General features: G+C 43.8%; 2 protein-coding genes and 1 pseudogene across 3 annotated transcripts; all 3 read left to right on the top strand.

The window, feature by feature from the left end:
- Positions 1 to 25,784: 25,784 nt before the first annotated feature.
- On the top strand, positions 25,785 to 30,337 carry LOC115107926 (zinc finger protein 770-like). 2 transcript variants are annotated; one of them, XM_029631700.2, is made up of 2 exons: positions 25,785 to 25,860; positions 26,398 to 30,337. In XM_029631700.2, exon 2 carries the CDS (start codon positions 26,496 to 26,498, stop codon positions 29,778 to 29,780), a length of 3,285 nt encoding a protein of 1,094 aa, XP_029487560.2. In that variant the 5' UTR covers positions 25,785 to 25,860; positions 26,398 to 26,495; the 3' UTR covers positions 29,781 to 30,337. The 2 variants fall into 2 exon arrangements, with proteins under 2 accessions (XP_029487560.2, XP_029487559.2); XM_029631699.2 differs by having other exon boundaries at positions 25,795 to 25,924.
- A 23,038-nt stretch (positions 30,338 to 53,375) lies between these two features.
- Positions 53,376 to 55,776, top strand: LOC115107925 (actin, alpha cardiac muscle 1-like; annotated as a pseudogene).
- A 721-nt stretch (positions 55,777 to 56,497) lies between these two features.
- Positions 56,498 to 59,764, top strand: LOC115107333 (gap junction delta-2 protein-like). Its single transcript, XM_029630734.2, has 2 exons — positions 56,498 to 57,017; positions 57,468 to 59,764. The coding sequence occupies exons 1-2, from the start codon at positions 56,941 to 56,943 to the stop codon at positions 58,321 to 58,323; spliced, it is 933 nt and encodes a 310-aa protein (XP_029486594.1). The 5' UTR covers positions 56,498 to 56,940; the 3' UTR covers positions 58,324 to 59,764.
- The last annotated feature ends 12,325 nt before the right edge of the window (positions 59,765 to 72,089 follow it).

The raw sequence follows: 72,089 nt of genomic DNA, 5'->3' as shown, positions 1-72,089 counted from the left end.
ATTATTATTATTGATATGTTATTTAAGCCGCAGTTAATTGTTTGTTATTTTGATACTTATTATAGGCCTAATCAATGTTATGCCTTTTGAAATAGTTACCATTATTGACGTGTCCTGTTTTTAGCTCACACCAAATAGCAATTACACCTCTTATACCACCGTCCGTGAACATTTGACATAACTCATCAAAAGATACCATTGGATTTGTGAGATTCAATTTAAGCTTTCATTTAAGAGCTTTTCACCTGTTTAACATCACGCTTTTCCATCTTCTGCCTCTGTCAACTCAATACGAATATGACCAAATAGGCTATATATATATATTTCTATTTTTGCGACGCTAAATTTTCACGACTGTGAAGATTTTTTCCTCGCGAATTGTTCACAAATTAAATACAACTCGGGGAAATTGTTTTCTCGAAATAAAATAGATGCTAGAATCTGCATCGTGATTTGTGCACCGCATGGGTCGGTTATTGGAAATTATTTTCAAAAGTTAGTGTCAAACATCAAAACTGATGGCCTAGGCAAAATAACAACTTGTAAACCTAATTCTAACCTTATGGATAATATGTATTGTGTTTAATTGATACGCTGTGTCAATTAGCATCTTAAAGGCAAATTCATTCATTTATTTTGTTTGTTTCATTAGTCCATGGTTGATATGTGCCCAAACTGTTTGCATGCCAGCAAGGACGTTTTCAAGATATATACCTTTCAAAATACAGAAATACAGCTGCACGATGCATTTCAGACCAATGGCCTTAGTGGTTTAATCCATGATACTGAGATGTCTTTATTCCTTAGCCTATGTAATACGTAATTTGATAGCTGTAAATTAACTTGATATTGGTATAAGAAAAGTATACATTTGACAAGAAACGTTCAAGCATTTCTTCCGTTATCCTCATGTTATTTAAATTAAAATCAACGAAATCTGCTCCCGCAAACAAACAAAAGGTTTGGACGGTTGAATTTTCCAAGACACGAAGTATTTCAATTGGAGATAATTATTTCAAAGTCACAACATAAACACATTGAAATATAGTTTACACTGCATACAAGCTAAAAAATCATTGTGATAAATTAACTGCATAGGTCTGGATACCCATTTTATTTTCCAGATGTAGGCAACTTAACACACAAAAAAACAAAGAGCATACTGAAACGCATGCAGCCTTTTCCCGACTGTAGTTAAGACAAATGCGTTTTGAAGGCTGCCGGAAACAAGCGCCTATTCACATGAAATATGGGTCATCCCTCCCGCAGAAAGTAACATCACGTGGGAGAGAACTCTTATTTTCAGAACACTTCCATTCACTGGCGCGCGGAATACTCCCAACACTTCTGTTAAATTAAACGGAATCTGCGCCTCTACAACCGTAATAAGTGAGTAATGAATTCATTACAATAGTCCAGTTAACTTATTCCATATAGATAGGCCTACATGAACTAACACACGAGGAAGATGCATGGTTAGTCAGGAAAACAGTAACTCATAAAATGAAGGCGTGTTTCTCTATGCATGCACTTTATTTTCTCCAAGTTTGCATCAACAATGAACTTTGCAAACTGGGTGCATGCTCTGTTCAATTATGTTCTACCAAACCGTTGCAATGCAACACAACCAACTACACACTATAGCCATGATCTTATGGCCAGGTAAAGATATTAGGCAAGCCAGTCTGAATGTGCCCTCTGAAATTGCTCTAACTCTCCCTCCTTAAAACATTTATTCCATAACACCAAATGTCTTTTCTAATCTGAGGATCTCTCTTTCCCTTTATCACCCTTTTTGTCCAACACACACACACACACACACACACACACACACACTACTCCCCTCACCTCACCCCTCTCTCTCTCTCTTCAATTAAGGAATGGAGGGATCGTCAGAGGGTGATGCGGGTGGTTTTATTTCACCCTCTGGTCACAAAATCGCAGCCTACTCACCCAGCTCATCTTCTCAATCATGTCTTCATCCTGTCACGACAGCAAGCCAGGCACCCATGTCCCAGATACAGGCTGACATCGCCCAGAACAGGCTAGGGAGGTCTCCAGGCTCAGGCCCTATACCGGTAGTCATACAGCCTGGAAGATGCTCTGAGAATCTAGCCTCTGGTGGGAAATGTGGCTTTATCAACAGGGGGTCAACAAGTTAACTGCAGCCACATGTAGGGTATAGAAAGCAGTGCTTATAGGTTACGTTCGGGTTAGGGACTATATAAAAATAAAAATAAAACATGTTTTTGTGACCAAACAGTTGAAGGTTTTGTTTTGTTTTTAAGTTGGTAACACTGTCATCTACCCAGATTGTCACATATACTAAAAATAGGTATATTTGAATGGTAAGATATTTCAGTAGATGGCAGTATTAATTGATGATTTATTGATTGACGTGTTGATTTTGAACGGTAATGACAACATTCACCCCTACTAATCATTTCATTGACCACTGGGCTGCAGTAATGGGTCTCCTCTTAATACGAGCATAGAATTACTCCACACCCCCTTGATTTCATCCACCATCTGATCCCAGGTAAGCTCATCTGAGTAATATCTACAGACATGCCATGACAAAACCCCTGAAGCTGCCTTGTCAAACACAATCTCATATGTGTATATCTCCCCTCTCGGAATCGGCCAAAAAGTTTCTTTGAGACTCCCTGCAACATGGATATATGTTTAGGTTCAATTCTCTGTCTGGGAGCGATTGGTGTTTAAATGTGAGATTTTTGGGGGATAAGGAAAATCAGGTGGTGCAGCTTGGCGGCAGCAGTCCTCTCGTCAGTTTTATTTACAGCAAATGCATGCCAGAGATCAGGGGTCAAAGTTGAGAGAGGGGCCAGCAGGGCATAAATAGTGCCATTCGGATGGGACTCTTATAAGAGGGTGGATGGTGATGTTTGATGTGTCAGGTCTTCTAAACATCTCTTCGGTATCGACCTTGACATGCCTCATGGCACTAAGCAGAGAGACACTATTACGTCATTCTATATCAAATGGTGACCTCATGTCTTCAATGAAACGCCTTCCCTTCAGGAAGAAAGATTTGGACATTTTAACACTACTGTAGTCTTTCAACAGCCATTTTATTTGGGGTTAAGGCACACAAGAATTGACTGACTATTAATCGCCATGGTTACTTGAATATCATGTTTACATTTACATTTAAGTCATTTAGCAGACGCTCTTATCCAGAGCGACTTTAACTTTGCTATTCAGTATATGCTGTTTACTTTTCCATTGGATCCAGAAAAAGGACAACAGTGTTGCATACAGTAATATTGGTACATTATTAATGTAAAATATTCTGATGAGGACACATTGATTTACTACCTAATGACAGTATAATGTCTCTGGCATCATATGTGGTTATGTTTCTATGTAATTTATATGTCTCTTGACATCAGCGGGTTAAGCCAAGGCATCAGACACCCTTCCTCTCCATTTTAAGATTATATTAGAGAATTTCTCTCATCCTGTCCAGCCTCTCCCTCAAGCCCTGTCCTTCTGCGTCTGGGATCTCTGGACATGAGAGTTTTCACTCGGATTAGGGTGAGAGAGAGGAGAATTCAGACAGGCACGCTTGACTGTGAACTAGCAACACTGGATGCTGCTCTGAGAATCAAAGTGACAGATGTCGTCCCAGGTTATTCACCTGACAACTTTGTTTCCACTGTTGTCCAGTGTATGTGACATCCTCTCACACTACAGCTGCCACATCTGAGCCCGTCTTCATTCAGACACATTTACCACCTATTTTATTGTCCTCCGTGGCTCATGATGAGCCCGTAAAATGACAACACCTATCCATAAATGTTTACTATCATTTTCAGTCAGAAATGACTTCTGGTGTTCGCACATCATTCATTGCATGTTCATTGAGTCACAAGCTCATAAACATTTACATCTCTATTGTTAATAAAAGTAAATTCATACTCTGCACTTTATTAACTCATGTTTATCCTGAGTAGTAACAACACTTAAATCGTGTTAATGTAACAGAAAATACATCAAATAAAATACATTAGTAGTCTAATAACTGAGTCTCAAAAAGGTTGAAAATAGGTTTAAATGAGCAACCAACATGTAACCTAATTAATCGCACATGTGGAACAGTCTGAATAGGGAAAAGCATTGACAAATGAGATATTGTATGTCAGTGCAAATTAATGAGAAATTAAAGGTCAGAGGTCAGAACAGGACCTCAGAAAGCACACATGACTTTGATTAGCCGGCCCCTCTGTTTGGCTACAATTGTCACAAGCGGTCAAGTCATCAGGCAATCACTGAGAGGCAAAGAGCAATAGAAGTGAGATTTGTTTAGGCATATTGTCGAAGGCACGATGACGAAAAGACAAATGAATACTACAGGGAAGGACTGTTGTTTTAAAAAGCACATTTAGACATTCAGATGTTAGTTCACCATAGCTTTCTACTGACCTGTTCACATGAGTTGAAAATTATTTATTTCATTTATGTTCTAGCTATCATCTCCTTGCCGAACAAGTGTTACAAAAGTTGTGTCTGATCAGATGATAAAATACCGGACGATAAAATATCCAGATGTTCCCAGCACATGCGTTAGAAGTAGGGCTGTCAAAGTTAGCGTGTTAATAACGCGTTAACGCGACATGTTTATCGCCGTTCATTTTTTTGATATTGTTAATCGCGTCTCCATTTTGTCACCTTAATGTACCTTTTTAAGCGCACATGTTTCCCCGCAGAGTCTTTTAAGTGCAGAACACAACACGGAACACAGCTACAGTTAATGTTTACATCGCTGAAAAACCGTCATGAGGTTGCTATAACCTAGCCTAGTGCTCAGGTCGAGAGATAAAATTGGAGTAATCAAGGTGACAGACAGTGATAGATTCAATACCGCCTTGCACACTCTTGCTTGCATCTAGCTGATCTAGGGTGTAATCATTAGTCCAACAATTGCAAATGAGAGTTTCTATTGGACAAATTCAAGTATGTTTATCCCCATTTCGTCCTGTTTGCATTTAAGAAACGTATTTCAACAGAATCGGCAGAATTAATACACCCCTGATCACCGTAAACACAGTTCACTTTCATAGCAGCCACATACAAACAGCATGATTTGAGAGAGAGTAGTGAGTGTGAGCGCCAAGCAACTTCGCTGAGCTCATCTGGTTCTCCATTACGACAACAAAGTCTGGGTCGGGCCTGACGGATGGAGCGGGCAGACAGAGGTAAAGTGGGGCCTCTATGGGGGAACGGTCGGGGTTGAGAGAGAGGACAAGGCTCCAGAGGAGGACTGAGCCACAGTGTATTTATAAACAGGAACTTAATCCAAAGAGGAGTTCATCGCCACAGCCATTTCAGTCTGATATTGACATTAGGAATCTGTGTATATGTGTTGTAAATTATACAGTATTTTCTTCCATTTTGGCTCAAGCTCATGCTGGTGAGTGGGCTGTTTGAGCTCTACATTTAACGCTGTAAATTATTGCAAATTCTTCCATTTTCGATCAAGCTTGAATTACAGGTGTCCACAGTTTCTGTGCTGAGTAGTGCTGTGCAGCTGTTTGTTTGAGCTGACCCCTGGGTTAGTCACCTCCAAGACAGAGTCTCTCTGAGAGGAGTCAGGGGTGTGCGCCATGCTCAAAAAACATTAGGCCCTATCACGGTTCCCTCCTCTTTGGATAGGATAAAATCCTGTGGTGAGAATCTCTCACGGCCGTGTCCATGTGACAAATGCCTCTGCCCTCCGCCTGCGATGGGATCTGACAGGGTCATCCCAGAGAACAAACGTGCCCAGACCACTCACATCCCATAAATCTTTGCAGAAGCCGACAACACAGAAATGCAGAACGGTGGTTTTGGCGTTTTTACAGAGAGGACCCCATAACAAAACAGGCATTTGTTCCAAAGACATGTTTCTGAGTCGGTTTAGTTTAAACTTAATTCCCCAATGCTCTTTTCATGTCGATTGTTAATGTTAAAAACATTTGATGTAATTTAAAAGTCTTGACTTTTAAACTACTGAATATTCATTGTATTATCCAATTCCTTTTCAGATCATGGAAAGTCTACCTACCTGTTCTTGTTCTTCGTTTTTGTTCTTCTTTTTCTTATCTTGGATTTTCAGAGCCGTTCAACAAAGATTCTTTATGATCTAAAATAATAATACAATTTTCCTCATACAGGTAGGCTTGTGGAGTGAAATTATATCCAAGGACCAGAGTGAGAGTCCACAGCTGCTGAGTGAGAATTAAGCAATTTAAAAAAAAACTTATTTCACCTTTATTTAACCAGGTAGGCTAGTTGAGAACAAGTTCTCATTTGCAACTGCGACCTGGCCAAGATAAAGCAAAGCAGTGTGACACAAACAACAACACAGAGTTACACATGGAATAAACAAACATACGGTCAATAATACAGTAGAAAAAAATAAAAATCTATATACAGTGAGTGCAAATGAGGTAAGATAAAGGAGGTAAAGCAATAAATAGGCCATGGACAATGGAATGGCAGATGTGCAGAAGATGAATGTGCAAGTAGAGATACTGGGGTGCAAAGGAGCAAGATAAATAAATACAGAATGGGGATGAGGTAGTTGGATGGGCTGTTTACAGATGGGCTATGTACAGGTGCAGTGATCTGTGAGCTGCTCTGACAGCTGGTGCTTAAAGCTAGTGAGGGAGATATGGGTCTCCAGCTTCAGTGATTTTTGCAGTTCGTTCCAGTCATTGGCAGCAGAGAACTGGAAGGAAATGCGGCCAAAGGAGGAATTGGCTTTGGGGGTGACCAGTGAGATATACCTCCTGGAGTGCGTGCTACGGGTGGGTGCTGCTAAGGTGACCAGTGAGCTGAGATAAGGCAGGGCTTTACCTAGCAGTGACATGTAGATGACCTGGAGCCAGTGGGTTTGGCGACGAATATGAAGCGATGGCTAGCCAACGAGAGCGTACAGATCGCAGTGGTGGGTGATATATGGGGCTTTGGTGACAAAACGGATGACACTGTGATAGATTGCATCCAATTTATTGAGTAGAGTGTTGAAGGCTATTTTATAGATGGTCAGTTTTACGAGGGTATGTTTGGCAGCATGAGTGAAGGATGCCTTGTTGCGAAATAGGAAGCCGATTCTAGATTTAATTTTAGATTGGAGATGCTAAATGTGAGTCTGGAAGGAGAGTTTACAGTCTAGCCAGACACCTAGGTATTTGTAGTTGTCCACATATTCTAAGTCAGAACCATCCAGAGTAATGATGGGCAGTGATCGGTTGAGGAGCAAGCATTTAGTTTTACTTGCATTTAAGAGCAGTTGGAGGCCACGGAAGGAGAGTTGTATGGCATTGAAGCTCATCTGGAGGTTAGTTAGCACAGTGTCCAAAGAAGGGCCAGAAATATACAGAATGGTGTCACCTGCATAGAAGTGGATCAGAGAATCACCAGCAGCAAGAGTGACTTCATTGATGTATACAGAGAAGAAAGTCGGCCCGAGAATTGAACCCTGTGGCACCCCCATAGAGACTGCAAGAGGTCCGGACAACATGCCCTCACGTTTTGACACACTGAACTCTATCAGAGAAGTAGTTGGTGAACCAGGAGAGGCAATCATTTGAGAAACCAAGGCTGTTGAGTCTGCCAATAAGAATGTGGTGATTGACAGAGTCGAAAGCATTGGCCAGGTCGATGAATACGGCTGCACAGTAATGTCTCTTATCGATGGCGGTTAAGATATCGTTTAGGACCTTGAGCGTGGCTGAGGTGCACCCATGACCAGCTCTGAAACCAGATTGCATAGCTGAGAAGGTATGGTGGGATTTGAAATGGTCGGTAATCTGTTTGTTGACTTGGCTTTTTAGAGCAGTAAAAATACATGTTTTGTCATACCAATCAGCCAATCAGCATTCAGGGCTCGAACCACCCAATTTATAAAAGAAAATAAAACCATTGGAGTTAATCGGTGTGCTCCACAGTGCAGGAGCGGTTGATTTGCCCTTGTCAGGCGAGTCTGTTTCATTCTGATCACATCTATCACAGTGAGCCTGGTGCAATTACTCTCTAAAATAAACATGTCCGCCGATACACACGCAGTAACTGCTTGTCGGGAAGGCGAGGACACTTGATCCAAACCATTGATAACTTATCACACCTATGTCCTGTTGTTATATGATACTGTTTTACAAGTGAGGTAAGATGAAATGCAGGTGAAATACGCACACATATGCAAGCACATGTACATACGCACCAGTGGAGGCTGGTGGGAGGAGCTGTAGGAGGACGGGCTCATTGTAATGGCTGGAATGGAATAAATGGAACGGAGACAAACATGTGGTTTCCATATGTTTGATGTGTTTGATACCGTTCCATTAATTCCATTCCAGTCATTACAATGAGCCTGTCCTCCTATAGCTCCTCCCACCAGCCTCCACTGATCTGATATTTACGTACATATACACGCATACGCACACACCTGTACTCACAAACAAACACACAACCCTCCCAGTAAATTTGATAGTGGGTGGACACTTCTTAATTAAACATCATCTAAAAATCACAGCGTAACATAAAATCACCGAAACGGGATGAGCCCCAAAATCAACGTCAGACAGCAGGTGATGAATGGGAGGGGGCTCTGGTCCGGGTCATCCATCATCTGCCCTGGTTCGCCCAACAGCGCTGACGTGACAGGAACGGTCAAATAATGTTAAGCACACAGGACCCTGTGTTTGGGGGGAGATTATTACTGTCAGAGCTGTAATGGATTAGCTTGGTTGCTTGGTCCGGCGCAGGTTCCAACCAATCTGCTTGTTGGGATGGTTATTAGCATAACTATCAGAGGTCCAGCCAGGCTGCAGCAGGTTGGTGATTGACAGATGGAGGTGGCCGCCCCGGCAGACATCGAGCCAGGCTCGGGCCAAACAGCCAGTAGCCAATTATATGGGGAGAAACAGGGACATTCATCATTCAGTTAGACACCTGTCCAGACAGCACAAAAGAGGGAGAGAGAGAGAGAGAGAGAGAGAGGGGAACCACAGCCCGCTGCATCCAGGGACTGAGAGGATGCTCATTAGATTGGACTTTGGAGAATAAAGGAAGACCAGGGTTCACATTTAGAGCACGCTGCATTGAGACAAGATGGTGAAACCTGGAGAACTTCTCTCTCAAGGTGCAGAGAGAAGGGCATGGGGTTGTGGTGTTGGCAGTAGAGAGAGACCTTATACGTGTCTTGTGACTATACGTTCTCCTTGTATTATATACATTTATACTGTAATAACCTTTTCACACTGCTGAGCTGAGCTGAGCCGAGCTGTAATGCGCCGATCTGGTTATGCAACCACCGTAGTTGCTGGAACCATGCTGTAAAAGATCATGTGAAAATAAAATCCGAGCTACCACAGTTCAGGTTGACACAATTGGGTATATTCACACACCCAGTTTATTAGGTACACCACCCCATTCACAAAAAAAAAAACAGTTCACTCCTACAGACTGTGAGTCACATGGCCTTGGCTTGCTATATAAAGGTGGCAGACAGGCATTGAGGCATTCAGTTACTGTTCGCTTGAACGTTAGAATTGGCATAACGAGTGACCTAAGTGACTCTGAGCGTGGTATGATCATCGGTGCCAGGCACGCCAGATCCAGTATCTCAGAAATGTCCGTCCTCCTCAAATTTTTACCCACAATATTGTCTAGTTGGGCACTCGATCACCAACACTGGACAATTGAGGAGTGGAAAAACATTGCCTAGAACCTGAAAGAAAGTTCAGCTTACTTGAGTGGCCTGAGTGGTCTGGGGTTGAGGTCTGCGCAGGCCACTCAAGTAAGCTGAACTTGCTTTCAGGTTCTAGGCAATGTTTTTCCACTCCTCAATTGTCCAGTGTTCCCACTGGAGCCGCTTCTTCTTGTTTTTAGCTGATAAGAGTGGAACCCAGTGTGCTTGTCTGCTGCAATAGTCCATCCGTGACAAGGATCGACGAGTTCTGCATTCCGAGATGTTGTTCTGTACACCACTGTTGTAATGCGCCGTTATTTGCCTGTTTGTGGTCCGGCCCAACCCAATAGAGCATCTTTAGGATGAGATGGAACGGGCTGTTCGCAGCAAGAATGTACCGCCGTCCAATCTGCAGCAACTTCGTGATGCCGTCATGGACCAACATCCCTGTGGAAAGTTTCCGACACCTTGTACAATGATCCGAAGAATTCAGGCTGTTCTGTAGGCAAAGGGGGGGTCCAACCCAATACTAATAAACTGATTGGTGAGTTTATATCTGTAACTACTCCGCCAGACCCCTTGACTTGCTCTAAGATCTGGGGTGTGTCTGTATCTGCGTGGCGTGCAACAACTCCTCCTCAACACCATGCCGTGAGGTCACGCCTCATCAGCCCCTTAGCCCTCGCTCTCTCCACTCCCTGATCACAGCCCATAAACCCAGAGCTGCATAACGCCAAAATTAACAAACGCTTGACATTTGCTCCACGTCCAATTACTCAATATCCAAGGCTGAGCACATGTTTAATCAACATTCATATCCCCCAGGGATCCGGAGGCAGCTCTCTGCATCACCACCCCGGCCACATTAGGCCCCTTCCCCTGGGCCACTACCACCACGGCAGCTAGGCTCCACTGTTTACCCTCATCCAAACACACTGGAGACACTGTCATCTTGGAGACAGTCAGCCACAGCCAAATCAAATCTGGGGTTTGGTTTAGGGTTATTGATCTATCCACCTATTACAGTGGGGTCAAACATTCTATCCGAGCCCCCAAAGAGACCCCCATCCCCTGGCCAGCTTCCCCTGTCATGCTCCAGCAGGTCCTGGCCAGACCTACACCCCCCTAGGAGGGTCAAGAGCAGGCTGGACATGGCAGGGGAGTGACAGCAGTGCGGAGGTTGATTTCCCCTCACTGCAGGGAGGAACAGCATGGGGGCATGGGGAGGCATGGAGGACAGATGACTCCACAACATCTGGGATGTACTGGCTCAATGCATGAGAGACTTGCCAATATGCATAGATGGTAATGAGCTCTGTGCTCTGACACTAAACCAGTCAGTGTTGTTGTAACTTGGGATAATATGTGTCACTGGGATTTTCAGTGAGCTTCAAAAGTATTGGGACAGTGACACATATTTGTTGTTGTTTTGGCTCTGTACTCCACCACTTTGGATTTGAAATGATACAATGACTATGAGGTTAAAGTGTAAACTGTAAGTTTTAATTTGAGGGTATTTTCATTCATATCGGGTGAACTGTTTAGAAATCCCAGCAATTTTTGTAAATAGTCCCACCATTTTATGGGACCAAACGTATTGGGACACTTATTTGTGTATTAAAGTATTGTTTATCAACAGTTTAGTATTTGGTCCCGTATTCCTAGCACACAATCATTACATCAAGCTTGTGACTCACTTGTTGGATGCATTTGCTGTTTGTTTTGGTTGTGTTTCAGATTATTTTATGCCTAATAGAAATAAATGGTAAATAATGTATTGTGTCATTCTGGGGTCACTTTTATTGTAAATAAGAATAGATTACGCTACCATGACTACGCAAACCTTTTCTAACCTCCCCTTTTATTGTAATGGCGAGAGGTTGCATGCACACACACACACACACACACACACACAAATCAACACACATTGGAATGGGGACATTTTCAAACACATACTCCCTTCCACTGAGCGTGCATTGTATAACAATAGGGAGATCCATGATCAAACAGAGTATTACATCTGTATGTGTGTGCGGTGCAGATATAAGTGGATGTGTCAGCCGGATGATGGATGACTGGGGGAATGTGCTGCATCCCAGCAGCCTGATACAAGCAGCCCAATCCCCCCCCCCCCTCCACATCCATCTGAGCCCCAGCCACAGCCACCTCATCTGTCAGAGAGAAACCATTTTCTGTGCAGCAGTGCATAAAGCTTAAGGTTATTTCATTTCTTCATTGCAAACTGCTGGGATAGAAACAGGGTGATCCTAAAATTCTAAGCTTTCCACACAGAGAGAGAGAGAGAGAGAGAGAGAGAGAGAGAGAGAGAGAGAGAGAGAGAGAGAGACAGAGAGACAGAGAGACAGAGAGACAGAGAGACAGAGAGACAGAGAGACAGAGAGACAGAGAGACAGAGAGACAGAGAGACAGAGAGAGCGAGAGAGAGCGAGAGAGAGAGAGAGAGAAATGAACACAGCTTGGTATACAGATCACAGTTGGCCTTGGTGTAGTGAACGTGGTTTAATAAAGGTTTGTGCGGGGAAAAAATAATACACATGTTTTTAAAACATATTTTTTCATTTGCTTTACTCATTGCACACCTCACATAATCAATATAGGTAGCCTTTAGAGCAGCTATATAGCATCGCTTACACACCACTACATATTTATTTTTCTTCCATTAAATGTTATAGAATTATAGCCTACATTTTGTGTATTTTTATACCTCGGAATTGAACTAAACCACAATACAAGCCATGTGATGCCTCAGTGTCCAATATTTACTTGTCATTGTGCATATTGTGAACAGATTTGCGAGGGTTAATGTGAGACGGGTCATGTTTGGGGACTGTGTTTGGCGCAGGACAGCCACACAGAGAAACAAAGACGGGGCCACCGTCGTCATTAATCTTAGTCAGTGGCCACAACGCTGTCGCTGGCCCAATCTGCATAGCCAGGGAGGAGGCCAGTGACAAATGCCACTATTGGACTGGGGCGTCGCATCTCCCTAGCTTCGTCTCCCGTTAATGTCACATCCATCACGGGCCAAGCCGATGTCGGGAGAAATGAGACCGGTCGTGGATATGAATTCATTGGAGGGACAAGCACAAGTTGATATATCTAGGCTTGGAAGTGCCAAAAACAAGTGTCCCTACAGCCTGCATTGGCTTTTGTTCTTGTACAGAAGTTCTGAAGCTGTCTACAGTCTTGGTTGAATTGTAATTTTGATTCATTTTGAATCACGACCTTCGTGATTGTATTGTTAATTACAAAATTGTGCGATAAGTAAGAGTAATAGCATCTAAAGTGATGGTTACTTTTTTGTGCAAAATTGTATTGCCTCCCTCCTGTATACTGAATGAGGCCATACCTTTGTAATGTATCTGTGGACTGCCACTGCACTGTGACTTACTACTGCCACCTAGTGATGATAATGTGCCATTATCTATGAGTTAATTACCGGTCTGCGCTATCCTTGGGACGTCCTTACCCGAAACCCCATACCTTAACCCCTACCCTAACCCTAACCTGTACCATAACCCTTACCTAACCCTAACCTTAACCATTACCTTAACCATTTTAAAATTCGATGGGTATGGATGTCCCAAGGACCCCGGAGAGCACGGTCCGTTAATTAACCGGCAATAAACACCTAATATGTTCTACATCCCTGGTTATTCTTTTAGGCAAGAGGAACATCTAAAATGTGGGTTTTCTTCAATGAGCTCAAATGTGACATTAAATGTAGAGAACACTCACTCTCACATACACACCCCCCACACACACACACAATATAATAAGCTCACATCAGCAGGCCATGTCAATTAGCATCTACAACCAAGCACACATTGGTTATTATAAGTGGCCTCACTCCAAACTGAACTGTGTTCAAGTCACAGAAACATAAAGTGCACAATCCCTGACATGGCATAGACTGTCAGTCACAGACAAGAATGAAATATGAACGTAATCGACAGGCTTATTCTGTGACAAATGGGAATAATGTGTTTTCATCACACTGTACCAGAGGAGCGTAGGGTTTAGCATCAGAGTCAATCGAGCCCTGCTTGAGGAGATGGTTCAGCAGCCTGACAGCAGCATGATACGGGCACGTCCGAGGGAGCCACTCCTGAGTGATTCAATCAGGCAGCTTGCCCCTCAGCCAAGTGCCAAGATCTGTCCATCCCTGTGTGTTACGCCGATTAGCTGCACATGCATGACGAGGGATGAAAGAATTTGTCATCATTTGCATCATTCCACAGTGATGCTTAACGGGAAGAGCGATGGGTCCAGGGCTTGTCATGTCCCAGGGGCAGGCTGCAGAGGGAGTGGAACAGGGATATGAAAACATTTTTTACTGTGAAGAACAAAAATCTCACTTTGAATTTGTAGAAACATTTATCAGATTTATTAAGGGAAGTAGGCACTTGGCCTCACAATGTTGTTCATCATTGTGGCGATATATAAAAAAAAAAAAAAGGTTTAAGTTGGATAGGACTATTGTCAAATATCCTACTGTCTGAATATACTCAAGATACTGTATGTCAGGCTGAAAGCATCAGCGAAATGTAAAGCTATGTTGTAACATGATCCCTCATAAAAGGATAAGGTGACTTGATGTTTAAATGGCAATTCCTGCTAAATTAATTTCCCCAGAATGACAATTAGAGAGGTAATTGGATCCCTCATTAGCCATTGGGTTGAGGCTATTCCAAATACAGAATTGCACAAATACAATCTATTAAAACACACATTATCTCACCACCTCTCTACTGTTAAACGCCCTGAGGACTCTGAAGGGTTTTTGACTCCTCACACAATCTTCGCTTTCTCTTGTCTATGCAATAATTCTGACTGATTTGACTTCCAGCTCATTGCAAGTGTTCCACCATGATTTACAGTCCTTTTGACCTATTTAACTTGTGGGGATAAATGTTTTCTCAGAGGAACTGAGTGGTTAGACTTTATTGCTACTGTTTTGAATATCTATTGGGAAAATGGTAGCCTGGGTGGCAGTCTGTTTCTGCTCTCTTGACAAACATTTAGCTTGACACTGACAATGGAGTAGGCAAAAGCACAAACAGATCTTGGACCAGGCTAGGAAAATGGTGCATGCTTCACCCAAGAAACAGCTGCCAACTTTTGAAGAAAGCTTGGAGTGAGATTTGCTATGTGAATTCTATTGCCCCATGGCACAGTCCCTAGATGAGGGACAGGGGTTCCTCCCCCAGGAAGATTTTATAAGGGCACATGGCGAGACCCAGATGCAGACACAGAAGGCAGATGGTTAGGGTCCAATATGTTTATTAGCAATCCAAAAGGTGTAGGCAAGAGAATGGTCGTGGACAGGCAAAAGGTCAAAACCAGTTCAGAGTTCCAGAGGTACAGAATGGCAGGCAGGCTTGAGGTCTAGCCAGTCATGGTCAGGCAGATGAGAATGGAGTCCAGAAAAACAAGAAAAGGTCAAAACCAGGAGGACTAGTAAAAGAGAATAGAAAATCAGGAGCACGGAGAAAACACGCTGGTTGACAAACTGGCACAGAGAGACTGGCACAGAGAGACAGGACACACAGGGATAAATACACCAAGGAAAATAAGCGACACCTGGAGGGGGTGGAGACAATCACAAGGGCAGGTGAAACAGATCAGGGCGGGACAGTATCCCCCCCCCCCCCCCCCCTCTCTCTAGGGACGTACCTGGCTGACCAGGGTGTGGTCGGTGAAAATCGCAGATGAGGGCCGGGTCCAAGATTTCTTTAGTCAGAACCCAACATCTCTCCTCCGGGCCATAGCCCTCCCAGTCAACTTGCCCCTTGGTCGAAACCTCAGGAGGCGTCTCACCGTATACGCTAGCTGGCCAACGATGACACGGGGGGAGGGACGGCCCTAGAAGACAGAGGACAGTGAGAAAAGGGTTTTATACTGGAAACATGAAACGTAGGGTGAACACAGAGGGTACGGGGCAACAGCAGACGGACAGCAGTGGGACTAATGACTCTGAAAATGGGGAAAGGACCAATGAAACAGGGGGAAACTTTTCGGGATTCTACCCGGAGGGGTAGGTCCCGAGTAGACAGCCATAACCTCTGCCCGACGCGATAGCGAGGAGCCAGAGTCCGGTGGCGGTCCACTTGTCGACGATACCTGGAGGTGGTATTGAGAAGATCCGCCCTAGCTCTTATCCAGGTACACCGACAGCGGCGGACGAACATCTGGACTGAAGGTACGTTGACCTCAACTTCTTGCTCTGGGAAGAGCGGGGGCTGATATCCCATGGAGCATTCAACAGGGGATAGTCCAGTAGCCAAGCAAGGGAGAGTGTTCCTGGCCTATTCCACCCAGACCAGTTGCTGACTCCAGGTGATGGGGTTACTGGCAACCAGACACTAGAGTGCCGTCTCCATATCTTGATTGGCTCGCTTCGACTGGCCATTAGATTGGGGATGAAACCCAGAGGACAGGCTGGCTGACGACCCAATAAGAGTGCAGAACGCCTTCCAGAATTGGGACGAGAACTGAGGACCCCGGTCCGAGACAACGTCAACCGGGAGTCCATGGATACGGAAGACGTGCTGCACCATAAGCTGGGCCGTCTCCTTGGCTGAAGGTAACTTAGGAAGAGGGATGAAATGGGCGGCCTTGGAGAATCTGTCTACCACCGTCAGAATGATGGTGTTGCCATCTGACAGAGGAAGCCCAGTGACAAAATCTAGAGAAATATGGGACCTGGGGCGATGAGGGACAGGAAGTGGCTGTAGGAGGCCAGATGGAGCTTGCCGCGGAGTCTTGCTTTGCGCACATAGCATGCATGCGGCGACGAAGGCCGAGACATCAGGAAACATGGTAGCCCACCAGAAGTGTTGACGGAGGAAAGCCAGGGAACGAAGAGTACTAGGATGATAGGTAAGCCTGGAGGAGTGAGCCCATTCCAGGACCTTAGACTGGACCACATCAGGCACAGACGGTTAGTTGCCCCCCAGGGCATGACAATTTTACTGTTTGAAAGCTTATTTCCTGCAATTCTACATATTTTGACATGGCTTAGGCCTATGACCAGGGTGGACATGTAGATTTATTCAGGGTGCTTTGAACATTAAATGAAAACTCAAAATTCAACGTTTTTGTTACTTTGAGATTTTGGGGGATTTGACATTAAAAGTATGCTAATACTTTTTTACACATATTTTTTAGGTGGTTTGAAACTTCATTCAGACAGTAATGAAGTTAAATCGGGAGACAGGCCAATGACAGAAACAGTTGCAAGGTGGGAAGCAGGGATTTATCCCTGTTCTCATGCAGAAAGTTGTATGTTACACGTGTCGGAGACTGCTATCACTACACCAATCAGGTTTTAATATTAATGTTGTTTGATTTATTGCAGTATCCTTGTGCATAGACTGCTTTCGAGGTAACGGCACGAACATTTTGTAATTTGGGTGAATTATCTCTTTAAAATAGGGCTGGAAGAAAATCTTGTTTGCTCTCCAGGAGAGTTGGCCACCCCTGATCTATTTTCCCAGGTGCTGGGTGATTGAAAATGTTATTCTTATACAGTGGCTTGCAAAAGTATTCACCCCCGTTGGCAGTTTTCCGATTTTGTTGCCTAACAACCTGGATTTGGGGGGGGTTTATGTGACTAAATACTTATTTTCCACCATAATTTGCAAATAAATTCATTAAAAATCCTACAATGTGATTTTCTGGATTTTCTTTCTCATTTTGTCTGTCATAGTTGAAGTGTACCTATGATGAAAATTACAGGCCTCATCTTTTTAAGTGGGAGAACTTGCATAATTGGTGGCTGACTAAATACTTTTTTGCCCAACTGTATATACAGTATGTTGAAGAGGGTGGGGCTTAAGCTGCATCCCTGTCTCACCCCCGACACTGTGGAAAGAAATGTGTGTTTTTTGCCAATTTTAAACGCACACTTGTTGTTTGTGTACATAGAATTTATAATGTTGTATGTTTTTCCCCCAACACCACTTTCCAACTATTTGTATAGCAGACCCTCATGTCAAATTGAGTTCGAAAGCTTTTTTTAAATCAACATAGCATGAAAAGACTTTGCCTTTGTTTTGGTTTGTTTGTTTGTCAATTAGGGTATGCAGGGTGAATACATGGTCTGTTGTATGGTAATTAGGTAAAAAGTCAATTTGACATTTGCTCAGTACATTGTTTTTGCTGAGGAAATGTACAAGTCTACTGTTAATGATAATGCAGAAGGTTTTCCCAAGTTTGCTGGTGACACATATCCCCCGGGAGTTATTGGGGTCAAATTTGTCTCCACCTTTGTGAATTCAGGTGATCAGTCCTTGGTTCAGTGGGTTCTGGTTGTCTTTAATAGTTGATTGTTAGATTTGTATTTGATCATGTATATGTTTTTGCTGATTGTTCTTTGTGAGCCTAAACGATTGAAGAAGTGGTTTATCCATACATATCTGTTGTGAATAGATAACTCTTTGTGTTGTTGTTTGTTTAGAGTCCCAGAAGTGGTTAGATTCTATGGATTCTTCAAATACATTGAGCTGATTTCTGACGTGTTGTTCCTTCTTTTTCCGTAGTGTATTTCTGTATTGTTTTAGTTATTCACCACAGTGAAGCCGTAGGCTCAGGTTTTCTGGGTCTCTATGTTTTTGTTGTCTGCTTTAATTTATTATTTTTTTGATAGAGAAGTTGAGCGATCAAATATACTGTTTAGGTTTTCTAATGCAATGTTTACACCTTCACTATTACAGTGAAACATTTTGTCCAGGAAGTTGTCTAGAAGGGATTGAATTTGTTGTTGCCTAATTGTTTTTTGGTAGATATCCACATTACTCTCCTTCCATCTATAGTATTCCTTAATATTATTCAGCTCCTTTGGCTTCGATGCCTCATGATTGAGCAAAGTTCTTTTCAAGTAGAGTGTTATTTTGCTGTGATCATTTAGGGGTGTCAGTGGACTGACTGTGAACGCTCTATGAGACTCTGGGTTGAGGTCAGTGATAAAGTAGTCTACAGTACAGTCATGGCCAAAAGTTTTGAGAATAACACAAATATACATTTTGCTGCCTCAGTCTGCTGCCTCACTGTCTTTAGATATTTTTGTCAGATGTTACTATGGAAAACTGAAGTATAACTACAAGCCTTTCATAAGTGTAAAAGGCTTTTATTGACAATTACATGAAGTTGATGCAAAGAGTCAATATTTGCAGTGTTGACCCTTCTTTTTCAAGACCTCTGCAATACTCCCTGGCATGCTGTCAGGGCAACATCCTGACTGATGGCAGCCCAATCTTGCATAGTCAATGCTTGGAGTTTGTCAGAATTTGTGGGTTTTTGTTTGTCCACCCGCCTCTTGAGGATTGACCACAAGTTCTCAATGGGATTAAGGTCTGGGGAGTTTCCTGGCCATGGACCCAAAATATCGATGTTTTGTTCCCCAAGCCACTTAGTTATCACTTTTGCCTTATGGCAAGGTGCTCCATCATGCTGGAAAAGGCATTGTTCGTCACCAAACTCTTCCTGGATGGTTGGGAGAAGATGCTCTCTGAGAATGTGTTGGTACCATTCTTTATTCATGGCTGTGTTCTCAGGCAAAATTGTGAGCCCACTCCCTTGGCTGAGAAGCAACCCCACACATGAATGGTCTCGGGATGCTTTACTGTTGGCATGACACAGGACTGACAAGCTTTTTTCCGGATGCCCCAAACAATCGGGAAAGGAGATTCATCAGAGAAAATGACTTTACCCCAGTCCTCAGCAGTCCAATCCCTGTACCTTTTGCAGAATATCAGTCTGTCCCTGATGTTTTTCCTGGAGAGAAGTGGCTTCTTTGCTGCCCTTCTTGACACCAGGCCATCCTCCAAAAGTCTTCGCCTCACTGTGCGTGCAGATGCACTCACCTGCCTGCTGCCATTCCTGAGCTCTGTACTGGTGGTGCCCCGATCCCACAGCTGAATCAACTTTAGGAGACGGTCCTGGCGCTTGCTGGACTTTCTTGGGCGCCCTGAAGCCTTCTTCACAACAGTTGAACCGCTCTCCTTGAAGTTCTTGATGATCCGATAAATGGTTGATTTAGGTGCAATCTTACTGGCAGCATTATCCTTTCCTGTGAAGCACTTTTTGTGCAAAGCAATGATGACGGTACGTGTTTCCTTGCAGGTAACCATGCTTGACAGAGGAAGAACAATGATTCCAAGCACCACCCTCCTTTTGAAGCTTCCAGTCTGTTATTCAAACTCAATCAGCATGACAGAGTGATCTCCAGCCGTGTCCTCGTCAACACTCACACCTGTGTTAACGAGAGAATCCCTGACATGATGTCAGCTGGTCCTTTTGTGGCAGGGCTGAAATGCAGTGGAAATTTGTGGGGGGGGGGATTCAGTTTATTTGCATGGCAAAGAGGGACTTGCAATTATTTGCAATTCATCTGATCACTCTTCATAACATTCTGGAGTACATGCAAATTGCCATCATACAAACTGAGGCAACAGACTTTGGGAAAATTAATATTTGTGTCATTCTCAAATCCTTTGGCCACAACTGTACTACTGCCAAGAGATGAGCTATATGTGTACCTACCATAGGAGTCCCCTCGAAGCCTACCATTGACTATGTACATACCCAGCGTCCGACAGAGCTGCAGGAGTTGTGACCTGTAATTTGTTGGTTATGTTGTCGTAGTTGTGTTTAGGGGGCATATGGGGGAGGGAATGTTGTCGCCTCCAGATAGTTGTTTGTCCCCCTGTGTGCTGAGGGTGTCAGGTTATTGTCCAGTTATGGCATTTACTGTAGGTCGCCACTGTCTGCTCTATACCAAATTAGCATACCCCCCTGAGTCTCTTCCCTGGTTCACACCTGGTAGTTTGGTGGATGGGACTACCAGTTTTCTGTAACCTAGAGGGCAACCAGTGGGTCCGTCTCCTTTATACCATGTTTCTTGTAGGATGACAATGTCTGAATTTCCAATTTCTTTGATGAAGTCGGAGTTCCTGCTCTTTAGGCCAAAGGCAGATGACCTCAGACCTTGTATATTCCAGGATGAGATAGTTATAGATTCCACTTACTTTGGAATTGTAAACACATGTTTCCCATGACAATAAAGCCCCTCAAATTGAAATTGAATATAAGAGGTGAGAGCGTGAGAAGAGGGTAAAATGGTGTGTCTCACTGCCAATGTGTGAGAGTTGGCTGCTCTGTTTTATTGCAAACATTACACATAAAACTGCCTTCCCGTGCCGCTCTTTTTACAGTTTATAAATTAAGTTTAGATTGTTCTCTGTCCATTCAGCTCCACTCTTGAGGGGCGTTTCATTAAAACATGCATCCAATCCCCTTGATCCCGTTCATAATTAGACCAATTATATGCTTCAATGTGCCGTGGTTCACAGTGCTATGGCCAGGGTTGCCATGTCCGTATTTCACAAATATTTGGCTACTTTGAAAACGATATCGCAGGTGAAAATGTATTGGTTATGGGGTTTTGGGTTATTTCTAATTTGCACCGAGGCCACCATGGAATGTCTCTTAATTATATATATTTCACTGTAACGTGCTGTTGTCTGTAAGGCAGTGAGTTCGGCTATTACCTGAGTGACTGAGAGGTGGGGAGGGCAGGAGGGGTGTGTGTTGAAAAAGCACTACAGTTATTGGCTGAGTCAAGTGAGCAGAGGAGAGCGTGCAGCACACGCGTACGTCATGGCAACTTTGTTGCAGGCTATATAGATTGTTTTATGGAAACACCTATTTTCTACCATTTTTTTCATAAAACACACGCTACAACTGATGCACATCAAGAAAGAATGGAGACAAAGCACAAGAAAACGACTTTGGGCGCACAAATTCGTATTTACAATTACGGCCTGCCAAACACTAACCAGGACGACGCTGGGCCAATTGTACACCGCACTATGGGACTCCCAATCACAGCCGGTTAGGATACAGCCTGGAATCGAACCAGGATCTGTAGTGACACCTTTAGCATTGAGATGCAGTGCCTTAGACCGCTGCACCACTCGGGGGTGGGTTTAAACTACATTCTAATGTTGACTGCGTGGTCCTTTTTATGGGTAAACGCACTGAATAAATGTGAAGAATTATACAGTTGCCTCTGTTGGTCATCAAGTAGACTATTCATTTCTATGCCATTGTAGGCTACCATTTCATACAATAAATATGTTGAAATGACGGTATTACCGGAGTCATTGCAAATCAATGTGCCACTTGTGTAGGCTACCTGGAGCTTGCAAAGCAATTTAATAAATAGCCTAGTTTATTGTTGTTGTAGCCTTGTGTTATTATGTCATTATTAATGGAAATGTTTAGTTAGTTAAAGTGGAAGTTATCAAAGCTCTATCGTAATTGCAGATCAGTTATTAGAGCGCCATTAGATTGACGGTTAAAGTAGTCAGATTAGGCTTTATGTTTATATATCTTAGTGATAATGCCCGAGAAGCCGGTGTTTGGAGGATATATTGGCATGAGTGTTGTTATCCCCGAGACGAAGTCGTGTTTAAATTAACACGGGCTTTTGACAAGCATGTTCAGTTAATATGCATATGACTGATCTTTAATTCAGTGATTGAAATTATGACCCCATCCTTAGTTGCCTATTCCAGCAGGCTATTTGGAAACACAAGCACTTACCTCACAATCGCCTCGCTATTCATGTTGAATACATGTTTCTGTTAATTTCAACTAAGCAAGCTGCTAAATCGTTCAGTTTACATCTTGCCTACATCTTGTCTAGGCTACTGTAGACTATCTGAAATGAGATGTAGGCCTATCAGGGGCTATAAACTACCTGCCTTTATCTAAAAAAAAAACATGGCAAAATTGAATTACAATCATAAACCCAGTTTTTAGTCTGTACCTGTTGAAATGACAAGTCAATCACGCATATGGGCCATTTATAACGGGTTGTAGTCTTAACATATGACACAATTGCAAGAAAATAGCCTAACATTCTTTTTTTAAAGTTCGTCCATGTGTTTCTCGCTCAGAGATTTCGAGATCCTCTGTCCAACTTCATCACTCAAACTCTCTTGTCAGATTTATCTATTGTTATGCACATGCAAAAAATGGATTTATTTACTATTATAAACCTGGTTTAAACCCTGAATGCTGATTGGCTGAAAGCCTTGGTATATCAGACCATATACCATGAGTATAACAAAAAACATTTTTTTTTACTGTGGTAATTATACTGAACAAAAATATAAACACAACATGCAACAATTTCAACGATTTTACTGAGTTACAGTTCATATAAGGAAATCAGTCAATTTAAATTAATTCTTTAGGCCCTAATATATGGATTTCACATGACTTGGCAGGGGCACAGCCATATGTGGTTCTGGGAGGGCATAGGCCCACCCACTCGGGAGCCAGGCCCAACCAATCAGAATGAGTATTTCCCCACAAAAGGGCTTTACTACAAACAGAAATACTCCTCAATTTCATCAGCTGTCTGGTCTCAGACGATCCCGCAGGTGAAGAAGCCCAATCTGAAGTTCTTGGGCTGGTGTGGTTACACATGGTCTGCGGTGGTGAGGCCGGTTGGACGTACTGCCAAATTCTCTAAAATGACATTGGAGGCGGCTTAAGGTAGAGAAATTGCACGCTCCTTCAAAACTTGAGATATCTGTGGCATTGTGTTGTGTAACAAAACTGCACATTTTAGAGTGGCCTTTCATTGTCCTCCTGTGTAATGATCATACTGTTTAATCAGCTTCTTGATATGCCACACCTGTCAGGTGGATATGGATTGTAGGGATGTAAATACATTTGTACACAAAATTTGAGAGAAATAAGCTTTTTCTGCACATGGACAATTTCTGGGATCTTTCAGGGTATTTGAAGAGGTTGAAGCACTTCTGACACCATTTTATGATCCAAGTCTGATACTGTATGACAGTACTGCACAGCAGAGCACTAGCAAATGATTCAGCTACAACATTTTTGTGATCAATTTAGTGATACCCGAGCCCTGTCCATACACGGGACCAACACTTTACATGTTGCGTTCAGTATATGTTGGTAACCAGCTTATAATAGCAATAATAGCATAATAGCAATAATAGCACCCTGGAGTTTGTGGTATATGGCCAATATACCACTGCTAACGGCTATACCCAGGCACTCTGCATTACGTCAAGAATAAGAACAGTCCTTAGCTGTGGTATATTGGCCAATTACCATACACCCTTGTGCCTTATTGCTCAATCCTCGTAGTCAAACGAGTTGAATCAACATCCATTGATGGAAAATTACCTGGCGAGTGTAATAAGGGCAAATTGTCTTTGCTCTTGTGACATTTTGAAATTCCTTTATTTTGTCATGTCCTAGCTCACAGTAATTATTCATTTGAGGAAAACCAAGGCAGAGGGACTGTCTCGTTTTGTGTATCCCTCATTATCGTTATGTGTAAATCCAGCTACTTGTAAAAGAGATTAATAAGACCTTTGACTTCATCTGGAAAAAAATGGAAAAAAATCTGTCCTTTCTAACAAAAGAGCTGAAGGCGGCCTAGAAGTGTTAGATTTTGTTGACATAAATAACACTTTTAAGATAAACTGGTTGAAATAATATTTGATCAATATTGATTCAATATGGTATTTCATTCCAAATAATGTGTTTAGTAAATTGGGAGGTCTTCAATTTTTACTGAAATGTAATTATATTCCTGAAAGATTACCTGCTAAATTGGCTAGGTTTTACCAAGAAGCTTTAATGGCCTGGAAAATATGTTTCCTGCACAATTTTTCCTCACATAAAGCACTTTTGTGGAATAATTCAGACATAACTGTCAGGAATAAATCCTTGTTCTACCCCAGCTGGCATGAGAGGAATATTGACTTTGTTTTTGATATTTTCGACAACAAGGGTAATATTCTCACATATGAACAATTTATAACATTGAAAGAGTTTCCAATACCTTTCAGAGAGTTGATCAAAGCCGTACCCAGGGGTCTAACTACACTTATGAAAACTCATCTTAATTTTGGGAATGATCACAAAGTTTATCCAGAACTCAGATTGGAAGGTGTGGTCTTACTTGAGAAATCTTGTTGTAATAAAAATACAAGACAAATTCTTCATTCACAAAACCAACTTACACCGAGAGGAAAGTTTTTCTGGAACATGCTTATTCCTGACATTGTCTAGAAAAATGCATGGTTAAGGCCTTACAAATACTCTATACCAAACAAAGTTAAGGAAGTGCACTTCAAAATTTGACATAAGATATATCCATGTAATTCTATGATATCCAAATTTGTGGCTATTGATGATATCTGCGTTTTCTGTGAAAAAGAAGGTGAGAATCTGACTCACTTGTTCTTTGAATATAAATTTGAGTCAGAATTTTGCGAAAACCTTGCAAAATAATTATTTACCATTATGAACACTGCCTATGTTTTTGACATTGAAATATATAATATGTTAATATTGCAATGATAATAAGACCACTGAAATAATTTTTTATTTTTTTATTCTTGTTGCCAAATACTTTATACACAAACAAAAATTCCAAAATTCTTTACCAAAATTACGCATTCTTTTGATTGAATTTAACTATCTTATTAAAACATGAACCCTTGGTGAACAATAACAAGAATAACATTTTCCTAAATCATTACATTAAGATTTTTTCAGAATGATTACAATTACAGTAGATTTGTTTTTTTATTTTATTTATCTTTTTGTTTTTTGTTTTTCCAGTATTTTCTCATTAATACCTGCGTTCTGTTTTGTATGATGTAAGAATGTAAATGGTTGATCTGTATTCGATTTTTTTTTTTATACATAAAAAATAATAAAATAATAATAGTAACAGGAGTAAATCAGATTAGGCTACTGAATATTTTTATTGTGCTTCCTCAACAGAAAAAAAACTTGGGGACAGCCACTGTCTGTCTTTCTGAGTTAAAACTGTCCTTTATGAGCGATGTGGTCGAGAGTGTTTAAAGCCTTCCTGTTAGGTTGTTCTTCTTTTGCTTATATTGTATTATATGAAATAGTTTTTAATTTAATCGAATAAAACGACTGGGAACAAATAATGGCGAATACGTTTCCGCCCGTGCACTTATCATGGACGGTAGTTGAAAGCTTGTTTTGGGGAAGGTGGAAGTGTTAGCTCATATAGCAAGCTAATTCTTTGTTTATTAAAAATAATAACGGTATTTATTACTTAATTATTAGTTCGTTAGACGTGATTTAGCAATTTATAAAGGTTGCCATATGGTGAGTTGGCAGAAATGAGTCGAATCAATGAATTGTGTTTCATACATGTTTCAGTAGCTAGCTAAGTTAACGTTAGCTGTTTCAAAAGCAACCATGTTGGGATTCCCTAAGAGCAGGTTCCTACTAGAGGGAGTACAGCTACGACCGGAAATTACTTTTCCGTAGGTTCGTATAATTTACTCAGCAGGTTAGGATAATTAACGTGGCAGATTAGGAGACTTAGGTTAAGGTTAGGAAAAGGCTTGTGTTAGCTAAAATGTTCTCCTATCCTGCAACTAAAAGTCACTTCCGGTCGTACCTGTATCGAAGTGAAATGATTTTAGGGAATCTCGTCTCACATGGCTAGCGAATGTTTAAAATTGTTTTCTGTTCGATATAATTTATTGCATATAAAGGTAGCCCGTGTTGGCAATTTAGTTTACAAATACTATAATATTTTATTTGTAAATGACTAAATGATTTGTTCACTACAGATGTTGTCCTCCCATATTGGCAGCTGGGCTGTACAACAGAGGAACTAGAAGGATAACATCCTACGAGTGGAAATAATACTATATTGTTAGTGGACACAATGCTAGCCAGGCATCATGGAACACAGGAGGCCTTTGGCGTTATGGAGAAGACGCCACAAAGCAAGAATTATCAGTGTGTCACATGCTTGAAATGCTTTTCTGCTCCATCCAAACTACAGAGGCACATCCTTTCGCACACAGGACAAAGACCATTTGTGTGTCACCTCTGTGAAAAGGCATTTAGGCAACTAGCACACCTGAAACTCCATATTAACACACACCTTTATCCAAAACATATTGAACGGAAGAGCAATGTAAAGTCTAGCTTGCATCCAAGTGGATATGAAAATGACCCTCCTATAAAGATAGATAACTCAAATGCATGTTTGCAGACAGGCTCCTTGGACACATTTGGTGCAGAGGGCACATTGGAGGTGGGCATCAGTCCAACTGCACCTGTCGACAGAGTTGAGGAAAAATCTCTCTGTTCCTCTCGCTGCACCGCTGAACTCAATCCCCTACACTCTGCGGTCGAGAGGTTTGAGAAGCAGCACACAAAAGACGAGGCAATGAGGAACCACGATGACTGGAGTGAACCTGAGAAACAGACACTGCATGAGGATAGATCCTCCAGAGATGAAACAATGGCCAAACGTACAAAAATAATTGAGAATTCAAACTCTCATAAATGCCCTGAGTGCTTTAAGTGCTTCAGCGCCCCGTCCAAATTAAAGAGGCACTGCCTGATTCACACAGGCCAGAAACCATTTCAGTGCTACCTATGCCGGCGTGCTTTTAGGCAGCTGGCCCATCTAAAGGTACACTACAGCATTCACTCTGGGGTCGCCAAGTCGCGGAACTCTTCACTACCACGACAAAGTCTCAAATCTATTTCCCAACCCCAGCGGTCAAAAACCTGGCCAAGGAACTATCCATGTATCATGTGTGGAAGGAGATTTAAACAGAAGAGACATTTGATAGTCCACCAACAAACTCATAAAGTTTCAGAGACTGCTGTGCACCCTCGTAAGTTAAATAATACAAGTAAGGCCTACCTTCCCCCTCAAAATAATTGTGCTTCCAAAGTATATTTCCAAAACTCTAAAAGTTCTATAACGTACAACACAGAGCTGAATGGTAAGAGACAACTAGATGTAGTTGAAGGTTTATACAACTTGTCGGAAATATTGCATGATGGTGCAAAACATGCATCACAGGAGCACATTGACCTCACTCGCTCCTCAGACAACAGAAACAAGTCGCCTGTGTCTAATCGCACAGACCACACACATACAAGCACGCGTAAGGTAAGGGAAAATCAGTGCATGATATGCCTGAAGAAGTTTGACTATCCCTCCAAACTCTCCCGACATCTGTTGGTCCACATGGGCATTAAGCCTTTCGGATGCACCGTCTGTAGTAAGTCCTTCAGGCAGCTCTGCCATCTACAGACTCACATGAAGGCCCACCACATAAAAAGTGACAATTTTTCGAAAAGAGTAGAAGATACACCCGACCAACCAGGGGATATTATATTAAAGAACAAGCCTGTTTCTGCGGTGAAGAGAAATCAAAGTGAACATTTAGACCAAGTTTCTCAACCTCGGGAAGCCAGCAGAGGCCTCAATGAAGTTGATTGTTTCCTAAGCCAGTATGTTTTACCTGTCAGACCTACCTTCAATCATTGCTCCACTGACAGTCTCTCCAACTATGGTGCTCAACAACCTGCATGGAACCCCAGTGAGATGCTGCTACCTGGACTGGACACTGCCACAGACAGGAAGTCTTCAGCAGAGCCAGTATCTCTCAGACAAGGACATGAGACAGACTACAAGAAGACCAGTGATGTATTTGACAGCACACCGACACACCATTCACTAATAGGCCAATCTAAACAAAGGAATTGCATCTTACAAAAGAAACCCACAATCCATGGCAGAGGGCGCTATTGTTGCCCAGTTTGTTCAAAGCGCTTTGGCGCTCCATCCAAGCTACAGCGGCATTCCCTGGTTCACACAGGACAAAGGTCCTATCAGTGCCCCACTTGTCCCAAAACGTTTAGACAAAAAGCCCATCTGAAGGTGCACCAGTCTGTTCATGAACAAGGGAAAGAGGCTCAACCCTCTATTAGTCATAATGAAGACAGGCAGACCAAGTCTGTATCAAGACTGAAAAGGACCCCATGTTCAAATGGAAAGGACGTAGTCTTCCGTAATAGAAGTGAAAATACTTTATCGAGTGGCAGTGGTCTCTCTGCTGTCCCTCTAGCTCAATTCAACTGCCCCCCAACAAATGGCGTCGACAGCCAAACACTGCTTCCTGTTGCATCTAGGAAATCAGGGGTGTGCCAGTGCATGGCCTGTCTGAAGAAGTTTGACTATCCTTCTAAACTCTCCCGACATCTATTAGTCCACATGGGCATCAAGCCTTTCAGATGTACCGTCTGTAGTAAGTCCTTCAGACAACTCTGCCATCTACAGTCTCACACGAAGGTCCACTATAATAAGGCCACACTGCATGGGGATGAGCAACAGAGGAACATCAACTTGGCTCAACTGGACATTATTCCCCTAGAGGATGGGACTGTTTCGGAGGGACACATCTTTGCAGCAGGTCTTCATCAAGATGAACCAGGCCCAAGTCAAGGTTTTGGAAATTACAGACAAAATGGTCATGGTGGTGAATCATACAATCACTTCTGTTTAACAGAAAGTGCAAACCAATCAACAGAAATCCACAGAAAGCATGAACCAACCCCAACCCCTGAAAAGTCAGAAGACGTGAAAAGCATGAAGTCCGAGAATAACTGGAATATTGCTGAGGAGAAACATGTGGAAAAGTTTCCCTCGCATGAATATTATGGGCAGCAAAACCACCCCCAGCTTCCTAACTGGTTAAGCCCTTATCCATATCACCAAGAAACCACCAAAAACAAACAGGCATATCCTATTGCTAACCAACATGTTCCGTATCTGGAGGATAGACCTAATTCACAATACGGTGCTAAAGAGGAGGGCGGGTTAGAGGGTGGCCTTAGGTCAGAGTTGAATGTTCCATATAAGTCAGAACCTCCCAACGACCTTCACGTCTGTGCAGGCTGTAGTCAGTGTTTTACCACCAAGAGGAAACTGAATCACCACAGGTGTTCTCCGAGACATTTAGAGAAAGAGAGACAGGCGAGCTCGTATCAGTGCGCCATCTGTTTCAAAAGCTTCGAGGCTCCCTCGAAATTGAAAAGACACTATGTTATCCACACAGGCCAGAGGCCATTTCAGTGTACAGTGTGTGGGAAGTCTTTCACCCAGGCAGGTCATTTGAAGACACACCTGCAAATCCACAGGTAAAAGACTTGGGACCGTCATCTACTGTTTATGGACTATTAACAGATCTCCACACACTCACATGTTATTTTGGCTACTTACCTTGCCATGCTCCTCTATTCTCCAACATGAGCTTTTTGGATTGCAGAACATGTTCATCCTGATGAAAAAGTACATGTTTTCTTGTGTTTCTTTTCGTGACTTCTATTATAGATGGCGTTATATGGTTCACTGAGTTTGTACTAATGTAATTATGTGTGGTGTATTAGTTGATGCTAACAATCTGCCTATCGCATCGCATACTGGTATTCACAGTGCCCTCAGAATGTATTCATAACCCTTGACTTATTACAAAATTTGTTGATACAGCCTGAATTCAACATTGATAAAAATACAAATAAATCCGAACCCATGTGATTCAGGCCGCAACACAACTAAATGTGGGGAAAAGTCTAGGGGTGTGAATACTTTCTGAAGGCACTGTATTTGTAAATAACTTATTAATATGCAAGTACAACAGCAGTCAGTTCTTCTGTTTCACACACATGAAGTATACACTAATAAAAATGTCTTCAATGCAATATTTGTAAATAACTTATTAATATGTAAGTACAACAGCAATCAGTTCTTCTGTTTCACACACATGAAGTATACACTAATAAAAATGTCTTCAATGCAATACTCTGGCTGGCCATATCATTATGTTGCTATTTGGTTATAGCTGGAAAATATTTAATTTGGCACTGAGGGTAGGCATGGTTCGATGCCATGACAGGATCGATGCCATCTGATCACACTTACTCGGCAGGTCATTTCATTATGGTTTCGCAGTACCACTTCTTCACACAAGATGGCGTCATGTCTCTGTTTTGGTTAGTTGAGATGCACTTTGAGGAGAAGGAGCATCTGACTTCTGATAAACGGTGTAATGTGGAGACGTGTCAGTGTGGGAATAAACTAGTTTTAACATGGTACATGAAATCCAGAGTTAGGTTTTAATGTGAATTATTGCTGTTTTTTGATCACTTGTTGGATTATCAGTTAGAATGCCATTTTCGATAACACATCTTACTTATTTATAAATGTGTACTCACTGGATGCTTTTGAACTGTCTTTAAACCTGATGTAAAGGTTATCTCTAACTGGGTGTCCGTGTTGTGACAAGATAAAAAGCTTATTGACCTGTTTTAGTTTAGTTTATTTTTACAGGGACAGTGCACATTAATCAACGTTTCAGTAAAAGTGCCGGTTTTAGCCAGCCGGCTAATTTTCAACCGCAGTCCCTGGGCAGGTTATTAAAAACAATTACAATATAGACAATAGCACCATAGAACAAGCAAGACATAGCAACATAGGACAAGCAAGACATAGCATACAGACAGAGCAACATAGAACAAAAAGCAGCAAGACAAAATTCATAAAAGCAACAAAGTGTTTCCACACCTCACAAGCTACAGACAACATGGAAAGCGGCAACACACAGCTAGGGACCATGTTCACAAATCTGATTGACCTTTAGCCAGGTCTTCAAGCATTTTGTGAAAGTGTGATATGTGGTGCAGTTATGTGTGTCTGATGGCAGTGTATTCCAGACATGGGAAGCTCTCACAGAGAATGCAGATTTACTAAAGGTGCTTTTCCTTAGGGGAACTATACAGTCACCTCTCATGGCAGACCTTGTGGATCTGCTGCCATATGTCTGGGTTTTCTGTTTAACAAAAATATTGAGTGGAGGGGAGCCAGGCCATTAATTAAGGATCTTGAATACAAGACATGCGTCGGTGTATTGCACAAGATTTTCCCAACTCAAGAGCTCATGCTTTCTAAGGATGTGACAATGATGATGGCTATTGGGCTTCCTGTCAAGCACTTTGAGAGCCTGTTTGTAGACAGACTGAATAGGTTTTAATGTTGTACAGCAAGCTTGGGCCCAACTAGTCAAGCAGTATGTTAAGTGGGGGAGTATCATAGATTTGAAGTACAGTTTTGCTACCTCTGTAGTCAAACAATTTCGTATAAATCGGAAATTAGCTAGATTGAATTTAGTTATTTGAATTACCTTTTTCACATGCTTTTTAAAAGAGAGGTTGGAATCAAGTATGATGCCAAGGTACTTAAAATCGGATACCACCTGGAGCTTCTCCCCTGACACATAGACATCTGGCTCAGTAGCATCTGTTGCCCTCTTTGTGAAGAACATGCAAACAGTTTTTTCACATTGAGATGCAAACACGAGTCACTGAGCCACTTTGTAACCTGGACCATTACAGTAGTGAGTTCTTGTACAGCTTGTTGTTTGCTCTTTGCATGCACATATATCACTGTATCATCTGCATACATTTGAACTTCAGACCCAGTACAGACAGAAGGCAGATCATTAATGTACAGGCTGAATAGGAGGGGCCCCAGTATTGACCCTTGGGGCACGCCCACATCATAGCTACGAGTGGGCGACAGCTCATTGCTCACTCTGACACACTGAGTTCTGCCTTCAAGGTATGATTTCATCCATCTCAAGGCATCAGGGGAAAAGTTGAACTTGGACAATTTTGTGATGAGAATCTCATGGTTAACAGTATCAAAAGCCTTCCTTAGGTCCAGAAACACAGCCCCAACAGCACCCCCTTTGTCCATCTTGGACTTCACATTTCCAGAAGAAAGCAGTTGGCCGTTTCTGTGGAGTGTTTCGCTCTGAAGCCAAACTGCATGGAGTGTAATGTGAAGGGGCTGTTGTTGAGGTGGGCAATCAGTTGTTCTGCTACACACTTTTCAACAACCTTTGACACCACAGGTAGTATACTAATGGGCCTGTAGTTACTCACGTCAGCAGGGTCGCCTGATTTAAAGATGGCCGTTATTATGGCCGACTTCCATACCCTTGGAAACACACCGAGACCAATAGATGTGTTGGTGACCTTAGTAATGGGGCCAATGAGTGACTCTTTGTAGTTTTTAAGAAAGGTAGAGTCCATCCCAAACACATCTTTGGCTTTAGAGTTCTTTAGTGAGCTAATCACCTTGTTCACCTTTGACTCAGAAACCTCCCTTATGATGAAGACAGGTTGAGTGTCATTCACTAGCACTGAGCCCAAGAAATCAGTGGAGGGGTTCTGTGTCAGTAACCTGACAGAGTCAATAAAGTAGCAATTGAAGGCTGTTGCTATTTCAACTGCATCCTGTGTTAGATTGTTATTCACCATGATTTCTAGTCTTTTTGCAGTGTTACTATGGTCTTTCCCTGTTAACTTTTTAGATTCTCCCATATCAATTTAGAATTTCCCTTTGCTTCACCAATTATGTTAATAAAAAGTTTGCCTTGGCCTGTCTGATTTCTTTTATCACCTTATTTCTCAACATGGTAAACCTACGTCTGTCATGCTCTAATTTAGATTTTAGGGCTATTTTTAGAGCATAATCTCGTTCTTTCATCAATTTCCAGATTTCTCCATTTAGCCAAGGAAGAGTGCTCTTTTGGCCAGGTTTGGATTTGATTTTCTTTAGGAAGCCATTTATTGTAGTCTGGATTGTGGATAGAAAAACCTGACTATCAGCTTCCACGTCTGTATAGGACAAGAGACCATTCCAGTTTATTCCCTTAATTGCTTTTTCAAAATAGTTTAATTCACTCTTAGGTATTCTGAGTTGATCCGGCTTTCTAACAGTAGAGAGGTTAAACCTGCTCTTAGACAGCTTTCTGGCTAGAAGTGTCAGATTATGATCAGACAGCCCAGTAACCATATTGAATGATTTAGTCACTCTCTCTGGTTTATTACTGAACACCAAATCAATCTGTGTTTTAGAGCAACAAGTCACCCTGGTTGGCCCTTTAACTAGCTGTGTAAGGTCAAAGGTATTAGTGATCCGTTTGAGCGTTTTCCTACAACACTTGTCTTCATAATTAATGTTAAAATCTCCCATTAAAGATGACCTCTTTCCCAAAATCACATTCCCTAAGCATGGTATTAAACTGATCAAAAAACACACTTTTGGTGGAAGGTGGCCTATACATTCCAATGAGGGTAAAAGACATTTGGGGAGACAGTGTAACGTTCAGGCCGATACATTCTAGTTCATTATCACATGACCACTCAATTTGTTTACATCGGATATGTTCTTTAATGTAAATCATCACACCCCTCCTCTTCCTTCAATCCTGTCTCTCCTGAAAACATTGTAGCCAGGCACAATCAAAGCAGCATATGGAGAGTGTTTATGGAGCCATGTCTCTGAGAGGCAGAGAAAGTCAAGGTTGGAGTCTGTGAGTAGATGTTGAATTTGATCACTTTTTGGAATGACACTACGAATGTTCAAGTGCCCCCCTAGTAGTCCCTTGGGCTTAGCTCGTGGGTCCCAGATGACTCGAGAGTGATTGACACATTGAAAAAAGTTAAATTTTCTGTGTTTTCTGACGGCTGGGTTTAGGCCGTTTTGTTTCGTTTTGATTAGGGGCAGTTCGGTAGCGCAATTAACAATCCCTCCCGCCTGCACTGGATGCGGGGAACTAATTAAAATAGCTTGCGTACCAGAAGTAGAGTCAGGGATCGCATATAGCGACTCTGGTATGTTTGAAGAGTCAAAATCTATCCTGGAGCCGGGTGAGTCGAGAGAAACCATAGGACCATAGCACTCACCCACTTCCACAGCGGCGACGACCAGTGGACGAGGCCCTCCACCGCTCTCCACTCCGGTGCGTATCACTGGCTCGGTGATATTGGGCCCAGGGTTGAGTTGTACATCCCCGGAGAGCAGGAGGGTAGTGAACAGGTAGTTTAACAGTTTCCGATAAATGTTGGACTTGTGTTTGTTACGCCTAAGCGGTTCAGTAGAATAAGGAGCGAGGTAGACTTGGCCATTATTCAGAACATTATGGTATGCTGTGTACTGTCCTCTCCCGTGGAACGGTGAACCAATGTGTTTGGTGTTGATATTCTCCGGTAGTAGACTGATTGTGTCATCCCAGCAAGGACGCACTGAGATTATCAGTAGAGCAGCTACATAACTGACAATCATGGGAGAGTACTGGAGATAAAACACATAATTGCGCTTTAACTCTTTGCGTGAGTTACTTAGCTGGGGTCGGCGTACACCTGATGGTTTAGATAAAATTACAGCATTCGAATGAGAAGCGGCACCTGCCGCACCACCCTGTCTTCCGTCCGCCATTTTCCGTGTGTGCGTCTTTGCTCTGCCGCCCGCGGCGTTTGTGGAGAGATGCGTGTGTTAGGGATTTGCAGAGTATGGATTAAAGGGATTATTTATTCTCTTAAAACCATTCAAGATTCAAGCCGTTTCTTTAAGAATTTCAAGAGATTTTATGTGATGTGAAGTATATACAGTATTATATTGTATGCAGTTCTACTGTATATGCTAATCAATAATAGCAGTTTTGTCCAAGCTTGTTAGAGCAGTTCATTTGTGTAGAAACATCCATATCGCTTGTGGGTGAGTTGTTTGCACTCCCTGCCATCACGCTATGGGGATGTGGGAAGGGATTGGGAGAGGGGTGAATTTAGGTCATTATGGGTATCTAAATTGAAATCTCCCTAAATGAAACATTTTGGTCTTTACTGAGGCACCCGAAAGTAAAATTCCAATTCAAGTAATGGAGGTCAGATATTTTTGGAGTTCCCTGTCCACGTAAAAATATCTCAAAATACCTCAATATAGGCTCAATTGACCAACGGCAAAAAAAACACGGAGGATGCTACGCTGAACCATGGATTTACCCTCACACAACTGTTTCTTTGGTTTCTGAAACACACAGATGTACATTAAATGCATCTTCCTACTACTCAGAATGTTATCAGAGTCCTCAGAACCTTGTTTGAGAGGTCATGTAGTGATTACAGCGCTGTGGAATAATCTCTGACATGCGTCTGGTGTATGGAGACATGGGATCTAATCCTAGCAGTAATAGCCCCTCTTGGATTAGATAGCTTTATAGTAGACCGAGAGCATCAACCCTATGGAGAGACCTGTTAGGATTGGATAGATAATCGTGATTTATATCACTTTTACAGTGCTATTTATTACATAAAGGACCTAATAGCGCTGTAAATCAACAATAAAAAAAGCTATAAAATTACATTTAAAGAACGTAATTAGGCTCATCATCATGAGTAGATGGACAGTCAAGAGACTGAAGGTCGAGAAAGTTCACGGTGGATCTTTATGGAGAGAAAGAGTTTACTAAAGGGAGAGCGGTAAGGATAGATTTACACTGTACAAAAGCAACCAGAAGGTTGCTGGATCGAATCTCTTGAGCTGATAAGGTAAAAATCTGTCTTTCTGAACAAGGCAATTAACCCACGGTGCCAAAGACATGGACGTCGATTAAGGCAGCTCCCCGCACCTCTCTGATTCAGAGGGGTTGGGTTAAATGCAGAAGACACATTTCAGTTGAATACATTCGGTTGGACAACTAACTAGTTGTCCCTCTTTCCATGACAGACTGACCAGGTGAAAGCTATGATCACTTGTTCAATTGACTTCAATTGGGGAGGGGACGGGTGAAATGTATATTTTTTAAAGGATTGAGAAATGGATTGTGTATGTGTGCCATTCAAAGGGTATGGTAGTAGGTGCCAGGCGCACCGGTTTGAGTGTGTCCAGAACTGCAACGCTGCTGGGTTTTTCAAACCGCTTCCCATGTGTATCAAGAAAGGTCCACCACCCAAAGGACATCCATCCAACTTGACACAACTGTGGGAAATATTGGAGCCAACACGGACCAGCATCCCTGTGGAACTCTTTCGACACCTTGTAGAGTCCATGCCCCGATGAATTGAGGGCTGTTCAGGTCAAAACGGGGTGCAACTCAATAGTAGGATGGTGTTCCTAATGTTTTGTGCACTCAGTATAGCTACGTAGTTCTAGATTGAGTTTGTGCATCTCTTTCACATACAGACCATGTACAGTCGGTCTACTGTTGTATTGATGACAAACAGTACATCCCATCTCATGCATCCCTCCATTTGGCTGTCTGACGCCTCAGTGCCCTAAAAGCCTTTTAAGTCCTTCATGTTTACACAGTAACCAGTTCATGTCTGACAGAGGAGGGAGGGAGGAGTACCGACCAACCATCTCTCAGGCTCTCCCATCCTGTTCCCATCAGCCATTGGTCTAGCAGCGCTGCATGAAGCTGCAAGAAGGTTCTAAAATAACTTCAGGCGAATGGGAAAGTGGGACTGATGTATTTATTATGAGCTGGGAAAATGTATCACACTGACAGCATCGGCGATAGGCTGGCAAGCGCTCTGTGGCAGAGCTCTGCTACCCGAACCGAGCCCAACGGGCCCCGACATTATGAATCGGGTTTGAATCAATAACTAGGGTACGGGCAGGGCTCGGGTATCACTATATTGATCACTATCATTTTGAAACTGAGCTATTTGCTCGTGCAAATAGTCAAACTATAGCTTAGTTTAAAGTGCCACTTGCATTTCTACAGTTTTACCTGACACTGCATGCGCACACTTAGTAACTCTAACCCCCTCTTTAAAATGACTGATTCACACTAGTTCTTTAAAGTGCCTCTCTGACACTAACATGCATGCATACACACACACACACACACACACACACACACACACACACACACACACACACACACACACACACACACAGCAGAGACTATTTAAAAGGTCCTCTCAGCATAATTGTCACGGAGGCATGGTTCTTCTGTCTGCATATTTAATGTGCTGCGATTACAGAGGGCCGTGAGCACTAAGCTTCACATTGCTTCTTCGCGGGTTAACAAAAAAGGGATAAACCTTTAAGATTCAGCCACCCACAGAGGTTTTGACATCATCTGCACTGTTTATACTCCAGTGTCGTTTCAGACCTGCTGAGCAATGCACTTTGTCTGAGCCCACAGAGTATAGCCCCGCATGGGCATGAATTTCGCTACCAGCTCTCACAGTCTCATGTCAGAATTATGTTTCTCAAATGTCAAATTTCGAAGTGTTTAAGGTTAAGTTCAGGCCATAACTCCAATTTCTTAATGTTAGGCATTAACTCCAAATAGTTACGGTAAGGGTTAAGGTTTGGATAGATTTAAGACAAAAAAATCAAAAATAAACTTTCTATCTGTCAGGAATCAATGTAAGACCCAAGTGCAGACTGTGTGAAGTAACAATGTTTATTATAACCACAGGGGCAGGAAAACGACAGGTCAAGGCAGGCAGGGGTCAATAATCCAGAGCAGAGGCCAAGGTACAGGATGGCAGGCAGGCTTAGGGTCAGGTCAGCCAGAGGTCGGTAATCCAGAGGTGGAGCAAAGGCACAGGACGGCAGGCAGGCTCAGGGTCAAAGACAGGCAGTGGTCAGCCGGGCGGGTACAGGGTCAGAGACAGGCAGTGGTCAGGAGGGTGGGTACAGGGTCAGGACAGGCAGTGGTCAGGAGGGTGGGTACAGGGTCAGAACAGGCAAAGGTCAAAAACCAAGAGGACGAGAAAAGAGAGACTAGGGAAAACCAGGCGCTGAGACAAAATGCTGGTAGGCTTGAACAAACAAGACGAACTAGCAACAGACAGACAGAAAACACAGGTATAAATACACAGTGGATAATTGGGAAGATGGGCGACACCTGGAGGGGGGTGGAGACAAGCCCAAGGACAGGTGAAACAGATCAGGGCGTGACACTATCGCTGGATTCGAACTTGCAACCGCTATACACTTCTGGCTCGAAGTGATGGTTCGTCTGAGGGCATAGCAGGATTTCTTATAAGTGTCTGAGTTTGTGTCCCGCTTCTTGAAAGCGGCAGCTCTAGCCTTTAGCTCAGTTGCAGCTGTTGCCTCTAATCCATGGCTTCCGGTTGGGATATGTAAGCACGGTCACTGTGTGGACGACGTTGTCGATGCACTTAATGATGAAGCTGGTGACTGATGTTGAATGCTCAGAAATGCCATCGGATGAATTCCAGAACCTATTCCAGTCTGTGCTAACAAAACGTTGCATTGTAACTTGCTTCTAAATATGTGTTGTAGATCATAAGCAATTCTCAATCAAAATTGAATATCATTCATAAATGTGGGCACTAATTATTGTTAATATTCCTAATTTCCAAACCTGCAGCTCCCTGTCCCCAGCAGGAAAGACCAGGAAAAAGTGTTGGCTTAAGGTACAATTTCCTATTCCTTCCAAAGTCATATTTAGATTTAGAGTTACTGACATGAATAGAAGCATATACAGGCAATCAATCCATACAATTAACTTTACATTAAAGACTAAAACACCAAAAAGCCAACAATGCAGATATACAGTAGAAGCACAGTGGCTAGGAAAAACTCCCTAGAAAGGCAGAAACCTAGGAAGAAACCTAAAGAGGAGCCAGGCTCCAAGGGGTGGCCAGTCCTCTTCTGGCTGTGCTGGTGGAAATTATAAAAGAGTACAGCCATTTCGGCTAGATCATTCTGTAAGATGTTTAAATGTTCATCTATGACCAGCGGGGTCAAATAATAATTACAGTGGTTATAGAGTGTGCAATGCTTCAGTAAACGCCCGTTGACTTTCCATAGCCAAGCATTTAGAGGTTGATGCAGCGGGTCTGGTAGAGGGGGGGGGGGTTAAAACAGCAGGTCCGGGACAAGGTGGCACGTCCAGGGTTCCGTAACCGCAGAGACTGCATCAGCAGCACGACCAGGTGGACTGGGGACAGGGGTTGTCAGGCCAGGTAGTCCTGAGGCATGGTCCTAAGGCTCAGGTCCTGCATCCTTTATTCAACTTGAGTGTAGACTAACTTCGCATGATTAAACCTACCTGTCAATCCAGATCTGAATGTTTGATATCGTTTTTACTGTACACTGTTGATAGTAATTGTTTCCAAAGCTAATCACTGAATGTCCTACTACAAGGTTGACACACTTCTGAGTCACAATAACACAGAGACACGCACACACACTACAGATTGCAAGTGCAAGTCCAATGAGCAACTGTAAAAATGAAGTCTGCTGCGTGGTTGCCCAATACACACACACACACACACATACTTAATATAGGTTAGTGAGTAGTCAAGGCTTTGTCATTTAAAATAATATTGTTTCTATCGTTCATATCTATCAACCAGGCTCGGTGGGTAACAGAGCGTTTCCAGGCCTGAAGTGTGATGTGGTCCAGGTAATTAACACACACACACACACACACACCCACTTAAATTGTGCCTCTCTCCTGTAGATCTGATACCCCTACCAACTCAACCACAGCCCTCAGAGCTGCTGTCGTCTGCCCCTGCACCTGTTACACTGACCACGACAGGTGATACAGGTAATTATCACACACACGTATACTCTCCCTTCTTTAAGGCTCTGTTCAATCAGGTCCGCTTTAGTCGACATCTGCATAGCTGTTGTTTTGGCGGTGTCTGAGGAGGAACTGTGTTAGAGCTGGTCACATGCGGCTCCTGGCATTATACCTAAAGCGGACAATGCCATTGGCTGCACGGAGTCGCATTAACGGAAATCCCATGCAGCTTTGTTTAAAAGTTGAAACACTGGAATGTGAGATGTAATCTACACCTTGATTAGGATGATAGAAACCCTCATTATTTAGTTGAATGATTTTTCAATTTGAGCATCATTATTTCTATACAGCCTACACTTTCTCATACTGAACTTCTAACGGAAGTGGGACGAATGTGGCTTCATGACAATGATCAAGAAGTGCAGCATGCACCGGGCCTGTCAAGACTGACAAAGCAGAGATGGATTGGCTGACAAGGAAAAATAAAACACATCTCTCTCTCTCTCTCTAATGTAAATAAATGGTAATTACTTGTTTATTTTATCCATGCTCCATTTTATTAGAGGATTGGAGATATCTAGGGCCACATATCCCTTCTAAATATCTACATTATTACACTATCTATCAAATCAGTGTGATTGATAATATTGTAATATGGTATTGCTTAACGTGTACAGTTTGAGGAAATGATGTGTGCATTTTTTCCTGAGTTTATTGTGTGCAATAAAGTACATTCACATTTAAAGTCAAGTCTTTGTTTTATTGGATATGTCTCTGATTAAAATGTGTGACGAAAATGAAGTCGGCAGACCTGCAACCCTCGGGGAGTGGGTGCAGTTTTTGTCATCTGGAGCTGGAACAGGGCACCAACAGCCTTAACGTGCAGTATGTGCAGGATTCCCAGGAGTGGCAGGCAAATAGGTTTATTAGTGTCCTGCAAACGCACTTTTTTTAATGTATCAAGGCCATTCCCTGGCTACCCATCCACATTGATTCGGCCAAACTGATGTTTGTTCTCCACAATGAATTTATGTAGCGATCGAAAGAGCAGCAGAATTACATTCCGGGTGAGTGGTCAGGGAACCAAGGCCAAAGAATGGAGAGAGAGAGAGAGATGACCTGGAAGGAGTTCCAGACCTCAGCTTTTTATGAAGCCGAAAAGAAGAGATGGGTGGCTGACAAGGAAAAAATAAAACACAACATGCACACACTCTCCTTCTCTCTCGCTCTCACACACACACACACACACACACACACACACACACACACACACACACACACACACACACGCACACAGGTTTGGAAATATATAAATAAATTGTAATTACCTGGCTAGAATTTTAAGCACAGAGCCCTACCCATGCCCGCGACGTTCAGACCCTACCCTACCTAGGCCCAATTGCTTTTGCCAAATTTGAGGCTCTGCCCGAAATCAGAAATAACTTCCTCCGTTAGTAAATCCATTAGCTGTTCCTCTCTGTCTGTCACACGATGCTGTGCGCTGTTCGCTCTGCTCAATGACGAGACATTAGAGAGCTGTTAGCTACTTTTCGTCACTTTAAACCCCGATAAAACTCAAGGAACATTATTATTTTCTGTGAAATAATCTCTCCTGTTTTATACACTGAACGAAAATTGAAATGAGACATGCAACAATTTCAGTTACAGTTCATATATACAGTACATATATATGGTACCTTTATTTAACTAGGCAAGCCAGTTAAGAACAAATTCTTATTTACAATGATATAAGAAAATCAGTCAATTGAAATAAATTAATTAGGCACTAATCTATGAATTTCACATGACTGGGAATACAGATCTGTTGGTAACAGACATAAAAAAAAAGTAGAGGTGTGGATCAGAAAACCAGTCAGTATCTGGTGTGACCACCATTTGACAATGACATACTCCTTCCCATACAGTTGATCAGGCTGTTGATTGTGGCCTGTGGAAGGTTTTCCAACACCTCTGTGAAGTTGCTGGATATTGGCAGGAACTGGAACATTGTAGCACACATCAATCCAGAGCATCCCAAACATGCTCAGTGGGTGACATGTCTCGTGAATATGCAGACCATGGAAGAACTGGGAAATGTTCAGCTTTCAGGAATTCTATACAGATTATTATTTTTTTATTTTATTTTTTATTTTACCCCCTTTTTTCTCTCCAATTTCATGGTATCCAATTGTTTTTAGTAGTTACTATTTTGTCTCATCGCTGCAACTCCCGTATGGGCTCGGGAGAGACGAAGGTCGAGAGTCATGCGTCCTCCAAAACACAACCCAACCAAGCCGCACTGCTTCTTAATTAACACAGCGCGCATCCAACTCGGAAGCCAGCCGCACCAGTGTGTCGGAGAAACACCATGCCCCTAGCGACCTGGTCAGCGTGCACTGCGCCCGGCCCGCCACAGGAGTCGCTAGTGCGCGATGAGACAAGGATATCCCTACCGGCCAAGCCCTCCCTAACCCGGACGACGCTAGGCCAATTGTGCGTCGCCCCATGGACCTCCAAGTCGCGTCCGGCTGCAACAAAGCCTGGGCTCGAAACCAGAGACTCTGGTGGCACAACTAGGACTGCGATGCAGTGCCTTAGACCACTGCGCCACCCGGGAGGCCCTTATACAGATTCTTTTGACATGAGGCTGTGCATTATAATGCTGAAACATGAGGTGACGGCGATGGATTAATGGCACGACAATGCATCATGGTATCTCTGTGCATTCAAATTGCCATAAATAAAATGCAATTGTGTTCGTTGTCCATAGCTTATGCCTGCCCATACCATAACCCCACCACCACCATGGGGCACTCTGTTCCCTACATTTACATCAGCAAACCGCTCGCCCACATGACGCCGGGATTCATCCGTGAAAAGCACACTTCTCCAGCGTGCCAGTGGCCATCGAAGGGGAGCATTTGCCCACTAAAGTCAGTTACGACGCCGAACTGCAGTCAGGTCAAGACCCTGGTGAGGATGACGAGCAAGCAGACGAGCTTCCCTGAGATGGTTTCTGTTTGAGCAGAAATTCTTTGTTTGTGCACACCCACAGTTTCATCAGCTGTCTGGGTGGCTGGTCTCAGACGATCCAGCAGGTGAAGAAGCTGGATGTGGATGTCCTGGGCTGGCGTGGTTATACGGGGTATGCGATTATGAGGCCGGTTGGAAGTACTGCCAAATTCTCAAAAATGACATTGGAGGTGGGACTTATTGTAGAGAAATGAACATTAAATTCTCTGGAAACAGCTCTGGTGGACATTCCTACTTTCAGCATACCAATTGCACGCTCCCTCAAAACTTGAGACATCTGTGGCATTGTGTCGTGTGACAAAACTGCACATTTTAGAGTGGCCTTGCCATCTCCCCAGCACAAGGTGCACCTGTGTAATGATCATGCTGTTTAATCAGCTTCTTGATACGCCACACCTGTCAGGTGGATGGATTATCTTGGCAAAGGAGAAATGCTCACTAACAGGGATGTAAACATATTTGTGTGTATGGAACATTTTAGGGGGGGTCTTTTAGTTCAGCTCATGAAACATAAGACCAACACCTTACATGTTGCGTTTATATTTTTGTGCAGTGTATTTGACGAGGTTGAAGGACACCATTTTGTGATCTTAGTCAGATTCTGTATGTCATTGAAATGTGTGCACATGTTTCAGTGACAGCTACCCAATGTATGTTGTGAGAAACATAATTGTCTGTGTGAAACATATTCTCCTCCTACTCGATGTGTCTCTAACAAAGACTCCTTGTAGTTGTGCCAATGGACACCCAAGCATTGTATAGCCTGTAAGAAACGTTCTCCTACGTCACCCAATCAGCGTCTGACCCATCCTGACTAACCTTGTCACCATGCCAAGTCCATGAACCTTAAGCCAAATAATGGATGAAGTTTCACACCCACACACCTTCTCTCCTTCTCAAGGCCTGCCTCTGTGAGCCCCACAGCGGAGCTCCAGCGAGGGGCCTCTATTGTGTATTTGTGTAGGAGGTATTAATAGCAGAGTAAGTGTGTGCTGGTGAGGGAGACTTGACGCCCAGGACCGGGATGAGAATGAGATTTCTAAGGGGTATTTTGAAAGGACCGGGGCCTGGGGGCCCATGAGCTTGGTCTTGGGGGTATTTTGTTTCAAGGCCACTACACCACAGGAATTGTTACAGTGTGACACCATGTGAGGGATGGACTGTGGCCAAGTCATAACGTATCACCAACGTGGGCTTATGTTTGGAGGGCTTCCTGCTTGCTAGCCATGTTGCTCATTACTATGCTGAGCCCTCCTATAAGTCAGCCAGTTGGGGTCTCATGACGTTAATGACTCATTTATAAACGTACTACACAAGTATGCCATCCATTAAAGCCAAAAAGACTACTACAACAAATCTAATTTTAAACGTGTACTCTGAAAGAAAATGATCAAATGTTTCTCCTTGGAAATGTTGATCTCTCTATGATGATGTTCATGTGTCCCATGTCTACAGTATAACTGCATAAAAAGAAAATTACAGATAACTGTATAAAATGTTCAGGTAAAGAAGTGCTGACTCATGTCAACACGAATACAATAATCAAGGACGATTGCAAAACGTATCTCCCCGTATGAGCGTTTCTTAAGTAGCGCAATGTCATGTCGTCTCTCAAAATGGTTTCATCTCAGGTTTGGTTTGCGTTTAACCACGCACTCCTGCTATTTTTGTTGCTGTTGACTTTTCCGGTTGAAAAACAATATCCCAAGTATAAATACAGTAATGTACACACACTTAAGAGGGTAAAAAATATATATGTTTTTCAAGAGTCGGCTATTCAAGTTGGTCTGATGGGTTTACTCTGATGTCATCGGGCCTCCCCCTTGCTTTAGGAACAATAGAGTACAGAAGAGGAATGCCCACCCCCCAACTTGTGCCATTCCATGTCATACCTATGCCACATATTGAGATGTGCCTTTTGTTAAGTAAAGTGCATCTTTAAAGAGACCTAGCCATAAATGACATGCGTTGCGTAAGAGCTAGGTGAAACAATCACTGCTCAATATAGTGTGTGCAATCACTTCCCCTCCGCCTGTCCAAGTTGGGAATTGCCCTCCATTTTGCAGTCTTTGGCAGATGGCTTACCAAACTAGGCATGTCCGGTGTCAGAGCCCCTCTTCTGGTGAATCACTCCTACCGCCTGGCTGCCTGCACAGGGTCTAGCGTCTGTCGGTAGAGGGGGTCCATAACCCCCCATGTCCCCCTGTCACTCTATTAGACCCTGCAGCAGCTGCCCCAGAGGAGTACCCCCACCAACACCTCCCCCACAGCAGCCACACACACACAAAGACAGAGAGAGACAGACACCACCACCACTCTGATCCTCAGCCACAGTTGAGAGCAGCGGGACACTGAAGGAAGGAAACAATAGGAAGGCAGGTGATCATTGCTAGTGTCTGTTTATTTCCACACAAACACAATCAAGAAACCCCACATTGGCCTATAAAGGACCACACACTTTGGTTTGACTATGCGCTTGCAAAGGTCCACAAACAAAAACGCAGTCAGAGTTGCACAAATAATTCAGGTCTTCTTTAATGGGCCAGTGAAGACTAGAAGTTATTGTTAAAAACCCTCTCTTAAACCACCACCTCTACCTCACGGCAGTATGCAGGCACAGAGGCCCTGCAGCAGTTGTCCTGAGACCCCCTCCAGTCTAGCACTCACCAGCTCCACAACCTCCGCCTGGTTACTGGCAGCAGCCCAAAACCTGGCCTGCGCCTCAAGTCCCTGAGTACCACAGGATCGACCAACCGTATACTGTGTACCAGGCAGTGCAGCAGCCTCAAACGGCTTGGGTGCCACGGTTGCCGATACAGCCACCAGCCAGTTCAGCCGCAAGCAGCACCAGTTCAACACAAGCAGCACCTGAGTCAGTCGAGCCGTTGCCAGTGCTGCAGCCTAATCAACCTACAGGACCAGATCCACAGCTGCTGGTACCCGAGCCAGCAACTTAACAGACACTCCAGCAGACTCTTGCTAGTGTCTCTGCTTGACCAGCCATCCCCAGAATCAACTCCAGTGCTGGTCCCTACACTATCCTCTGCTCTCGCAGACCTGCTTGGCCTGTATCTGACATCGAAGCCGACTTTACAGTCTGAGTCGCAGGTGGCGTCCAATCCAGCCCCTTATCCCTCACTATCTCTCCTGGACCTGCCAGCATCAGAGCGGTCCTGGAAGACCAGTCCAGCACTGACCTGGGCCCATCGCCAGACCCAATCCTAGGTCAAATGTCCGGCCCTGTCCTGGACCAACCAGCTGACTCAGCTCCAGTCTTAGGTCCGCCTCCCACTCCTGTTCTGTGCCCAACAACATCGCCAGATTCAGTGCCAGCCTTGGATCCACCGGCCGGACCAGATTTGGGTCTGCCTCCGGACCTGGCTGACCATGCAGGCTCCATGGGAGAGCCACCACCTAACCAGCGCTCATTACCTGTTCCAGCCGAGGACGCCAGGCCTGCCCCTGTGGGATGGCCTCCTCCATCAACTTGGACCCCCATGACTCCTGCTGGACAGACCAGCCTCATAGACACTGTGAGCACCTGGTCTCTCACTGCCACTGAACGGGTGGCGACATGAGGCGGCGGGACTTCCGCCTCCTTTGGTGCCCTACAACCACCACTGGACTTCACAGGGCGGCTACAGAGGACACACTAAGCCGCATCCTCACAAGAGGGTTTTAGGTAAAAATGTACTTCATACATTTTGGGTCGGCTGTTGAAAACCCTCACTCAAACCCTTTCTCTGGCCCTGGGACACAGAGACACAAACTCTCCAGCCCAGCAGAGGCTACCATCCCCCGGCTTCACACCTCTGGCCCTTGGAAACTCCAGGGGCCAGAGAGGCAACTCTAGTTGCTAGGGGCAACTCTCTCCTGACTTGTGTCATGTGACCTGGTCAGCCAATTAATGGTCTAGCCTGGGAGCAGCAGAACCCCACTCTGCCTCTCAAATCTTCAGTTGTTTCCAGGAGGGCAGGTTGAGACAACCTCTGTACACTCCTGCCTGCACATCAACTCACATTTGAACATTTCCACGTGGACAATCATTCTTCTGGACTCACTGACTTTAGTGCCTTTGATCATAAACTACTATCACTATTCACTCCCATCAGTCGTCTCCCTGTTTGCTGTGCGTGTGCCTGTCTTGAGTGTGGCAATAAACGTGTGCTGTACACCTGTCTCTTAATGGTAATTTCCGTCCTCTTACCGGGACACTGGGACAGTTGCACCTATATCTAAACCCGCATCTCTATCGGAGTCCACCACCAGTAGGTGGCGCTCTTTTTCTGTTATTTTTCTCATATTACCTCAATCGTGAAAGATCATTCTTCAGGAGGAAATGCCCCCGTTATGTGTCTGTAAGGCTTGAGGGGTGTGTCTCAGTAAAATAAAGGAAAGGAAAGGAAAGGAAAGGAAAGGAAAGGAAAGGAAAGGAAAGGAAAGGAAAGGAAAGGAAAGGAAGGAGAGATGGCTTCACCTAGCCGTGTTCTGCTAGGAGCAAACCAAACCTATATATTCAGACCACAGGAGGCTGCTGAGGGGAGAACGGCTCATTATAATGGCTGGAATGGAGTGTGAATGAAGTGGTATCAAACACATGGAAACCGTGTGTTTGTTGTGTTCAATAGCATTCCATTTATTCCGTTCCAGCCATTATTTTGAGACCGTCCTCCCCAATTAAGATGCCACCCCACCGCCTGTGACGCGGACGCTCTTCTCTGGTATGACCCCTCCGCCCCGCCAACGTAGATATAAGATTATAGATCTGAGAGGACTTTATACTGAGAACACATAGGAATAAGAGGGATATAGTAGCGTTTACACCGTTTACACTGTTTCAACAAGCAGTCACCAACCAATCATGTTCGACTAGAGAAGGCAATAGTCCAACTAGGCATTTACACATATTTGGTAAAGGTACACAGTTTTATTATTTGTAAATCATTTCACAATTCAAAAGGTCATTTGGTTGCTTTAAAAGCAAATGTTTTTATTCGCTGTGGAATACGCCTGTTGTGTCCCTTGAGTCTAAGAAGATAGACAGAATTCTGCAATGAATGACTTCAATTCTTTCCATACACTAAAATATCTCACAAAAAAGGAACAAACATGGTTGGTTACTTTGCGTATCCTGTTATGGGACTAAATGTTTTCACCCTGAACAATAACAAACTCCGGCTAAAATGCCCCATAAATATTGCATTTTGGTGCAGGCGAAAAGAGAATATCAATTATTCATATCTATGTGCCTATTTTATGCATCTTTGGCTGTTGTGGGACCTCGCTGAACCGAACAACCCAACAATCCCACGTTAACAGCAGGAACAGTTTGAGGAAATCCTCAGACTTGCTGTATGGATTTAGAATACTGCAGGATGCAAAGAACTCGGAGGAAAACCGTTGGATCAAACTGTGTCTAATTCAGGTAGCTGAATGTAACAAAATCTGCTTCGAAGTGCACTCTACGCTTCTTGTATCGACCAAAAAGCTACATTCTCAATGGCAGACACGTCACAAGTAGAGAAACTACTGTCTTTCTAACTTATTGTCAACCAGCAAAGGATAAGCAGGCTTTATTTCAGCAGCAGACATTTGGGAAACTCATGCAGTGCTGATTAAGCAGCAAAGCTAATGCCAAAACATTCTATAGGGGAGGTGATGTGATTATATAGTAGCCTGATCCCAGATCTGTTGATTATGTTTGCCATAACAACGACCATGGGAGTTGGCTATACAGCACAAACAGATCTGGGACCAGGCTAGTGAGATATGTCCTCCAAAGATAGGCAGAACATGGACAGTAAGACTGCATGGTAAAATTGCCAAAAGCAACATTGAAATGTTGGGTAACTGAACACAGAAAGGGAAGGTCTAAAGTTCCCTAAACGCCAGCTCGGTTTACTCAACCCAGGCGTTGGGTGGAATTAAATTGACATTGACGGAATCCTTAATGATGGCGGAAGATCAATCTCAGCTGTTCAATATGCGCAGAGACGACAGCAGAAGGCTTGAGGGAGAGGTTAGAAGCCAAGGGATGAGACCAATCGTTCCTCTTCCTCCCTAAGGATTCCCAAAGGATTGAACCCCCCCCCCAAAAAAAACATGACGATACAGTTAAAAGTATTCTTAATTAGCAACGCACTGCCGTTTTCCAGGATGTGCGTATGGCCACACACTTCTCTACAGTTCTGTAACTGTATCTCTAAATAAAACGATCCTTCAGATTGTATAAACAGTAGCGCCAGCTGTGTTTTGGTTCTTTACACCTGAAATACAGTATCAGCAGAATGCTTCTGATTGGTTAGTCTAAATGAGTGTCCAAATCGAGCTTCAGTGAAAGGCCAATGGGATGTCGGAGGATCAAAGAAAGGAGGGGAATGATGGACAAGACTGCAGACAGGGGGGAATGATAAGAAGCAGCAACATACCATTAGTAGAGAATATTCATGCAGCATATAGGCCATGTTTGTTGAGTATCACGATTAACTGTGTTTACAGTGCGTCTAGACAAACATACATATTGGTCAGTTCACCATTCCAACACTAAACTAATCTAGATACCATCTGTCATAGCGTATTCAAAATGTGTATACATTATAAGAGACGTGGGTGGAGAGGTCACAGCAAACAAACTCTTACCCACTGTTCAGGTGTAGGCTTCGCTAATATATGCGTTTTTAGGCAAGAAAGGAGCAACTACACTTGTGCATAATTAACGCTTTATGAATATGGATATGCCTAAGTTAATACCAAAGGTTAATACATTCATTTATGCAGATCCCCTACAGAATGCAGAGCGGGATATGAGGCGTGCTTCCCGAACAACTATTTTTTTTCCAAGTGTATTCTAACATGACTAATATGCCTCTGTCATATTGTTCACAAAGCGTGGGTTTCAAACTGTAGTTTACATTTGCAGGCCATGGTATCTGCTGTTGAATCAGGCTCAACGTGCATAATAAACCAAGAACCCAGTAATCAAAGTAAAGATTTTAGAACAAATTGACGTGTGGAAATGATACATTACACAGTCGAATTGGAGCCAGAGAAGTTACAGATATGAACCATGTACATAGCATGAATAGATTGAAATCAAGAGTACAGTATGAAAGGTTTCAAAAGGTTAGCACATAGGAAATGATTAAGAAACATACCATATGAAAGCCTTACTTCATAGAGTAATAGGCTCATTCGGAATGCTATCTTATTTTAAAGAAATTAAATTTAATGCTGATTCGGTTTAAGAAGTTCACCCAAGAGAATTATAAGAAATTACTAGAACCACTAGGGACCTACAGTAGATTACTGTAAATTAGTAGCCTCTGCATGCCCATACTTATAATTCCATCAGTACAATGAAAGCTATGAGTTTGAAATGTACTGTAACTTTTCAGTTTTTCAACTCGTGCGCTAAAGATTTTGCCTTTCAACATCATTTTTAGAAATGGACACTTCACAGGCTAATTGTTTTGCAACCAAAACACAGTGAAACACGCTAATCACAAATCAGACTTTTTTGTCACGCAAAGTTATCAACATCCCAGCTATTTTGAACCTCGACCCCCTTTCCACCCAACCCCCAACCATTTGCCCCAGGCCAGAAGACCTGAGCCAGCTGACAGATGCTCAGACAGAGAATGCGGGTGGGATTATGGGTAAAGCACAAGTGGATGTCTGTTACATCATCTAGTCACATGACTTCCCCCAGTGTCAAAGGATAGCAAGAGGTCAATCTTGCTGCGATAGCCACGGTACCAAAAACCCATTTACACCTACAAAACACAATGCATACACGTCCAGGGAATCAGGATAAACATACATGGAACAAATGCATAACTCGATTCTGCAGGGATGTATTTCTTATGGTGAAATAACACTGCAAGAGTGAGAATATAACGTGTGAGGAAGGGAGAGTCTTGTGGCAGCCAGACTATAATCCCTAGTGACCATGGCCTTGCTCTATCTAGCCGATGCTGGGCATTGGACAGCTGCTTTCACCATAGGAAGTCACAGCACTGATCATTTTAAAGTGAATAGCCTCTCCGTCAGCATCACTTGCATTTCTGGTGTGTGAGTGTGTTTGTATTGTATGTAGGATAGAGGTAGTAGGGTGAAGTTGCCCCTAGATGCTGAGCTTGGGTCAATTTTGCATTTCCCCACTAAATGGCGAAGGTCGGGAATGGGGGACAGAAAGCTGATCCTAGATCTGTAAATCCTTCCTAGGGGGAACTTCATCCCCAGAGCTATATACAGTATGTATATGTTAAGGTGGCTTGAATGACTAGAGAACTGATCAGAGTTCCGGTGATCACTTGGAGAGAAGTGAAGCTATCCTGCCCACTCAAACACCCAACACTAAAGTAACCCATGGCTGCATATTCAAATGTATATATACGACTCATCCCAAGGTAGCATAAAAGGTGGCAAATGATGTGCTTCAACTGTTGGAGGAATAGAGAGTGAGTGCAATTATTACTTATGAAATGGGTCCCATTAATAATTTCCTATCTATTTCAATTGAATGTCACAAGCAGATCACAAATTGTCCACTTGCAGGTCTTACTAATTCCCTAATTCCTTTATATATGGCTGTATGCATATCCATAAAAGCCAATGAATTTCCTCCATCTCTAAGGTCTCCCTAAGACATTCAACGGCTCACATTGTAGCATATTGAAATCATTCCTATTATGGAATTGACATGTGTGAACGTCAGTGCAGGCTGCTGGGGGGAGGACGGCTCGTAATAATGGCTGGAATGGAGTGAATTGAATGGCATCAAGCACATGGTTCTCATGTGCTTCATCCAGGCTGTATCACAACCACCGGTGATTGGGAGTCCCATAAGGCAGCGCACAATTGGCCCAGCGTCGTCCGGGTTTGGCCGGTGTAGGCCGTCATTGTAAATAAGAATTTGTTCTTAACTCACTTGCCTAGTTAAATAAAAGGTTCCATTTTTACAAATGTACTAAATAAAAATGAATCTGTTTGATACCATTCCATTCACTCCGTTCCAGCCATTATACTCCATCCCAACCATTATTAGGAGCCGTTCTCTCCTCAGCAGCCTCCACTGGTGAACATATGTCCTACATGAAGAGGAATCACCAACTCATAGGCTGGACGGATGACGCAAGCCCTAACGGTGCTTTCCTTATCACACCTATTAGTCACAGTGACGCATACAAACACACACACACACACATTAGTAGGGATGGAGTCTTATATACTGAACAGGAAAGTCATAACATTAAAAGTCATCATTCATAATAAAGAACATTGCTAAGAGCTCAAATAAGATGGGTTGAATCACATATATATATTTTTTAACCCTCACATAACCCATCCCTGAAAATATAGGCCTAAACCTAAATCCATGGCACGGTCAACTCTATTAGAGGGAACAACGCGTATGCTAATGAAACCTAAGGCCATCAAATAACATGATTCTTTGTGTGTCTACTCACTTTGACGCGTTAGGAATCGAGGGAATACCTCCACACCTCGTCACACGGCTGTGTCTGTCCGCGCGGGTTCTCTTCCATACATGGGGCTTCAGGAGTCAGCGAGCCTCTGCTCTGTTCTTCCTGCCCTTCCGTTCATGGCCACTCCGCTCTCAATTGCGCAGGAGCTATCTTATAAGGAGAAAGGGGTCGCCGGGCGCAGTGGCACTTGTAGAGTATAAATTGGTGTCTGCCCTCACAAGTCTACCGCTGCTCATTCAGAGGACAGGCTACTTGGTGAGTACCTGACAACTTGTCACTCTACTACGGTAAACGTGTAGCCTAAGCCTAAGTTGGAGCCACTTCAAAGATGTTGAATTGTACTTCTCTAGTTTGCAACCGGACAACTGCATTTAAAGGGCTTTCATTTCAAATTTGACAGCTTGAATTTTCAAGACACTTCTTTTTTGTTGTTGTTGAATATTGATAAAAAATAAATAGCTGTTGTTAGCCTAAATGTTGCACATATTTGATCGTTAATTGTTAGTCTGTTTTCCATCAGATTCAGACCTCTAAGCAAAATTGATAACCTAGAGATAATTATTATTATTAGATGAATAATACATTGATTTACAATGTGCTTCCCAAGCTAGGGTTTTAAAATACATTTAAATAAATAATGACCTAAAACAAGTTTGTTAGACTTGTATGCCCCTTATACCGTAGGCCTATACTGATTTTCCCTTACGAAAAATGTGTCAACCCCTACAAAAATGTACATTTCCTGTTGATGCAGGATTATTTTCCTGCTGTAGCAAACTGGCTCAAATTAAGATCCTACATCTGTAGGCCTATACTTAGCCTTAATGTACGTTTTGTCAAAACAAAAACTCTGCTGACATCATGTGTGACGACGATGAGACTTTACTGCCCTTGTGTGCGACAATGGCTCTGGTCTGGTGAAGGCTGGCTTTGCCGGCGATGATGCACCTCGCGCAGTGTGCCCCTCCATCGTTGGTCGCCCCCGTCATCAGGTAAGGTCCACAGCATGAAAGCAATGAAACACTCATGAGGATGCAACCTTCAAACTGGGTTTTTTCCAGACTTAATTGTCCATACATTATGCATTACCCTTGATAATCTTCTTACAATTGTATTTTACCTTACCACTAGACCATTTAATTGTGAATGAATGTCATTTGCTATAATAGCTTACATTTATTTGTCCCTCTGTTTGACTTTGGGGAATTGTGTTTTGACTAAGTTTATTTCCTTCCTTCCTCTACAGGGTGTGATGGTGGGTATGGGTCAGAAGGAGTCTTATGTAGGAGACGAGGCCCAGAGCAAGAGAGGTATCTGGCCCTCAAGTACCCCATCGAGCATGGCATCATCACCAACTGGGACGACATGGAGAAGATCTGGCACCATACATTTTACAATGAGCTGCGCGTGGCCCCCGAGGAGCACCCCACCCTGCTCACAGAGGCCCCCCTTAACCCCAAGGCCAACAGGGAGAAGATGACTCAGATCATGTTCGAGACCTTCAACGTGCCCGCCATGTACGTGGCCATCCAGGCCGTGCTGTCCCTCTACGCCTCGGGTCGTACCACAGGTGAGAAGCGGGCAGAGGAGAAATACTCTGTTCCATAACATGCAGATGCATTTACATTTAAGAGGTGCAATACTGAGTCCCATGCAACCTTTCCTTGTGAAACATAGATTACACCATTAAACATGAAGCTGTTCTATGCTATTTCCATGGTTTACATATTATTCGGCCTCATATTATAGGTATTGTGCTGGACTCTGGTGACGGTGTGACCCACAATGTCCCCATTTATGAGGGTTACGCTCTGCCCCACGCCATCATGCGTCTGGATCTGGCCGGTCGCGACCTCACTGACTACCTGATGAAGATCCTGACTGAGCGTGGCTACTCTTTCGTTACCACTGGTTAGTCCGTAATTCCGGGACATATATGATAGGAGGATACGGTGTGTTTGATATTGAATGGTAGTCCATTGCTATTCACCATTTAGACCGAACCGCTAGAACTTTGAATCTTCTATTGTAACAGCCGAGCGTGAGATCGTGCGTGACATCAAGGAGAAGCTGTGCTACGTGGCCCTGGACTTTGAGAATGAGATGGCCACCGCTGCCTCCTCCTCCTCTCTGGAGAAGAGCTATGAGCTGCCTGACGGTCAGGTCATCACGATCGGCAACGAGCGTTTCCGCTGCCCCGAGACCCTCTTCCAGCCTTCCTTCATCGGTAGGGATCTTAGAAGTGTTGTGTAACTCATTGACCATCAACACATTTTGACTTCTTTAAAAGACAAGAAAATGCCCCTTTTCTCACATAGCCTTCACAACAGCTACGTGAGACATTACACCAACTACTGCCAAACATATGTTTTTAATAAAGTGGTGAGGGAGTTGTCCATTTTAGCACCAGTTCAACCTAATCCAGAGCATTCGCTTACAACATGTTCTCTTCTATCTCACCAGGCATGGAGTCTGCTGGTATCCATGAGACTACCTACAACAGCATCATGAAATGTGACATTGACATCCGTAAGGACCTGTATGCCAACAACATCCTGTCCGGCGGCACCACCATGTACCCTGGTATTGCTGACCGTATGCAGAAGGAGATCACCGCCCTGGCCCCCAGCACTATGAAGATCAAGGTAAATATTCCTCTCAAGTCTCAGCTGCATACTGAAGACCACAAACTGACCATCTAAGACCGACCTGACTACAATCTCACATTTTTATTGATGACCAATCACGGTAACACAAAGAATGAACTGTATGATGCATTATAATGCACTACATATTGAGAGGACTTTTGCTTATTGGTTTTCCCTCTTCCCCCTCCTCTAGATCATCGCTCCCCCCAAGCGTAAGTACTCCGTCTGGATCGGCGGCTCCATCCTGGCTTCCCTGTCCACTTTCCAGCAGATGTGGATCAGTAAGCAGGAGTATGATGAGGCAGGCCCCTCCATCGTTCACAGGAAATGCTTTTAAGCGTCCCATTGACAAATTGCTCTCCCCTGCGACAGTCAGATGCCCACGGATGCAAAAACTCTGTACATTACCTCCGCCTATGGATATGTTGTTTATGATCGATATGGAAGTTACAAATCTAGACAGGCCCCTGTTTTATGTTTTGTCAATGATGTACAGTTTGTTTACACCAAAGTGCAATTTATATTTGGTTATTTTACTGGTTCCTGAATGAATTTATATGATGTGGATATGTATTTGCTTTATAAAGAAACAAGACCTAGGATTTTGTATACCATCTTCATCTCATCTATCATCTGTTCACAACCTGAGGGAGCATATTGGTTATTGTTGTTTCATAATTCAGGAGAAACATACCTGTTTACTCATAGGCTATCCATTGATAATACAGGCTAACTCATTCCTAGTAGGAAGATTAGTCACATAGGCCTACATGTTAAGTCCAGTCACACACATAAAAAATAACTACTTGTGGCAGTCCACTAAGTAAGTTGTTGCTATCTTTAAACCATCTGAGGCAAGCCTTTAAAGCGTTACTCAACCTAGTAATCGCACAGCCAAGCTTATCTAAGGAATTGTCCTGGTTTTCATACCAACAAATGCTTAGGGTACTGTAAAACAATGGATTGTTGTTTTGTCTTAAACAGACAAAATGAAAACATCTGTTTTTAGACAGACTATAGCCATCTGAAAAGGATATCATATGTAGGATGTCTTGTCATGGTCAAGCGTTGATTAATGCTTAGCCTTGCAGGCATGTTTCAATCTGCATTCCCTCCCTCCTACATTGCAACAATAATAATCTACGGAATACAGACTGAAACAAAGCAATTCTCCCTCTTTCTACCCCCCCCCCACCCCCCCCACCCCCCACCCCTTTCGCTCTCTCTCCCTTCTCTCTCTCGTTCTGTCTCTCTTCCCCTGTTGCCGCTATTCGTTCTGTCACTGTCATGTGGTTGTCTTACAGGCAACAGCCATCCCCCGTGATTTGAGCTTATAACCAATTATTGTTATTAAAGATGAATCTGCTGCAGTGTACTTGGAGAATAATGAAACAAACAAAAAAAACTGGTGTGTCTGGCCTCTCTCCACCAACCTGTCTGCGCGTGACGCAAGGGTAGTCTACTTAAAGCAGGATTAGCGCCCTACCAACATTACACTCAACTGCCCTCCATTCAAGCACGGCGCGACCTGGCGTCCAGCGCTCGCCATCGAAAATAGGAGGGCTTTCTACTAATCAGCACTCAGACTCGCGCGAGCAAAAGTGCTTGGGTTGTCAAGTGATCTTTTAGCAGAGGCGCAGAAGGCAGAAGGCAGGAGCGCACGCAGCAGCGGCGCGTTACCAATGCATTCTCCAGATATTGGAGCATCCGGAGTGTAAAACGAGGGAAACAATAGATTCCACAAGAACGGTGCACGGTGTGCTATCATCTCCAAATGAATGACAATGGGGGAGTGGACCATATTAGAGCGTCTCTTGGAGGCAGCTGTCCAACAGCACTCTACTATGATCGGAAGGTAAGAGGGAACGTGAGGATAGCTTTGTAAAAGTATTACCATGAGTGTGTGTTTGATGACCAAGTCGGTTCCGATAAGCGATTAAGCTGAAGAACGGTACAAAAACGCAAAAAACAACAACAAAGATTCATGACTTTGCAAACAAATGTGAACCAATAGGGAATCATGGCATAAACATAACATTCAAGAATAATGATTTTGGAAACACTAAATTTGCACATTTTGTTTACAAGAGAGCTGACGCTTGAGGTGAATAGTGCTGTAGCGCTTTTCTTTCCGAACTGACTAGTGGCTTTCAGCACTGGACAGCTCCCAAGCGCCCGTTTTGTGCACTGGAGCCAGTATTAGTTTGCCATCGCTAATTGTCTATCTGTTTGTTTCATGATTAAGCCGATCAACTCTGCACATCTTAACAGCAACATTTTGATTTTGTGCTTGCTTGTTTTGTAGGATCCTCCTAACAGTGGTGGTGATTTTCCGGATTCTAATCGTTGCGATCATTGGAGAGACCGTCTATGATGACGAGCAGTCCATGTTTGTGTGCAACACCCTGCAGCCCGGCTGTAACCAGGCTTGCTACGACAAGGCGTTCCCCATTTCCCACATCAGATATTGGGTGTTTCAGATTATTCTGGTGTGCACCCCCAGTCTCTGTTTCATCACCTACTCCGTGCACCAGTCTGCCAAGCAGAAGGAGCGCTTGGAGCGGGGGTATTCCACCGTGTTCCTCTCCTTGGACAAGCGCCAAGATTCCATCAAAAGAGACGACAGCAAAAAGATCAAAAACACCATTGTAAATGGAGTACTTCAGAACACGGAGAACTCCACGAAAGAAGCCGAGCCCGACTGCTTGGAGGTGAAGGACATCCCAAATTCGGCCATGAGAACTAGTGGAAAGTCTAAAATGAGGAGGCAGGAGGGCATCTCAAGATTTTACATCATCCAAGTGGTTTTCCGAAACGCTCTAGAGATAGGGTTCCTGGTGGGTCAATATTTCCTGTACGGATTCAATGTCCCCGCAGTATATGAGTGTGATCGATACCCCTGCATCAAAGATGTAGAATGCTACGTTTCAAGACCCACGGAGAAGACTGTGTTTCTGGTCTTCATGTTTGCGGTCAGTGGCGTCTGTGTGCTTCTGAATTTGGCTGAACTCAATCATCTTGGATGGAAGAAGATCAAAGTAGCTGTCAAAGGCGTGCAGGCGAGGAGGAAGTCCATCTACGAGATCCGTAACAAAGACATGCCTAGAATGAGCATGCCCAATTTCGGCCGCACTCAATCAAGTGACTCTGCCTATGTGTAGCATATTGAGAAGGCCCAAGACAAGCCTCGTGGACACCGGTTGCGTCAAACTGTATGGGTTCTCGTGGAGGGCCATTCATTTCAAATGGGAGGCAATCCACACCACTGCGACTCATCTGCTGGACAAGGTTGTGGTGCGTAGCACTGCGTGCAGTGTGTCGCATGCGTTGGATTTTTCCAACTGGTGTATTGCTTTGCTGTGTGGTACCAGACACAGAAGTAGATAAACCACCGAAGAAGTTGCAAATATGTAGCGTTTTTTTTTTTTTTTTTTGCATGCGGCTTAAGTGCGACAGCTGTGCATTTCAGCACCACTGAACAGAACAAATGTACAAAGAATTAAAATATATTTAACAAGAATGTGGTGTATATTTTATCACACCAACTTCGCTTGCGAAGTAGGTGGGGTAGATCGATTTTATTTGTCTTTTACTGACAACTAAAAAACAAACGGACCAAACGTTTGTCATATATTTATGAGAAGGCACTGATGCAATGTTTATAGATGATGGTTTAGCCTATATTTTGTAAAGCGCTTCTTAGAAGTATATAATGTATGTGTTGACATTCACTCTGTCGTTCACTTCAGCTGTCGAACATGGAGTAAATACTTGCACTATATATGAATAATGAGCCAAAATATATCCAATTTGTGCTGTGATGGTGTTTTTATGACATTCCGCCGGATTTAAACACCACATACCATTATAGCAATGAAACACACACATTATTTGACAGTTTTTGGGTCAAATGTACTCAAATGATGTACATTCTTCCAGTATATTACTCATCTCACATCTTTGTTGTCAGCACTATCGTTGTTTTGGTTGCCTGAGTTTGCACCATTGACCTTAACATTACATTTACATTTAAGTCATTTAGCAGACGCTCTTATCCAGAGCGACTTACAAACCTATGTGATCACTCAATTCAATTGGGGGGGGGGCTGCAAATGCTGACACCTGGGACTTTTAAATTCATTTTTTCTTTCTTTTATTTACACCCAGGCGCCCATTGCTTTCGTTTGTGGGCAAATTGATTTTCTTGATTTAATGTCATCAAGTGCCATATATGTACATAAATATAAACATTATAAATCTATAGAGTATTATCATCATCATAACAGCAGAATTCTGTAAATTCCTCTTGGATTAAATGCTGTCAACGTATTTGATTTGAATAGCTGTGGTTTGTATGGAAATGGTATGCTACTGCTATATTATCATCCCTGGTTTCATTTGGCAACATGAAAAAACAAGCAACCTTTGCACATTCAAAAAGTATTGATGAGCAATTAGTCATATAGACTAGAGCACAAATCTGAATTGGAATCAATCAGATGATAGGCAATAAATGTTTGCCCCTGGTGCTACCATTTTCCAAAGCAATCATCGATGTAAGATCATACTGAAAGGTGATCCTATCCACAAATAAAAATGTAATTCATGTATACAAGATTTGTGTAATGTGTGATGCTTTCAAATTGTACAGCAGATACACACAAAGCACAGTAAACACCGTCAGCACAATTATGCCCTGTTTGCTCTTAAACCCTTGCAATCAATGTTTCAACAAGAAACTGATTTACTGTCTGCTCTGTATAATTCCAACAGATCCTTCAGATATGTACAGCAATACAGCAAGTGGTATCGAAACATGGGGAAATTATACACAGGTTATACCACAGGTTCCCGATTGACATAGTCAACACCTGACAGACAGACACAGACAAAGTCTGCACAACTCTCATCTCTAACCTAACGTAACAGGCGTAGAAAGAAGCCTAGGCGGAGTCCCTTCCGTTTTTCAAGGGAAATGGAAGTCAGATTAAAAATATTTAAAAAACATTGTTTCCCTGAAAATGGGCAATATCCGCTTTGTTCCAACGCCGCTAAAGGAGATCATTCTGTGACCACGTGGTTGACAGCTTCATCCTCTACCTAGACCCTCCCCCGCCCAGCCCGTCAGCCACATTTGCATCCGTTGCATCCACCTCATCCTCCTTGGCTGCTGTTGGTCATAGAGGTTGAGCGGTTCAGCTCTGTTGGAAGCTGAGAGGTTGCATCCCGCACTACCTCAAGGTCACTGAGAAAAGTGCTGAGAGCTGAAACCCATATCCCCAGAGAGTCAGAGTGTTCCCCAGCTGACCAGTCAGGATGCGGGATGCATGAGGGGGGTGGGGGTGGTGGATTGGTGGACAGGTACGGCTGCCAAGATGACTCGACAACTCTGAAGAGCAAAAATCGAAGAGCCAAAAGCACTGACAGATCAATTTCAAAATCAGCAGGGACTTTAGATGCTCCTCAAACTCTCCGACATGAAACAAGCGCCGCTCGTTTGGCTACTGGCGGCCCCACCTCTCTCTCTCTACTTTATTGGCATGACGTAACAATGTACATATTGCCAAAGCTTATTTTGGATATTTCTCTCTCTCTCGTAATGTTACCTGATGGTTATTTTAACACTAAATATTGGTATGAATGCTTATTCTGTGTGTGTTTCCTCCGAAGAGTACAAAAACCAGCAGGAACCACTCAGAGCTCCTTCAGATAAAGCCACTCACCATAAATATTCATACTCAACTTCCTTAAAGCACACATTAGTGATCAGTGGACTGTCTTTCATATAGGCCATCTACAATCGTAACAAATCACTATGCCCTTTTCTGAAAATAACTCAGCTTTTCATCATGAGGACGTTTTTATCTAAAACACATTCAGAGTTTTATCATGGTGTCCTTGGCATCATATGTTACAATATGTTTCCAAATGGGTTATGATCATACACAATCATCACTCATCTTGAGAGCTTAGTCGGAGGAAATGATAGGCAGATTCGTTGTGTGTCTAATCTTGGAATCTCTCAAGATGAGGGATGATTGGGTATGATCATAACACATTTGGGAACATATTGTAGCATATTGACATCAATGCACACAGACAGGAGGCAGTCACGGAAAGAGATGACAGAGAGAAGCAGCTAGGCAGGCTGTCTGATGTTGAAAGCACTGGTCACATCTATAAAAGACTGTGTGTGCGTGTGTGTGTGTGTGTGTGTGTGTGTGTGTGTGTGTGTGTGTGTGTGTGTGTGTGTGTTCGTGTCCTCACGCTTCAGTTCTGTACCTCACTGTCTACTAGGGGCTATTCCTCTATTAGAGACGAAACCATAAAGGAGAACAATAGCCTTCTTGATATTCATAAGGGCTTATGATACTTGTGTAACAATATTTCCGCACTGCAGAGAGCTGCATCAGTAGACACTGAAGGATACATGCTCTTTCCATGCCATAGGTGAATCCCTGTGAAAGCTATGATCCTTTATTGACATCACTTGTTCAATCCACTTCAATCAGTGTAGATGAAGGGGAGGAAACAGGTTCAAGATTGAGATGAACAATTGAGACACGGATTGTGTATGTGTGCCGTTCAGAGGGTGAATGAGAAAGACAAAAATTGTAAGTGCCTTTGAACGGGATATGGTAGTAGGTTTCAGGCATACCGGTTTGCGTCAAGAACTGCAACGCTGCTGGGTTTTTCATGCTCAACCATTTCCCGTGTGTATAAAGGATGGTCCACTACCCAAAGGACATCCAGCCAACCTGACACAACTGTGGGAAGCATTGGCATCAACATTGGCCAGCTTCCTTGTGGAATGCTTTCGACACCTTGTAGAATCCATGCCCCAAAGAATTGATGCTGTTCTGAGGGCAAGAAGGGGGGTGCAACTAAATTTTAGGAGGGTGTTCATAATGTTTGGTATACTCAGTGTACGTTTAGAGTGCAATTCCTAACAACTAGCAGTTGTCATTTTGCATTGGTTCCCTCATCTAGTGTGAATTTGCACACTTCTGAATTGGCAGGCCCATCCCGTCTCATCTCAGATATCTCTATGGACGCATCAAATGGGGCGATGATGGCCATGTAGGAGGGAAGGAGAGGGAAGGAGAGGGAAGGAAGGAGAGCAAGGCCTGCTGGCGCTGCCAGGACCTGGAGCTCCCTGTGTGGGCAGGGTGCCCGTTGGAGTCATTACCACGGCCCTGGGCACGGTGCCTATGACATTAAAGCTTTATGACTGAGTCAGAGGGGCTCGCGGAGTTAGAGTCCACACCTGGCGGAGCAACAAAGACATCAATGATAATGTCATCTAACTAAGGGAAATCAAACACTGTCATACTGTCACTCAACACAAGTCACTGTGTGTGTGTGTGTGTGTGTGTGTGTGTGTGTGTGTGTGTGTGTGTGTGTGTGTGTGTGTGTGTGTGTGTGTGTGTGTGTATACTTTTAGCAGCGCTCAGTTGTTTGAATAAGCAGCCAGCTCATCAGAATCTGACATTAACTTCCTTTATGTCCGCGAGAAGTGCTGTCAAAGCAGCGATGGGTGTTTCGGTGTTGTCAACACTTTCGTTTCAATCAGACATCTTTTTTAGTCCCGTGTTGTGGCATTAGCGTCACTCAAAAAGCAGACATCACATAAGGACATGATGGCCAGCTCGGGGCTTTTTAACAGTACAGTAGTTTTGCACATGACAAGTGCTGTGACGGCTATAAAGTCATTAAGGAATTACCAAAGCTCATTATGTCCGGTTGTTTACGAGTATCCATGCCAAACACTGTCAAAGAGAACAAGACGAGCTAGTTTCTCCTAAAACACTAAAGGTTTTTCCTATCACTGTGAGTGGGGATCAGTTGAATCAATTTCAGGAACATCTGACTTCATACGTTTGGGCTATAGAGGTGTTTCAAAGGCTTCAAAGGCAGCCAGATCTGCCCGGTAACACCTGATTACAATCCCCTAAATAAGTCTCATCTGAGCTTAAACCCCCCTACTCTAGGCAGATAGGACTAGAGTCTCTCTGCTGTGGCTTCTCCCATGGGCTCTCCTTTATCTCCTCACTTCACCCTCTTATTGCCAGTGGGCGGGGTTGTAGAGTACTGTCCTCAAGGGTTTTTCAAGAGCACAGGCTCTCTTCCGCTGTGTTCAACCACAAGGATGACCTTGGTGTCACAGCTGAAGCAGCCTGTGGGAATAGTGAGGAATGTTGCTGCATCCGCATTGCCTATCTACTCTCTTTGATGGTTGTTGCTCAGTCACTGTCTTCGTTCTCTCCCCTTAAATATCTCTCTCCCTCTTGGATGCTCTATCTAAAATACATGAGATGGAAAGTATTGATGTTCAAGGCCCATATTTATAAAGCGTCTCAAAAGCAACCAATTAAAAAAAAAAATCAGATAAGTGCCAGAGGATAGATAGTCAAGCAGTGCAACAGAAGACCCTCGCCACCAATAAAAAGCTTATTGGCAGAGCTAAACTATCACTGGAGCTCTTTATGTGAGCTCTTCATCAAAGACTGCATACTGTAAAAACAGTACAATAAAAAGAGCAGAACAGTATTACTCATGCAATTTCAGTAACTCCGCAGAGCAGTTCTAACGTTCTAAAGCGGTTTTGTCAGGCGTGGGAAGACCTGAAAGTTGCCACCGCAGGTGAGAAAGAGAACAGGTGTGACCTTAGCAGGCGAAGAGTTGCTAACGAACAGAAGCCTGTATCTGTCAGGGCCGATTTTTCACAGAGAAGAGAACAGTCCTGCCGTATATCCGCTGCAGCACCCAGCAGGCAGCCCTCTGAGCCAACCTGAGCCAATAGGAGTCAATCTGCACTCTGGCCCAAAGACAGATACTTATGACTCGCACACTTAAAAAAAAAAAGGTTACATTAGACTACTGTCCTTGTACTCTGGATCTCACTGCTGCCACCAAAAGTAGTGCAAAAAAAAACAGTGGCGTGAGATTATTCTGGAGATGGTTTTAGCATGGTCATTATCTCGACAACTCCAAATTCTGACCTCTGACATCAATTCATCATACTCAGCCTCGATATTAAACACGGGTCATTTAAGATTTAATCTCCTTGATGTTTTTGGCATGGGAGATTGGTCCCAGTATGGGTGTCCACCCAGCGGGTGGCCCCTTCCTGTACCCCCCCCCCCCCCCGTATCATCTGTCCCCCAGCTCACCCTGATTTCCTACCCATAATCCCCTACCCACACCAGCATAACGCACCAAATAACATGACCCTCTTCCATTCAATTTCTCCCCTGCGGTGCACTGATTCAAGGGAGGTCCAGACTCCCATCTCTCGCTTCCTCTGTTTGGAAGTATAAATTAATCATTCATTTTACACTGCTTACTATGATTGGATATCCGAGGACCCCTGGGTATTACACTCCAGTGGTGAATGGGCGGTCAAACATTTCATTAAGAGTTCCATTCAAGAATACAATCACTGGTTCATTTTCAATGAAAACCCACAGCATAACCATGCAGCGGGTATTGAATAATACCAGGGGGTTTTCCCCAACCAGATGGGCTGACAACACACACCTATGTGCCTGAAGAGAAAATTAACTGCATGGGTGGCCTCCATGCTGTGCCCTCTAGATCCAAAGATGGTATCCGGTTTCCGTCACTGGGAAAGCACACTGGTGTCTGGTTACTAATGCTACTGTGACCTCAGAGTACCACACCAGCCTGACCCCCGCATTGAGCTGACCATGTGACCTCTACCGCATCCAGTGTGGACCACTCGGGAAATTAGAGGAAGTGATGCTCTGTTTTTTCATACGATTGTTATTCATAGATCCTCATGGGGATTAAACATGATATTGTACTCCCATACACACACACACACACACACACACACACACACACACACACACACACACACACACACACACACACACACACACACACACACAATATGCTGTCATGTTATCTACTCTCTCTCTCTCTCTCTCTTACGAACGTACAGTCCCCACAGCGGCCGGTCCATGTGATAGTGACAGGTAGCTATTCTGTCCAAAGCCAAAGAGAGACTCAGATAGCTTTAATCCCTATTGGCTAAGTGGATTAATGATCACTGCAGCACCACTAGCCAACTGTTTATTTACTAACTCACGTATACCCAACCACAACATGTTACACAATTAGGGTTGCAAAATTACAGGAACTTTCAATAAATTCCCTGGTTTGGATGGAGGTGCGCCGGATTTCCTGCTTATTCCCTCCAGATTCCAGCAAGCAATGGTCCAGCCGCGATTTTGAGAAAACCAGGGAATTTATTGAAAGTTCCCACAGCTTCTGGGTTGGAGCGAGCGGTCGCATCTGCACTCGGTCCGCAGGTAGTATTACATTTCATTACATTTCATTATAGTACAACGGTTTGATTTGTCTAATCTTAGCAATTTCTTCTTAGCTAGCTACATAGCCGTCTTTGTATCATAGATAATTGCGTAATTATCGTATTTCGTCGTCCTAACGCAGTCTACACTGCCCTGCAGCTAGCCAGCTAGCTAACGTCCACCGTTAGCTAGTCCACCGTCTACCGATTAGCAGCACAACTACTACACTCAACTGAACGACTTGATTAGTGTAGTGTTAGCTAGCTACATAGTTGTCTTTGCTGTCTTCGTATCCAAGATAATTGTGTAGTTTAGAGTGTGTAGTTTTAGAGTGATTATCTTAATTTACCGAGGTTAGCTAGCCAGCTATTTGTCGTCCTTAACGTAGGAGACACTGCTAGCTAGCCAACAGCTAGCCAACGTCTACCGAACAGAACTTCCGCACTCAACAATCCGGTCGCATTTCGCTTCGCTCCACAGGTAGTATCACATTTTTCATTTCATTTCATTACAGTACAACGGCTTGATTTGTTTGATCGTAGCTAGCTACATAGCTAGCTACATAGCCGTCTTTGTATCAAAGATAATTGTGTAGTCTTGAGCGATTTCCTAGGTTAGCTAGCCAGCTATTGTCGTTCTTTTAACGCAACGTAACGTAATCAACACTGCTAGCTAGCCAGCTAGCCCCGAATAGCAGCACAGTAGCACAGTAGAAACTATTACACTCAACGGAACGACTTGATTAGTGTAGTGTCAACAACGCAGACACTGCCAGCTAGCCTACATAGTCAACAACGCAGCCTCTGCCAGCTAGCCTACTTCAGCAGTACTGTATCATTTTAATCATTTTAGTCAATAAGATTCTGCTACGTAAGCTTAACTTTCTGAACACTCGAGACGTGTAGTCCACTTGTCATTCCAATCTCCTTTGCATTAGCGTAGCCTCTTGTGTAGCCTGTCAACTATGTGTCTGTCTATCCCTGTTCTCTCCTCTCTGCACAGACCATACAAACGCTCCATACCGCGTGGCCGCGGCCACCCTAATCTGGTGGTCCCAGCGCGCACGACCCACGTGGAGTTCCAGGTCTCCGGTAGCCTCTGGAACTGCCGATCTGCAGCCAACAAGGCAGAGTTCATCTCAGCCTATGCCTCCCTCCAGTCCCTCGACTTCTTGTCACTGACGGAAACATGGATCACCACAGACAACACTGCTACTCCTACTGCTCTCTCTTCGTCTGCCCACGTGTTCTCGCACACCCCGAGAGCTTCTGGTCAGCGGGGTGGTGGCACCGGGATCCTCATCTCTCCCAAGTGGTCATTCTCTCTTTCTCCCCTTACCCATCTGTCTATCGCCTCCTTTGAATTCCATGCTGTCACAGTTACCAGCCCTTTCAAGCTTAACATCCTCATCATTTATCGCCCTCCAGGTTCCCTCGGAGAGTTCATCAATGAGCTTGATGCCTTGATAAGCTCCTTTCCTGAGGACGGCTCACCTCTCACAGTTCTGGGCGACTTTAACCTCCCCACGTCTACCTTTGACTCATTCCTCTCTGCCTCCTTCTTTCCACTCCTCTCCTCTTTTGACCTCACCCTCTCACCTTCCCCCTACTCACAAGGCAGGAAATACGCTCGACCTCATCTTTACTAGATGCTGTTCTTCCACTAACCTCATTGCAACTCCCTCCAAGTCTCCGACCACTACCTTGTATCCTTTTCCCTCTCGCTCTCATCCAACACTTCCCACACTGCCCCTACTCGGATGGTATCGCGCCGTCCCAACCTTCGCTCTCTCTCCCCCGCTACTCTCTCCTCTTCCATCCTATCATCTCTTCCCTCTGCTCAAACCTTCTCCAACCTATCTCCTGATTCTGCCTCCTCAACCCTCCTCTCCTCCCTTTCTGCATCCTTTGACTCTCTATGTCCCCTGACCGCTGGCTACATCCCTTCCGTCTTCAAGAGAGCGAGAGTTGCACCCCTTCTGAAAAAACCTACACTCGATCTCTCCGATGTCAACAACTACAGACCAGTATCCCTTCTTTCTTTTCTCTCCAAAACTCTTGAACGTGCCGTCCTTGGCCAGCTCTCCCGCTATCTCTCTCAGAATGACCTTCTTGATCCAAATCAGTCAGGTTTCAAGACTAGTCATTCAACTGAGACTGCTCTTCTCTGTATCACGGAGGCGCTCCGCACTGCTAAAGCTAACTCTCTCTCCTCTGCTCTCATCCTTCTAGACCTATCGGCTGCCTTCGATACTGTGAACCATCAGATCCTCCTCTCCACCCTCTCCGAGTTGGGCATCTCCGGCGCGGCCCACGCTTGGATTGCGTCCTACCTGACAGGTCGCTCCTACCAGGTGGCGTGGCGAGAATCCGTCTCCACACCACGTGCTCTCACCACTGGTGTCCCCAGGGCTCTGTTCTAGGCCCTCTCCTATTCTCGCTATACACCAAGTCACTTGGCTCAGTCATAACCTCACATGGTCTCTCCTATCATTGCTATGCAGACGACACACAATTAATCTTCTCCTTTCCCCCTTCTGATGACCAGGTGGCAAATCGCATCTCTGCATGTCTGGCAGACATATCAGTGTGGATGACGGATCACCACCTCAAGCTGAACCTCGGCAAGACGGAGCTGCTCTTCCTCCCGGGAAGGACTGCCCGTTCCATGATCTCGCCATCACGGTTGACAACTCCATTGTGTCCTCCTCCCAGAGCGCTAAGAACCTTGGCGTGATCCTGGACAACACCCTGTCGTTCTCAACTAACATCAAGGCGGTGGCCCGTTCCTGTAGGTTCATGCTCTACAACAGGGGTGTCAAAGTCAAATGGACGGAGGGCCAAATAAAAAATCAGCTACAAGACCGGACTGTTCGAATGTTCATTGAAAATTTTTTAAATGACGCATATAGTCTAGTGAACCTAATTGAACCTACTGAAAACCTAACAAATATATTACAATATGATCAGATAAATAAAGCAATATTTTCTTATGGCTCTGTCAGTAATCTTTAATTTTCAACAGACACAAAAGACAAATTTCCTTTATATAAATATCCCCATAACATGAACATTAAATGAAAGAAACCGGTATTCAAGGCACCATCAGTAGACTATATTTTCTATTTTAGCAAAAGTGGGCTAAATTTACTTCAAAGAAAAACAATAATAGCAATTTTCTATCATCCACTCAACTGAAATATTTTTAAAATATAATTGGATTGAAATACAAAAAATAAAGTGCAAAAATCTATTAATCAAAAACAACACTTTGTTTAAGGAGAAGTAACATGCAGTGAAAACAAATATTAAATTTTAACTTTTAAACTTGAACTGAGTAAAAACTCTAAATATGTGATTGCACAGTAATGTTCACTTGTTTGAGGTTGAGGGTGATACTTGGTGGTGTCCCATCTTTTCCACAAGTTCATCAATGTTCCAGGTAAGGCTCTGAGCTGAAGAAATCCTCAGAATTGAGTGGAGGTGTTCAGCAGTAAGTCGACTTCTGTGTGATGTTTTGTTCAGGTTCATCAAAGAAAACAGTTGTTCACACAGGTATGTGCTGCCAAACATAGACAACGTTTGAGCAGCCTGGATGCGCAGCTGGGGCATTGTGCCGGGAGGAAACGGGCGAACTCCGCAGCACCCACTGCCGCATATTTTGCCCTCAGTGCATCATTGCATTGGAGGTCAATCAACTCCATTTGGAGGTTTGGTGGTGAGCTTTCCACGTCAACAGCAAATGGGTTACCGAGCAGTTCCAACCTGCTTTTTGTGCTTCAAAGTCAGCAAATCGGCGTCGAAAGTCAGCGGCAAGCATACCTATTTTATCAGCCAACTGTGTGCTCGGGAACGCACTGGTAGAGAGCTTCTCTTTCATGGTCTGGCAGCTGGGAAAGTGGCTCAAATTTTCTTTCATCTGCGTCTCCCACAGAGTCAGTTTGGTTTTAAATGCCTTCACTGTACTGTACATATCAGAGATGACACGATCCCGACCCTGCAGCTGCAAGTTTATTGCATTCAGATGACTCGTAATGTCACACAGAAAAGCCATTTCACACAGAAACATTTCGTCTCGGAGTTGTGTTGTGTCTTTCCCTTTGCTGTCCAAGAACAGACAAATCTCCTCACGAAGCTCGAAACATCTTTGAAGCACCTTTCCTGGCTTAGCCATCGCACCTCTGTGTGATAAGGCAAATCACCATGCTCCGTTTCTAACTCCGTCAGAAATGCCTTGAACTGGCGGTGATTCAAACCTTTGGCTCTGATAAAGTTAACTGTGCGCGTGATGATGCTCATTACATGCTCCATTTTCAAGGCTTTACCGCACAACGCTTCCTGGTGTATGATACAATGATAAGCTGTCAGCTCACCTGTCGCGTTTTCCTCTTGCATCTTTTCCCGTATCTTCGCCACCAGTCCGCTCCTGTGTCCACACATCGCAGGTGCTCCGTCGGTTGTCAAACCCACGAGTTTTTCCCAAGGCAGCTCCATCTCATTTACACATCTTGACACCTCTTCATACAAATCATGCCCCGTAGTTGTGCCATGCATAGGACGTAAAGCCAAAAACTCCTCTGTCACGCTTAGGTTGGAGTCCACTCCGCGGATGAAAATTGACAACTGGGCAATGTCAGAAATGTCGGTGCTCTCATCCACAGCCAAGGAATATGCAATAAAATCTTTTCCCTTTTTCACAAGCTGCTCTTTTAGATTGATGGACAACTGGTCTACTCTCTCGGCAATGGTGTTTCTGCTCAGACTCACATTTAAAAAGAGTTGCCTTTTTCTGGGCAAACTTCGTCACAAACTTTAATCATGCAGTTTTGATGAAATCCCCCTCCGTAAATGGCCGGGCTGATTTAGCGATCTCTTCTGCCAAAATAAAACTGGCCTTGACAGCAGCCTGGCCTTGTGATTTGGCTTTTTTGAACAGAGCCTGTCGGGATTTGAGGCCTCGTTTTAATTCCTCTGCCTTTTGTAGCCTTTGTTCCATGTCCATATTCTTGTTTTTGTCCGCGTGTTTCGTTTCATAATGTCGTCTCAGATTATACTCTTTCAGTACCGCCACACTTTCTCCACACAGAAGACACACAGGTTTTCCAGCTACCTTCGTGAACATATACTCCGACTCCCACCTTGTTTGAAACCCCGGTTCTCAGTATCCACCTTCCGTTTTGCCATTTTTGATGGGTATCTGAAAGTTAATTTTACTGTGATGCTGACGACTGCTGTGCCAATAAATATTGAAATGAAGCAGCCTACTGCTCGGTGCGTCACCTTTGCATTGTGGGAAATGTAGTATTGGTGCGTGTAAAAGATCTGCGGGCTGCCGGCTTGCTGCGGGCGGTTCTAATAATAAATCAAGATCATCCCAGGGGCCGTAAAAAACCTTCTTGCGGGCCGGATGTCCGCGGGCCTTGACTCTGACATATGTGCTCTACTACGACCCTGCCTCACACAGGAAGCGGCGCAGGTCCTAATCCAGGCACTTGTCATCTCCCGTCTGGATTACTGCAACTCGCTGTTGGCTGGGCTCCTGCCTGTGCCATTAAACCCCTACAACTCATCCAGAACGCCGCAGCCCGTCTGGTGTTCAACCTTCCCAAGTTCTCTCACGTCACCCCGCTCCTCCGCTCTCTCCACTGGCTTCCAGTTGAAGCTCGCATCCGCTACAAGACCATGGTGCTTGCCTACGGAGCTGTGAGGGGAACGGCACCTCAGTACCTCCAGGCTCTGATCAGGCCCTACACCCAAACAAGGGCACTGCGTTCATCCACCTCTGGCCTGCTCGCCTCCCTACCACTGAGGAAGTACAGTTCCCGCTCAGCCCAGTCAAAACTGTTCGCTGCTCTGGCCCCCCAATGGTGGAACAAACTCCCTCACGACGCCAGGACAGCGGAGTCAATCACCACCTTCCGGAGACACCTGAAACCCCACCTCTTTAAGGAATACCTAGGATAGGATAAAGTAATCCCTCTCACCCCCCTTAAAAGATTTAGATGCACTACTGTTCCACTGGATGTCATAAGGTGAATGCACCAATTTGTAAGTCGCTCTGGATAAGAGCGTCTGCTAAATGACTTAAATGTAAATGTAAATGTAAGTACCCTAAACACTCACACAGACACAACATACACACATTGCCTGTCTAATTTACATATGTAACGTTGGAAATATCGTGTTAACTTGGATTATGCGTCGTGTGCCTCGTGTCAAATTGGGCCCAGGCCAAGTCACGTCTAGGAACGTCTGAGGTTAGGTGGTCTCTGACTACGGCTCTCAGAACACAGATGGTTATAGACCAAGACAATGAAGAGATGTGTCTCCCGCTGTACATCGAAGAGCACATGCAGACGACTCTGGATGTCAACCGTGCACTCTGTCACTCTGGTGTCAGCAGGCAGCCACTCAGCTGCTCCTCTGACTCTTTTAATCCCCCTGTGTGTGTCTGTGCGTATTTGCGCGTGCCCGTGTGCGTGCATACGTGCCTACTTGTGTCGGACAAATGGAGAGAGATAGTGGGAGAGAATGAAAGAGAGGGAGAGTGCAAGAGAGAAAGCGATCAAAGGCACAGTGCTGAATGCTCTT

The sequence above is a fragment of the Oncorhynchus nerka genome, linkage group LG24 (assembly GCF_034236695.1).
Source record: "Oncorhynchus nerka isolate Pitt River linkage group LG24, Oner_Uvic_2.0, whole genome shotgun sequence".
NCBI classification, from domain to species: Eukaryota; Metazoa; Chordata; class Actinopteri; order Salmoniformes; family Salmonidae; genus Oncorhynchus; species Oncorhynchus nerka.
This window is presented reverse-complemented; position numbering and strand designations above follow the sequence as displayed.

Excerpts from the sequence above, each read along its gene's own strand:
- LOC115107333 (XM_029630734.2), top strand. The coding sequence starts at position 56,941 with ATGACAATGGGGGAGTGGACCATATTAGAGCGTCTCTTGGAGGCAGCT. Across the intron at positions 57,018-57,467 it reads CACTCTACTATGATCGGAAG|GATCCTCCTAACAGTGGTGG; the intron begins GTAAGAGGGAAC and ends CTTGTTTTGTAG.
- LOC115107926 (XM_029631700.2), top strand. The coding sequence starts at position 26,496 with ATGCTAGCCAGGCATCATGGAACACAGGAGGCCTTTGGCGTTATGGAG.